The sequence below is a fragment of the Mytilus trossulus genome, chromosome 3 (assembly GCF_036588685.1).
Source record: "Mytilus trossulus isolate FHL-02 chromosome 3, PNRI_Mtr1.1.1.hap1, whole genome shotgun sequence".
Classification (NCBI taxonomy): Eukaryota; Metazoa; Mollusca; class Bivalvia; order Mytilida; family Mytilidae; genus Mytilus; species Mytilus trossulus.
Genome location: NC_086375.1, coordinates 63,486,569 through 63,558,657, shown reverse-complemented (window position 1 = coordinate 63,558,657; position 72,089 = coordinate 63,486,569). Strand labels below are relative to the sequence as shown.

At 31.9% G+C, this 72,089-nt stretch overlaps 5 protein-coding genes across 5 annotated transcripts in view; 2 read left to right on the top strand and 3 right to left on the bottom strand.

The window, feature by feature from the left end:
• LOC134712089 (cholesterol 24-hydroxylase-like) overlaps positions 1-4,216 on the bottom strand; it is a 16,573-nt gene extending 12,357 nt beyond the window's left edge. The window contains exons 1-4 of the mRNA XM_063573240.1: positions 4,111-4,216; positions 2,526-2,666; positions 1,237-1,314; positions 319-400 (exon numbers count right to left, since the gene is read on the bottom strand). Of these exons, the coding sequence (XP_063429310.1) occupies positions 319-400; positions 1,237-1,314; positions 2,526-2,650 (285 nt within the window). The 5' untranslated portion in view covers positions 2,651-2,666; positions 4,111-4,216. The remainder of the gene's footprint in view (positions 1-318; positions 401-1,236; positions 1,315-2,525; positions 2,667-4,110) is intronic.
• Positions 4,217-16,345: 12,129 nt separating this feature from the next.
• Positions 16,346-33,964, bottom strand: LOC134712090 (cholesterol 24-hydroxylase-like). The gene is made up of 15 exons (XM_063573243.1): positions 33,853-33,964; positions 30,377-30,519; positions 29,526-29,603; positions 28,617-28,698; positions 26,978-27,051; positions 25,894-25,980; positions 25,142-25,280; positions 24,661-24,780; positions 23,769-23,925; positions 23,313-23,375; positions 22,471-22,543; positions 21,697-21,892; positions 20,759-20,847; positions 19,641-19,710; positions 16,346-18,766 (listed from the first exon to the last, which is right to left on the bottom strand). The coding sequence occupies exons 2-15, from the start codon at positions 30,508-30,510 to the stop codon at positions 18,623-18,625; spliced, it is 1,506 nt and encodes a 501-aa protein (XP_063429313.1). The 5' UTR covers positions 30,511-30,519; positions 33,853-33,964; the 3' UTR covers positions 16,346-18,622.
• A 1,859-nt stretch (positions 33,965-35,823) lies between these two features.
• On the top strand, positions 35,824-38,177 carry LOC134710940 (E3 SUMO-protein ligase ZBED1-like). The gene is made up of 3 exons (XM_063571358.1): positions 35,824-36,680; positions 37,062-37,334; positions 38,169-38,177. The coding sequence occupies exons 1-3, from the start codon at positions 36,504-36,506 to the stop codon at positions 38,175-38,177; spliced, it is 459 nt and encodes a 152-aa protein (XP_063427428.1). The 5' UTR covers positions 35,824-36,503.
• On the top strand, positions 37,347-41,489 carry LOC134712088 (voltage-dependent calcium channel gamma-8 subunit-like). Its single transcript, XM_063573239.1, has 3 exons — positions 37,347-38,966; positions 39,476-39,625; positions 40,284-41,489. The coding sequence occupies exons 1-3, from the start codon at positions 38,756-38,758 to the stop codon at positions 40,487-40,489; spliced, it is 567 nt and encodes a 188-aa protein (XP_063429309.1). The 5' UTR covers positions 37,347-38,755; the 3' UTR covers positions 40,490-41,489.
• Positions 41,490-57,587: 16,098 nt separating this feature from the next.
• Positions 57,588-72,089, bottom strand: part of LOC134712087 (neurexin-1-like) — a 91,675-nt gene continuing 77,173 nt past the window's right edge. The window contains exons 16-21 of the mRNA XM_063573238.1: positions 71,926-72,033; positions 71,114-71,204; positions 69,823-69,856; positions 69,037-69,519; positions 62,330-62,595; positions 57,588-60,018 (exon numbers count right to left, since the gene is read on the bottom strand). Coding sequence (XP_063429308.1) covers positions 59,658-60,018; positions 62,330-62,595; positions 69,037-69,519; positions 69,823-69,856; positions 71,114-71,204; positions 71,926-72,033 — 1,343 coding nt within the window. The 3' untranslated portion in view covers positions 57,588-59,657. The remainder of the gene's footprint in view (positions 60,019-62,329; positions 62,596-69,036; positions 69,520-69,822; positions 69,857-71,113; positions 71,205-71,925; positions 72,034-72,089) is intronic.

Sequence of the window (72,089 nt, the reverse complement as noted above, 5' to 3'; positions counted from 1 at the left end):
GCTTGTTATATCATAGATTTATTCCTTATTGTAACTGAGAAATAGACCTAAACACATAAACTAACATTGTCCAAAGAACCATGAAATTGAGGTCAAGGTCAAATGAAACCTGCAAGTCTGTACAAATGTTAACATTAAAATCATTCCATACAACAAATACAATTGACCTATTGCTTATAGTATCTGAGATACTGACTTGGCATGACTTAACTCTAACCATGATCACTGATCCAGGATCAGTGTTGTAATTTGATAACATCATTTGTTTAACCTTAAATACAGTAAAATATGACATGTCTATTCTAATATATACTTTACCCTGACAGCCTGTGGATCAGAAGTGAAAACAAATGTACCATGCATGAAGCTCATTTTGAATATAGGTCCATACGTTTTACACCTAGAATGAACAGAACAAAAGAAAAACAGCATAATATTATTAAAGGTGAATTTAAAACTGAATCACTCATATGGACAAAAAATATTTCACAATTTTTTGTTTTTTTCCCAACCCCTACAAACTATTTTTTTTTTACAAGAGCAGTCCAAAAAAAGCCATTAAACTTTCATCTTCAGTGTCAGGAAAACATTATATGTCAATGCAATAAACATCTGCACAACGATTGCATTTATTATATGCCTCTCTGATTGATACATGTACATTTGTATAAGGTAGAAGTCATTAAATTAAAAATCAAAACAAATGCCCCAGCAGACATCCATTGTTGAAGGATGTTCAGTGATTTATAGTTAGAACTGTGTCATTCGGACTCTTGTGAAGAGTTTTCTCATTGGAGATCATACCACATCTTCTTTTTTATAATCAATTAAAATACTAAATATTATTGGATCTGACATCCCCACCATGTTTAGTTGAAATTGAACCTGTGAATTCAGAGAAGATATTTTCTAAAGCAAACAGCCGACACCAAGTGATGGCAATAGCTTACAAAATCAGAGGCAGGGGAGTTGATAGGTTCCTATATACAGAACTACATGTACAGGGTTTGAAGTTTTTTCAATGGTTAAAGATAAAATAATTTTGAAACATTTTAAGAAGACTAATATGCAGCAAATATGTCACATGGTACATATAAGCTGGAATCAATGATTTCATTTATTAGTCTAAGTAATCAGTGCTTTTAATTTTCAGTCATAAAAATAGTTAACCTTTTTTTAAATCGTATAAGGCAGATATTGAATATGTCATGTATAAATCTTGTACATTGTACTTACAGATCCAATGTCATTGCACTAAAGAACTTTCCTTCCTTCATATATTTATTGAATAAAGGTGCATTTCCAAGCAAAAAGCTACAAAAGGAGGAAATTATTTCTAAATAACAAAAGCATCTATCATTAAACATTTAAAAAAATGTGAGTACACTCAGATCTGTACTTTGTGTCTTTTAGTTTTGGGATCAATAAGTACCAATCCACATCCACTCTGTTCTTTTTGTTAGGTGTATTTCTATGTGTATCAATCTGATATGAGTTTGAAAGACCTTTTCAACTTATTTTTATAGTTTTTTCTTATGATGCACTATAACACCACTGTTCCAGGTCAGGGGACCTTTGGTGCCTTCAAATAATCCTTCAGGAGCCTGTAATTCTGTGGTTGTTGTTTGTTGCTGTGTTAAACATATATATGTTTTTTGTTCACTCTGTACATAATTTAGGCCATTTTCATTTGTCATTTCAGGACCTCATTTATTGAACTATTTGGTAAGGACTTTGCTCATTGTTAAAGGCTGCACAGTGACCTATAGTTTTTAATTTCTGTGTCATTTGGAAACTTGTGAAGAGTAGTCTTATTGGCTATCATACCACATCTTTTTTTTATATTAAAAAGGGATCATTGTACAAAATAAAGACTCCTTAGTGTGGGATATTTTAAATATGATAGTAGCCTAATGCAGTGACAGTCAATAAACTTGAATACCATTTCAATAAACAACTGAAAAAAATAACAAATATTCTTACAGAGGAATAGGTATAACCTTTTTCATCTTATAAAATTAATTGGCATTTATTCTAGCCCTGACCGTAAAAATTTATTTGAGACTAGATGAAGCAAAAAAATAAATCCTTAAATCAAATGTGTACCCACCTTCACCTACACATCCATATACATGCATGTGAGCAGGAAGCTGGTGGTACTTATAAATTATTTCTAATTAAAATTATTGAGAATGAAAATTTGTGAAAAATAAAACAGCATGTAAATTAAGAGATATTTATCAAGAGGGATAACTATTTAAAACTGGACAAAACCATAAATTTATATGTGTAGTACATTTTAATTCATTTGATTTGTTTTCTTATCAAATTTAAAAAAAAAAAAGACTTTCCCAGAAATCATGGGTTTCACTCCCTACAATGTATGTTTATTAAAGCAAATTGTATAAAAGATTTTTCTGTCTATTAGGGCTGCTCTCACAATATATTATCAAATCTAATCATACATCCATGTTTTTTCATATTCTAAATCTTAAAGGCTTAAATAAATTGCCAGCCATATTTACTTATCTATTGGAGGTCCAGGGATATGACTGTATTTTCTTCTTCCATGTATTATATATATTGAGATGAATGTAAGCAAACATAGGACAACTGAGATAACAACGCCAAGTACAAATATCCAATCCATTGTCTTCCTATATCGTCTGAAAATAGATCTATGAATTATACAGCATGTGACATTCTTGATTTCATCTAGAAATTTTCTCTCCATTGCTTGCATGAACATCAAATCATTGATCCCCTTCCAATAACATGTAAGACAGTAATATCATCTAGCCAAGGATTTGTATAGTGTAGTTTAACTATACAAATCCTTGATCTAGCTAATTGCATTTTTCATATTTTCAACAAAATTAAAAATAATTATATCTTTCCTATTATATACAATTATTAAAATTGGGGGAGTAGTTCAAATTTACATATCATAAATAAACATGACCGGATTCTGTACCTACATCTAAACTTTGGACCATTATTTAAACAAATGTATAGAGCCCAGGTGGTCGTGTGGTCTAGCGGGACGGCTGCAGTGCAGGCGATTTGGTGTCACGATATCACAGTAGCATGGGTTCGAATCCCGGCGAGGGAAGAACCAAAAATTTGCGAAAGCAAATTTACAGATCTAACATTGTTGGGTTGATGTTTAGACGAGTTGTATATATATATATATATAGGCTAATCAGTCTATAACAAATTATCTCCCTTTGAAATGTCAGTTTTATTTTTCACCTATGAAAAGCATTATATTGTCATGACAATTTATGTGCAAGAATGTTAATTTATATAAAGAAAATAATTGAATAGTCGTATTATTAGACTTGGTGTTTTCATATACCGTATGTGTTTTGTTAAAATTTCAATTTATACAAGGGGAGATAATTCTTTAAAGAACATTTTTGTCCAGTGCAATTTGAGACTACGATAACACATTAGAATGTCAGGTGCAAAGCAGAACTTAAATAGATTTTAAAGACTTCATATTTTTTTTGACTAAGTTGAAGCAAGCAGTGCCCTTGAGAACACAGGTACTTGAGGACAGGACCCTATAGGAGCCTTGTGATGCCCCCCTCCCCCTTTTTTTTTTTTTTTTTAATCGAGCAAAAATATCATTATTTTCGCTTATATTCAGCTCTCTGTATGCTATTTATCACTTCAAATGCAAGGAATACTATCAAATACCAGTTTCTAAAATTTGGGGTTTCTGATATATGTATAGGCGGACTTTTCCGCCTATACATATATCAGAAACCCCAAATTTTAGAAACTGGTATTTGATAGTATTCCTTGCATTTGAAGTGATAAATAGCATACAGAGAGCTGAATATAAGCGAAAATAATGATATTTTTGCTCGATTAAAAAAAAAAAAAAAAAGGGGGAGGGGGGCATCACAAGGCTCCTATAGGGTCCTGTCCTCAAGTACCTGTGCTTGAGAAGAGGAAGAAAAAAGGATTTACTGAACTAAATGCACAAATAATTTGACCCACAAAGTTACACAAATTGCATTTACTAGATTATTTTTTTCAACATACAGATTGTCTCATCTACAGGAAATGCTTCAAACTTAATTCATGTAAAAAAGTACTTGCCATATTAAAAAAGAAAATGCATGTTGTCAAACAGAAACCGGAACACCCGAAAGTATTGTAAACATCAACAAGTACGGTATTACTCAGTTACAAATTTGCATTTTTTTTTAACTCAGAAAATATGCATATAAATATAAAGGACTATTTAAAATAAAAATCTTAATTTCAATTTTATTAAATTGCAGTCAGCTATAGCTGATGCATATGGCTACACGTTTAAAGCAGTCTGCCAGTCATTGTAAAAGCCACCATAACGTATATTAATGATTGGGGTTTTTTTTATTGAGAACACCAACCTTATTTTTGTGAGTGTCCCTTTTTTTACAGCTGAAATGTGATGGTAATATCTATGGGTTACATTTTTAATTTGTTTGTGGAAATCCTGTTGTATTTCAGCAAATGATGTATGTGACTTTCTTTTAGGTAAAAGAGAAGCGACAAAAACCAATAAAATCGAAAATGGAAATGGGTAATGTCAAAGAGACAACAACCCGACCATAGAATAGAAAACAGCAGAAGGCCACCAGTGAATGGGTGCAGTGAGAAACTCCCGCACCCGCCGGAGTCCTTCAGCTGGCCCCTAAACAAATATGTTACTAGTTCAGTTATAATGGACGTCATACTATACTTCGAATTATACCCAAGAAACTAAAATTAAAAATCATACATAACTAATAAAGACCAGAGGCTCCCGACTTGGAACAGGCGCAAAAATGCGGCGGGGTTATAGCGGGTTAAACAGGTTTTTTTGAGATCTAAACACCCTGTAATCTCTAGCCAATGTTGAAAAAACAAACGCACATCAATACGCATAGGTAAACTCAAACATAGAAACGGACAGTTCACAATTGAGAAGCTGAAATCATCACTTGTCGTAAAGTTTTGTTATAAAACCTACACCACTGTCAGTTTTTGAATGTTCAAAATACGTGGCAACAATAATTGTATATTCTGCTTACTTTGTTTCAAGTTCGGTAGGATAGACGCACATAGTCACCAAACGTTTTGAACTTTAAATTAGTATTTAGTAAGAGGACAAAATCTATATAACAGAAGGTGAAGGTAAAAGGATAAAAGATATAAGACAGGCTTCTTTTCATTTTTCATAACTTCATAAGAAATTCTTGTATGGAGTCATCCTTACATGAATAAAGGAACAAGTCAGCTTGCCATGATAAAAAGGATGACAAGATTTCGTCCACTAACAGGTTAACAATTTTCGATTTTGATCAAAACCGACAACATTTAATTTCATATTACCAGATAAAAAATAAAATGTTTATCATCGTTTTTACCTGTATTAGAATGTTTATATGTGAATCAAATCAGTCAATCAAATGATTTACCTTTGTTTCACTTTCAATGTTGACATTCTCTTCCTTTAAATAACTTTACACATACAATTCACGTGTTATCCATCTCAAGCTAAGGGGTTAAATTAAAGTTCACATGATTACGGATTCAATGAGGTGATAAAGTCCCTAATCAAATGGCAAAATTAAATGACAAAACACATAAAACGAATGGACAACAACTGGCACAACCCATTGTTGGGTTGCTGCCCCTTGCATTTGTAGTTTTAAGTAATTTTTGCAGTTTGGGGTTATGATCTTGCATCTTATTATCTATAGAGATAAACTGTAAATAGCAATAATGTTTCGCAAAGTAAGATCTACAAATAATTCACCATGACCAAAGCTGTCAGTTGGCCTCTTAAGAAGTTATTGCCCTTTATAGTAAATTTTAAAAAAAATTTCGTAAAATTCTGTAATTTAAAAAAAAATCTTCTCTAAAACTACTGAAACAAGTTTAACAAAACTTGGCCACAATCATAATAAGGGTATTTAGTTTTAAAAATGTGTCCGATGACCCAGCCCGCTAACCAAGATGGCCGAAATGGTCTGAAAATAGAACATAGGGGTAAAAGGCAGTGTGTGTCTCATATCTCTAAAACCAAAGCATTTAGAGCAAATCTAAGGGAATAAAATTGTTGATTAAAGCAAGATCTATCTGTTCTTAATTTTTCAGACAAATCATACAACCCGTTGTTGGGTTGCTACCCCTGACACTGATTGGAAATTTTAAGAACATTTTGCATTATTTTGCTATTTTCTTCATAACTATATTATAGATAGAGATAATCTAAAAACACCAATAACATACAGAAAAGTAATATCTACAATAAGAATACAGGAACCAAATGGTCAATTGACCCCTTAAGTTATTGCCCTTTACAGTCAATTTTTAACAATCTTGGTAAATTTTAGAAATTTTTACATTTTTTCCCTTTGAAACTACTGGACCAAGTTCATTATAGATAGAGATAATTGTAAGCAGCAAGAATGTTCAGTAAAGTAAGATCTACAAACACATCACCTACACCAAAACAAATTTTTTGTCATGAATCCACCTGTGTCCATTGTTTAATATGCATATAGACCAAGGTGAGCAACACAGGCTCTTTAGAGAGACAAGTTTGTAGAACCACTTATTCTATAAAAAGAGTATAACCCAATCTAATTAGAATATAGATCTCTGTGTTCGTTATACTACGCTATACAGTTACTGCATATGTAGTATAACGTAGCATAACGAAATCAGAGATATATAATCTAAATAGATTGCATGAGTAAAACACGGCGATGGAGATGGATTGGCCATTGACTAAGGATGGATACCAACAGAATTTTCTCAGTTGCACTGACATGGAAACCAGAGGGGAAAGAGGAAAGTTTGACGTCCCAAAACCACCTGGAGACGAACTGTAGAGACTGAAAGAACATCACTTGGATGGAACAGCTGAGTCACAGCAAGAATAGCAACTAGAGACCGTGTAAAATGGAAAAAAATGTATCAAGGCCTTAAATGCCGACCTGCATGAAGAGGATAGGTGAGGTGAAAACCAGGACAGCTTTTAAATAAGAACGATTGAACCATACAGTAATCTATAATAGTCCCAGCATGACAAACTGGTGTGAAACAATTCAAGCGAAATTAGAAACGCTAAAAATAACCCATAACCATTAGATATATGTCGATTGGAAATTCAAACTGGTAACCAAAGTTTCCATTAAAACCAAATTCGGAGTTATTTTTTGCTCTTTTCAAGAAAAGTTACTTAGTAACAAGAAATTTAAAAGGAAACCATGCAGTAAAGGTTCATTAGAGGGTGATAAGAAGTGCTATTGTGATTGCGTTGGTCTTCTTAAAAAGCACGATATGCGATTTCAAGGGAGAGAAAAGGGATACAATTGGTCAGATTTTCAAGGATATTTTTCTTAAGAAATACGGAACGAATTTGATCCTAAACTTGTAAGATTTGGAAAGTACTATTTGATTTCAATTATATGGTGGATATCCTGTTGGTATATGGATTGTGCAGGTTTTCTTAATGAGTGTATATCTTTAAAGACATAAGGTGAAGATAGCAAAGAGGTATGTTTGTGTTCATCCTAACTGGTTTCAACCAAATGACATTTTCTATCTGGAGTTTTTTTGCATCATTATTTTTCTTGCAGGAATGGGTTGTTGATGGTAAGCCTAGGCCAACATGTTGTACTGTCCAATCCCTGTAACCATTTTTATGTAAAATTACCAAACAAATTGTAAGGAAAGACACATCAGTTGTGTTAATGTATTTATTAATTAACAATGAAAGGTCATGAAACTCTTTTGGAAAGTACTAGTTGATTTTAATCATAGAATAGATGAAAGGCCATGAAAACAATTTTCGAAAGTACTAGTTGATTTTAATTATACAATAGATGAAAGGCTATAAAACAATTTTCGAAAGTACAAGTTGATTTTAATCATACAATAGATGAAAGGCTATGAAACAATTTTCGAAAGTACAAGTTGATTTTAATTATAGAATAGATGAAAGGCAATGAAACACTTTTTGAAAGTACTAGTTGATTTTAATAATAGAACGGATGAAAGACCATTAAACACTTTTGGAAAGTACAAGTTGATTTTAATTATTATAGAATAGATGAAAGGTCATGAAACACTTTTGGAAAGTACTAGTTGATTTTAATTATAGAATAGATGAAAGGTCGTGAAACACTTTTGGAAAGAACTAGTTGATTTTAATCATAGAACAGATGAAAGACCATGAAACAGTTTTGGAAAGTACACGTTGATTTTAATTATAGAATAGAGGAAAGGTCATGAAACACTTTTGGAAAGTACTAGTTGATTTTAATCATAGAATAGATGAAAGGCCGTGAAACACTTTTGGAAAGTACTAGTTGATTTTAATCATAGAACAGATGAAAGGTCATGAAACATTTTTGGAAAGTTCTAGTTGATTTTTATCATAGAATAGATGAAAGGCCTTGAAACACTTTTGGAAAGTACTAGTTAATATTAATCATAGAACAGATGAAAGGTCATGAGACATTTTTGGAAAGTACTAGTTGATTTTAATCATAGAACAGATGAAAGGTCATGAAACGCTTTTGAAAAGTACTAGTTGATTTTAATCATATAATAGATGAAAGGCCGTGAAACACTTTTGGAAAGTACTAGTTGATTTTAATCATAGAGCAGATGAAAGACCATGACACACTTTAGGAAAGTACTAGTTGATTTTAATTATAGAACAGATGAAAGGTCATGAAACACTTTTGGAAAGTACACGTTGATTTTAATCATAGAACAGATGTAAGGCCATGAAACACTTTTGGAAAGTACACGTAGATTTTAATTATAGAACAGATGAAAGGCCATGAAACACTTTTGGAAAGTACACGTTGAATTTAATTATAGAACAGCTAAAAGGCCATGAAACACTTTTGAAAAGTACACGTTGGTTTTAATTATAGAACAGATGAAACGCCATGAAACACTTTTGGAAAGTACACTTTGATTTCAATTATAGAACAGATGAAAGGTCATGAAACACTTTTGGAAAGTTAACGTTGATTTCAATTATAGAACAGCTGAAAGGCCATGAAACACTTTTGAAAAGTACACGTTGATTTTAATTATAGAACAGATGAAAGGTCATGAAGCACTTTTGGGAAATTTACGTTGATTTCAATTATAGAAAGGCTGAAAGGCCATGAAACACTTATGAAAAGTACACGTTGGTTTTAATTATAGAACAGATGAAACGCCATGAAACACTTTTGGAAAGTACACTTTGATTTCAATTATAGAACAGATGAAAGGCCATGAAACACTTTTTGAAAGTATACGTTGATTTCAATTATAGAACAGATGAAAGGTCATGAAACACTTTTGGAAAGTACACGTAGATTTTAATCATAGAACAGATGAAAGGTCATGAAACACTTTTGGAAAGTACATGTTGATTTTAATTATAGAACAGATGAAAGGTCATGAAACACTTTTGGAAAGTACATGTTGATTTTAATTATAGAACAGATGAAAGGTCATGAAACACTTTTGGAAAGTACATGTTGATTTTAATCATAGAACAGATGAAAGGTCATGAAACACTTTTGGAAAGTACACGTAGATTTTAATCATAGAACAGATGAAAGGTCATGAAACACTTTTGGAAAGTACATGTTGATTTTAATTATAGAACAGATGTAAGGCAATGAAAACAAACAATTCAAAATTTTCTTTATTTAGTATTTACTATGGGTCATAACCTTGTTTCTGAGATAAGTTTTTTTGTTATTTGGGCTAAATGAATCTATTTGTGTGTTTCTTGTTCTTAAAAACCTCTAATTTAGATCAGATTGTTCTTTATATGAAGATTTTTGGGCTGCACATATCTCAAATTGCATTGTTTAACAAGTCTGGGTGTAAAACTTCATTCATCATGACCTTACAGAATAGTAAATTTTACATGATTGGGCATATCATAAACTGTTGAAGACTGCACTTCAGCATCTTATTTATAAAGTTTCTCATATGAAAACTAACATAAGCCAGTTAAACAGTAGCAATCCATTTTGGCCCTGTTTTTAGGGGCAATATTTTTTATCCTTGTTCAAATTAGTGGATTTTATTATCCTTTTTCATGTTGGTAAATATCCTGTTGGTATTTGGACTCTGCAGGTTTTCTAAATGAGTGTATATCTTTTAAGACATAAGGTGAAGATAGCAAAGAGGTATGTTTGTGTGCATCCTAACAAGTTTGAACCATATTTTTTTGTTGTTGTGTCCTTTGAGGAATGGGTTGTTGATGGTTTGTCAACATGTTATACTGTCCAATACTTTGTTAATCCCTGTATTAACCCTTTTAATGTAATAACTAACAATTCCAATTGTAAAGAAAGACACCTCATATGTGTTAATATATTTATTTAGTAACATATTGTTTATATAATGCAACATATCTCCAGTAAATAAACAACTATTATAAAAATATCACAACTTCTAATTATAAATCTATAAATTATATAAATTCTAAAACAGTACATGAATTAATACAACTAATAAATATCCAACACCAAACACTTCTTGATGTGAGACAAATATATAATACTGATTATGCTTATATTCAGAATCTTGTCAACAGAAACTATACATTTATATTTTAGAATCTGTTATAAGTCCATCTTTAGGACTGTTATAAGTCCATCTTTAGGACTGTTATAAGTCCATCTTTAGGACTTCTTATGGAACTACATTGTTTATAACTTGCAATTTTTATATTTTTCTTTCACAGTAGTTCAATAGCCACTGATTCTGTTCAAATATATTTTTCACTAAATATAGATAACCCCTTTATTTTGTTAGTAGTCCCTATTGACCATAAGTTCCACCCGTCTTTGTATTTAAACTTTATGTTACTTATGTCATTTATTTAATCTAATTATCAAATATGCTTTATGATGCTTTTCCTTCATATTTTTTTTACAACCATGACCGTAGAAATCAAGCATTCATTGAGGTAGATAGCAATGCAAAAGATTTAATATAAAACCAGTTGCTCTGCAGGGCGCAGCTTTATACGACCCCAGAGGTTGAACCCTGAACGGTTTGGGGCAAGTATGGACACAACATTCAAGCTAGATTCAGCTCTAAATTTGGATTGTGATTAAATAGTTGACACAGCGTAGGTTTCTGACACAGAATGAATGTGGTCTAATGAACTTAAAATTTTTGTTTTGCATTTGAGCAATTCACTATGCTGTTGAATATTAATCCTCTCAAAATAATGTTTGAAGAAATTTTCTTTTCATTTAAGAAATTTCAAATTAGAAAAATTAAACCCCCATCCCCAATTTTTTTTCTTCACATCCCCCTTTCTGAATGGTAAAGATTGTTTTAATTTATCAGTTGGTAGTAAAAGTGAATATACATTGTATATTGTATAAAACCATGATTTAAGTTGATTCAACTACTATTCTGGACAAAGAAAGATAACTCCAATTGAAATTATTTTTTGCTATTGCACAATATTGTGCAATTAGATATTTCTTGCTATCGCGCAATACTGTGCAATTGAAAATACTTGCTATTGCACAATACTGTGCAATTGAAGATTTCTTGCTATTGCGCAATACTGTGCAAATGAAAATTTCTTGCTATTGCACAACACTGTGCAATTGAAGATTTCTTGCTATTGCACAACACTGTGCAATTGAAGATTTCTTGTTATTGCTGAGTACTGTGCAATTGAAAATTTCTTGCTATTGCACAATACTTAATATAATAATTTTGGATCCTGATTTGGACCAACTTGAAAACTGGGCCCATAATCAAAAATCTAAGTACATGTTTGGATTCAGCATATCAAAGAACCCCAAGAATTCAATTTTTGTTAAAATCAAACTAAGTTTTATTTTTGACCTTTTGGACTTTAATGTAGACCAATTTGAAAACAGGACCAAAAATTAAGAATCTACATACACAGTTAGATTTGGCATATCAAAGAACCCCATTTATTCAATTTTTGTTTAAATCAAACAAAAGTATAATTTTGGACCCTTATTTGGACCAACTTGAAAACTGGGCCCATAATCAAAAATCTAAGTACATTTGTAGATTCAGCATATCAAAGAACCCAAAGGTTTCAATTTTTGTCAAAATCAAACTTAGTTTCATTTTGGACCCTTTGGACCTTAATGTAGACCAATTTGAAAACAGGACCAAAAATTAAGAATCTACATACACAGTTAGATTTGGCATATCAAAGAACCCCATTTATTCAATTTTTTATGAAATCAAACAAAGTTTAATTTTGGACCCTTTGGGCCCCTTATTCCTAAAATATTGGGACCAAAACTCCCAAAATCGATACAAACCTTCCTTTTATGGTCATAAACCTTGTGTTTAAATTTCACAGATTTCTATTCACTTATACTAAAGTTATGGTGCGAAAACCAAGAAAAATGCTTATTTGGGCCCCTTTTTGGCCCCTTATTCCTAAACTGTTGGGACCTTAACTCCCAAAATCAATACAACCTTCCTTGTGTGGTCATAAACCTTGTGTTTAACTTTCATTGATTTCTATTTACTTAAACTAAAGTTATTGTGCAAAAACCAAGAAAATGCTTATTTGGGCCCTTTTTGGCCCCTAATTCCCAAAATGTTGGGAACAAAACTCCCAAAATCAATCCCAACCTTCCTTTTGTGGTCATGAACCTTGTGTTTAAATTTCATAGATTTCTATGACGCAGACGATGATGCCAATGTGATAGCAATATACGACGAAATTTTTTTCAAATTTTGCGGTCGTATAAAAATTAAGAAAACTGTTAAAACACTGACTGCATACCCTTATTTTATAATATATATGAAACATATTTTGATTCAACACTCTTCAGAATACAACTCAGGGATAACCACAGAATGAAAATTAAGAGTGAGGAAGAAAAGGTAAAAAAATGACAGATGATTGTAGTGTTGGATTGCAAAGCTTCACAGACACAAATTGTCCAAGATTTGTTGCTAATTTTGTGCCCTCTAAGTTGATGGCATATCTATCTAATTTGAAGGTGGAATTTTGCAGAATTAGTCCTATTATAGTGTTCACCATACTTATATGGAGCTTTTATACAGACAGAAGTGAAGACCTAATAACACTTAGACTTCTGGGAGAAAAGGGAATCCACATAATTGATTTCATGTGATAAATTTTTAAATAAAGTTTTATGATTTTAAGGAGCTTCCCTTCATGACATATTTTGATCTAATTTCAGTTACCTAATGGAACACTCCAAGGTTTGATAGAAATAAGAAAAGATTTAAAAAAACATATTGAGTTGCAGAATTTCAAAGTCATTTCCAACAAGTCTGTTCAGACTAGTTCAATTATAGTTAAAATGTCAAAAACATATATATGAAAACCCTTGTCAAAAATAAATTAATATGTTTCTCATTACTTGTCAAATAACTTTATATTTACACATAATGTTTGTTAAGGTGGCTCTGGCCTATTTGAAGTTTCTATCAGAAGTGATACATATTTTTTGTTATTTCATTCTTTACAGAAATTGAATCCAATTGGTTGGGAAACTAGAGGCTCTAAAGAGCCTGTGTCGCTCACCTTGGTCTATGTGCATATTAAACAAAGGACACAAATGGATTCATGACAAAATTGTATTTTGGTGATGGTGATGTGTTTGAAGTTCTTACTTTACTGAACGATTTTGCTTCTTACAATTATATCTATCATGAACTTTGCCCATTAGTAACAGAGAACTATATTTGGTAAAAATTTACATAAATTTACCAAATTAATGAAAATTGTTAAAAATTGACTATAAAGGGCAATAACTCCTTAAGGGGTCAATTGACCATTTAGGTCATGTTGACTTATTTGTAGATCTTACTTTGCTGAACATTATTGCTGTTTACAGTTTATCGCTATCTATAATAGTATTCAAGATAACCAAAAACGGCAAAATTTCTTTAAAAATTACCAATTGGAGGGCAGCAACCCAACAACCAGTTGTCCAATTCATCTGAAAAATTCAGGGCAGATAGATATTGACTTGATTAACAATTTAACTTCTTGTCAGATTTGCTCTAGATGCTTTGGTTTCATAGTTATAAGCAAAAAACTGCATTTTACCCCTATGTTCTATTTTTAGCCGTGGCGGCCATCTTGGTTGAATGGCCAGGTCATCGGACACATTTTTCAAACTAGATACCCTAAAGATGATTGTGGCCTAGTAGTTTCAGTGGAGATTTTGTAAAAGATTACTTAGATTTATGAAAAATGGTTAAAGATTGACTATAAAGGGCAATAACTCCTAAAGGGGTCAACTGACCATTTTGGTCATGTTGACTTATTTGTAGATCTTACTTTGCTGAACATTATTGCTGTTTACAATTTATCTCTATCTATAATAATATTCAAGATAATAACCAAAAACAGCAAAATTTCCTCAAAATTACCAATTCAGGGGCAGCAACCCAACAACCGATTGACCGATTCATCTGAAAATTTCAGGGCAGATAGTTCTTGACCTGATAAACATTTTTATCCCTGTCAGATTTCCTCAAAATGCTTTGGTTTTTGAGTTATAAGCCAAAAACTGCATTTTACCCCTATGTTCTATTTTTAGCGGTGGCGGCCATCTTGGTTGGTTGACCAGGTCACGCCACACATTTTTTAAACTAGATACCCCAAAGATGATTGTGGCCAAGTTTGGATTAATTTGGCCAAGTAGTTTCAGAGGAGAAGATTTTTGTAAAAGATTACTTTAATTTACGAAAAATGGTTAAAAATTGACTATAAAGGGCAATAACTCCTAAACGGGTCAACTGACCATTTTGGTCATGTTGACTTATTTGTAGATCTTACTTTGCTGAACATTATTGCTGTTTACAGTTTATCTCTATCTATAATAATATTCAAGATAATAACCAAAAACAGCAAAATTTCCTCAAAATTACCAATTCAGGGGCAGCAACCCAACAACCGATTGACCGATTCATCTGAAAATTTCAGGGCAGATAGTTCTTGACCTGATAAACATTTTTATCCCTGTCAGATTTCCTCAAAATGCTTTGGTTTTTGAGTTATAAGCCAAAAACTGCATTTTACCCCTATGTTCTATTTTTAGCGGTGGCGGCCATCTTGGTTGGTTGACCAGGTCACGCCACACATTTTTTAAACTAGATACCCCAAAGATGATTGTGGCCAAGTTTGGATTAATTTGGCCAAGTAGTTTCAGAGGAGAAGATTTTTGTAAAAGATTACTTTAATTTACGAAAAATGGTTAAAAATTGACTATAAAGGGCAATAACTCCTAAACGGGTCAACTGACCATTTTGGTCATGTTGACTTATTTGTAGATCTTACTTTGCTGAACATTATTGCTGTTTACAGTTTATCTCTATCTATAATAATATTCAAGATAATAACCAAAAACAGCAAAATTTCCTCAAAATTACCAATTCAGGGGCAGCAACCCAACAACCGATTGACCGATTCATCTGAAAATTTTAGGGCAGATAGATCTTGACCTGATAAACATTTTTATCCCATGTCAGATTTCCTCAAAATGCTTTGGTTTTTGAGTTATAAGCCAAAAACTGCATTTTACCCCTTTGTTCTATTTTTAGCTGTGGCGGCCATCTTGGTTGGTTGACCAGGTCATGCAACACATTTTTTAAACTAGATACCCCAAAGATGATTGTGGCCAAGTTTGGATTAATTTGGCCAAGTAGTTTCAGAGGAGAAGATTTTTGTAAAAGATTACTTTAATTAACGAAAAATGGTTAAAAATTGACTATAAAGGGCAATAACTCCTAAACGGGTCAACTGACTATTTTGGTCATGTTGACTTATTTGTAGATCTTACTTTGCTGAACATTATTGCTGTTTACAGTTTATCTCTAACTATAATAATATTCAAGATAATAACCAAAAACAGCAAAATTTCTTCAAAATTACCAATTCAGGGGCAGCAACCCAACAACCGATTGACCGATTCATCTGAAAATTTCAGGGCAGATAGATCTTGACCTGATAAACATTTTTACCCCCATGTAAGATTTGCTCTAAATGCTTTGGTTTTTGAGTTATAAGCCAAAAACTGCATTTTACCCCTTTGTTCTATTTTTAGCCGTGGCGGCCATCTTGGTTGGTTGACCGGGTCACGCCACACATTTTTTAAACAAGATACCCCAATGTTGATTGTGGCCAAGTTTGGTTTGATTTGGCCCAGTAGTTTCAGAGGAGAAGATTTTTGTAAAAGTTAACGACGACGGACGATGACGACGGATGACGACGGACGACGGACGCCAAGTGATGAGAAAAGCTCACTTGGCCCTTCGGGCCAGGTGAGCTAAAAAAGGATGTCATGGACCAATTAAGCTCAAAATATTACGTTTAAACATGTATGTAAAAGGGACCATTTTTCAATGTAATGATAGGGAAAATAGAGGTGTTGACATATTTTTATCGGAATATCAAAAAAACGTTCTATGACACTTGGTCCAAAACTGTAATATAGCTTCAAAAAATTAGCAAATAAAAAACATAGGTTACTGATAAGGAAAACAAGAGTGCACACACTGAAATGTCTCGCCTTCTTTACTAATCCTTGATACTATCTTGATAGACCTAAATATAAAGCTTTATTACAATTGTCACATAAACTCAACATTAATCAAGAAATGGAAACTTTGAAACATTGATCAATCAACCATTAAAATGAGGTCAAGGTCAGATGAACCATGCCAGGCAAACATGTACAGCTAACAATTCTTCAATACAACAAATATAGTTGACTTATTGCTTATAAATAAATAAACAGACCAAAACATACAAACACTTAAAACTTAGCAAGAGACCGTGAAAATGAGGTCAAAGTCAAATAAAACCAGCGTAACCAACATAAAGATCATAAAATATGTCCATACACCAAATATAGTTGACCTAATGCATAAAGTTTTAGAAAAATAGACCAAAACTAAAAAATTTAACTTTGACCACTGAACATTAAAAATTAGGTCAAGGTCAGATGACACCTGTCAGCTAGACATGTACACCTTACAATCATTCCATACACCAATTATAGTAGACCTATTGCATATAGTATAAGAAAAACAGAACAAAACACAAAAACTTAACTATAACCACTGAACCATGAAAATGAGGTCAAGGTCAGATGACACCTATCAGCTAGACATGTACAACTTACAATCATTCCATACACCAATTATAGTAGACCTATTGCATATAGTATAAGAAAAACAGACCAAAACACAAAAACTTAACTATAACCACTGAACCATGAAAATGAGGTCAAGGTCAGATGACACCTGCCAGTTGGACATGTACACCTTACAGTCCTTCCATACACCAAATGTACTAGACCTATTGCTTAAAGTATCTGAGATATGGACTTGACCACGAAAACTTAACCTTGTTCACTGATCCATGAAATAAGGTTGAGGTCAAGTGAAAACTGTCTGACAGGCATGAGAACCTTGCAAGGTACGCACATACCAAATATAGTTATCAAATTACTTATAATAAGAGAGAATTTAACATTACAAAAAATCTTAACTTTTTTTTCAAGTAGTCACTGAACCATGGAAATGAGGTCAAGGACATTGGACATGTGACTGACGGAAAGTTCATAACATGAGGCATCTATATACAAAGTATGAAGCATCCAGGTCTTCTACCTTCTAAAATATAAAGCTTTTAATAAGTGAGCCGTCGCCGCCGGATCACTATCCCTTTGTCGAGCTTTCTGCAACAAAAGTTGCAGGCTGGACAAAAAATTATTTCTAATCAATCAAAATGTTTAAAAAAATAATATCAAATTACGACAAATACTTTTTGTGTGCATTGTAATTCATGCATGAAATTATGTACAGTTGATTAGTCCTGATCCACCTTAAATGAAAGTTATCAGTCTCTTAATAATCAGTATGGTATTAACAGTAGTTTAAACTTAAAATCTGCCATAAAGCTTTAAAAAAGTCACTGCAAAAATATTTATAATAAAATAGTTAAAAAACAGACATGAACTATTATATACATGTGATAAAAATCTTTCTTACTTTTCTATCACAGCAATCTTATAATCTCTTTCAAATTAGTTTATTATAAAACAAAAGCCAAACCTTAACAGATATTCATGATATAGCTAGCATGGTAGTACATGAATAATGACTTGATTTGATCTAATTACATTAACTTCTCACTATAATAATTATATATTTAAAAATACATATTTTTAGAAAACATCCTATATAATTTTGTTCTAAAGGGGTTCAATAAATTTTACATTAATTTAATAGAATTTGATAACTTTTTTTAAAAATTATTTTTTAAACAAAACACTATATATCTTTTGTATTCATACAAACATCTCAAAATAAAACCCAAAAGTGTATAATCAAATGGTCAACATTTTGTGATTTTGTTTTGAAATTGTTTTGCTTTTATCCTTAAATTTAGTAAACAAAATTTAATCACTTTCTAAGTGTCAAATATGAGTAACTAAAACTAATTTGCACGGATGAAGCGTTTTTACCATAAAATATATTATGCTACCGTAAAGTTTGAACAAGCTTTCTGTTCATATGTGTTTTTGTTCAACAGACAAAAAATCTTCTAACTGTCACATAAGGTAAACGAACAAAAAGCTCCACCTTTAGGTTTCAATGTGGCTGATTCTTCTATGTCAAATGACTGATTTGGATCCATCTCAAAGTCAAATCTCTGCACTATCTTTGACAATATCATCTTTGCCTCAATCTACAAATTTAAAGTTTAATTTTTCAGTAACTTCAATATTTGATTTCTAATTTTAAAAGTGTCTTAACTCAATACATCTAGGTCATAGGTCAATTTGTGATATGAATATTTGTATGTTTTTTATTACAGTATTAAATTTATAATATTTCGATGTTATGCTATCAATTGTGCTGACCCTTATATTTTCTAGCTGTGGTTTACATTTAATATTTTATACTTGTTAGGGTAAGTCCCCATTTATACCAGTTGTTAACCAAATATATATTTGTGTCTTAAAAACAAGGATGTCTATGGTTATACTTCATTTAGGGTAATTTATAAGGTATCTAGGATTTTTCAATCCTAAGTTCACCACAATAATGCTGAGTGAGTGGTTCTATGCTCATATGTTAGTGTTTGACAGGGGACAAATATCAGAGATTGTCATAATTATAAAATAAGTGTTACTTGTATAATATATATAATTACAATAATACATATATGTAGATCAAGTGAGAGATCTGGCACCATAAAACCTTGTTTTATCTACAACTTTCTGTGTGGCTATTACACACATATATATTAACAATATTCAATTTCAAATTCAAATTTAAAAAACAAGAACAAAATATTCTAATAGTGTACAATTATGTGGACACCAATAAACTATGTTTGTAATTTTGTATTGAACAAGAAGAGGAACTTGTATAAACAGAAACATATGTATACTGGAAACTAGCATAAACTGAATTCTTGCATCAGGAACTGCAGTACAGGTTTAAATTCTGCAGTGTTTCACACTGTGAATGTCATACACATGTCTAATCCAAACAAATATTTAGCATCTAAGGAGTTAGCTTTGCAAAGGTTTCAAGTTTTTTAAGGAAATACTTACCACACCAAAATCTTTTCCAATACAAGTCCTTGGGCCCAGAGTAAATGGAAAGTAAGTGTATGATGGGATTCTGTAACACAAAATAATCATTTTAAACTAATCATAGTAAGTATGGACCACACTAAATTCAGAAATAGTATTTTCCACTCTAAATTTAGAAATAGTTTATTGAAAAGAACTGTCTACTATATGGTTTTGGGGAATATCTAAAAATTATGTATCCAAACTTTGTGTGAAAACCATTTAATGATTTCACTCCTCAATATGTGGATTGTCTTTAGAAAAGAGCTAAGGGACTGGAGCTAAATTATCTCCATGGAAATGAGGTATGCCGATGCTTTATACACAACTGCATACCATATATCATTGACCTACCACTTGTGGTTCCCCATAAACTGACCTAATCACAAACTAATACATGTAATATAAGCGAAAGTTTCAAGTCAATAGACCATGACTGAAGGGGCAGGGCCATATAATCTCCATGGACAGGAAATGTGCCAATGCTTATAAAACTGCATACCAAATATGATTGACCTGACACTTGTGGTTCACCATAAACTAGACCTAATCACAAACTAATACATTGTTGATGCCACCGTCGTCGCTGCCAAAGCCAGAAACAGCATATAAACTATGTCTCGCTTTTTGACTACCTGAAGGCGAGACAAAAAGTCTATATAGTTGTTTGTTGTTGTATGACAAGGTTAAAACTAACTGGCCCAACCTTTTTGTGGCAGAGCCATAAAATTGCTTCAAATTTTTTCACCAGATGAGGCAATCAGCTTATTGTTTATTCAGGCATGAGATTTGTCAACACCTATACTGTAGAAGGAATTGCAAACTGTAAAATTATTATAATAACTCATCTATTTTTTATTTTCTATTTCCACCTGTACTGTGTAAGTGTGTAAGCTTGTAATATGCCAATGATTCGAATGCTATATTATTTTTGTGTGTGCCACAAATGAAATGTCAGCAGATGAAAAAATTTGTTTCCAGATAGAAGATTAATAAATTACCAACAGTGATATAGCCAAGCTTGAACCCTAGTCATTTAAGTCAGGTTTTACTGTAAAGGTATGTAATGTTAATAAATAACTGTTCAAGTAAATTACCTGTTCTCAGCAGGATTGAATCGTTCAGGATCAAACTTTAAAGGATCTGGAAAGAATTCCTCCAGCCTTGAACTAACAAAGGTACTAATCTACAAATGTAATAGTTCATCAGTAAATACATGTACTGTGGATTCATTAATATTCGTTGTATACTAATTTTCGTGGATTTCGTTGGTACAGGGGAACCACGAATTTAAATGTTCAACGAAATACTGATTTTCTAAAGGAATGTATGCAGAATTTTCCAAAACAACCAATTTACATATCCACGAATATGCAAGTTTTCATCAATCCACGAAAATTGATACCCACGAAAATAAATGAATCCACAGTATATCAATATAAAAATTCATTGTAGGATTTATATGCTGAAGAAAACCACATGCAAAAACTTGCAAGAACATTGTCCCTGCTGGTATTTTGTATTCTATGTTTATATTCGGAGTCTACCAATAGACTTAACCTTGTTGATTTCTTGCATACTCATATGTTTTTAGGAAGTGGGTGGTATATATGAGATGGGATGTTCATTCATCAATTCATCCCATCCACCTTTTGTATCCCCTGTCTGCTACTAGATCCCTTGACAGAGAGTATGATAAACAAGAATGTGTCCAAAGTACACCGATGCCCCACTCGCTCTATTATTTTCCATGTTCAATGGACCGTGAAATTGGGTAAAAGATTTAATTTAGCATTAAAATTAGAAAAATCATACCACAGGGAACATGTGTACTAAGTTTCAAGTTGATTGGTTCTATTTTTGAGTCAAGTATTGGCAAAAAGTGCCTTTTTCCTACAAAAGATATCTATCCAGCAGTCATTTTTCCACATGGTATTTTGACCCCAGATTCTCTATTTCGAGGGTTAAAAATACCATGTTTATGAACTATAACATTATATTGGAAATAATGTTACACACAATTTAATTAACTTACCATTATACCTGTTCCAGCAGGTATTTTGTACCCCAGTATTTCTATGTCAGTTTTATTTTCTCTAAAGGTATTCGGTGCTGGAGGATAAAGTCTCAGAGTTTCTTTTATAACCATATCTAAATACTCCATTTTGTTTGTATCTTCAACACTAATGTAATGCTTTTCTCCAACTACATCAGAAACCTCAGCTTTCAATCTGAAATGAAATATCTATAAATAAAACAAAGGTATACCAAACGATTCTCAATATCCTGAAAATGTCAATATTTTCTTGAAACTAGTCAGTTCCATTTAAAAAAAATCCAAGTCAATTAAAGGCTAGCGAGTAGTTGCAAGAACCACTCTGCAACCGACACCTCTATGACCTCTTAGGCAATGAATCTAACTTCCATACATAAAAAAAGATGACAAGTTGAATTGAACCGTTCTAAAGCAAGTTAAAAACTAAAAACTAAAAATTGGTGTACTTTCTATATATGTAATGTTGCTATGATGTCATCTTTTATTGTTTTTGTTATTTCTGCCTAGTCATTTTGCACTTGCTTCTTGCATGTTTGCACTTGATTTATGGCATGTTCTAAAATGTTCTATGAATGGTGCTAGTTTATGTTTTTCATTAAAGAATTTGCACCTTGCTGCTTTAGCTGTTTAGCAAACAGCAATTTGAAATTATATGCTTAACTTCAAATGTTTATTTGCTTTTTTCCACTATATTAAGAAAATATTCTGATGTAAATTTCATTCTATATCATAATGTTTATTTCTTTCAATTACCTTTCAAGTACATCTTTATTTTGCCAGAGACAGATCAAGGCAAAGCTTAATAAGTTAGCCGAGGTTTCTTGTCCTTTAATAAAACAATTAAAAATATAAAAAAATATTAATGATAAAAAAAATTATATGATTATTGTTGATATATACTGGTTTTCTGATTTCTCTTGTTTTAAAGTAATTAAATTACCAGTATATCACAAATAATTTATTACAAAATTAAACCAATGTATACTCACACTTCTTAATAGCTATGACAAGGCATAAGTCTTATCTACATTCATAGTTCTTAATTTAAACATCAAATGATCTAGTTCAAACAAACGAATATCATTCTGGAGAGTTATATTACGGAAATATGTCAAATTCAAATTTTATCTGTTTTAATGACATATAGAAAGAGGTTTGGAACTTGTCTTTCACACTATAGCTACTTTTGCTACAAATCAACAATCATGATAAATATAAATTTAGATATTAAAACCTGAGTAGTACATAACACTACAGGAAATAAACTCTGTAAAACTCATCTAAATGTTTTAATAATGTTCTATTGTTAAGAAAACAGTAAGTTTCTTAATGATTAACATTTGTATTTGTCGGACGACTTTATATCCATGGAATTTTTCTGATAAAGTGTTGGTTCAAGTTTTTTGAAATTTTATATTTTTTGTCGAAGGGTCAAGGTAAATATTTTGTCAAAATTTATGAAAATTAAATGAGCCAAATTAATTTTAGTCCAGGTGTTTGGTACCACCTAATGTAGTTGGGTTTAGTACATTTTTCTTATCATTAACCCTTTTCACAATGTTTTGAAGCATCTATAAATGAATTATAAAATTTACCTGCCAGGAAAAATGTAGTGATATCATCCAGGATAACTTCTCCATCTAACTCAGGATTCTCTACTGTTAAATAAATAATTCATTTTATCAAAATTTTACTGATACTAGACATTCTTAAATCGATATTAATTTCTTTTTTTTGTGATTTGAGCAAGCAAATGTTCTTATAACAGTGTTAGAAATATAGGATAAATACCTTTTTGTCTATTTTAAGTAAAAGCAGCAGCCTTATTTGATGATGGTATACTAGATCAACATTATTTCTAAAGGTATAACTGCCAGAGAGTTTGACAGCAATTTACTATTTGAAAGATTGTTCTCGTTTTAATGATTTTTTGGTGGATTTAATAGGATTTGATTGTTATTAGAGTCATAACTCCCTTATTCTTAAAAAGATGAACATAGGTGTATTTTTTCCATATGTCTGACACAAGCTGTTGTGTATTCCTTACTCACATTTCATTTTAACAAGAAAATTTAGTATGTCATCTGGAGTGTAGTCGCCTCTTTCTATTTGTTTCTTTCTTTCATCAAAACTCTGCTTAGATAACACTCTCAATGTTCTCATTGCTTTCTTCACATCTGCTAGATATTTCCATTTGGAATATTTGAACTATAAAGGAATATTTTTGGACTATAACTAATATAACAAAAAGCTACCTAGAATAAAAAGAACTATGATAACTTATCAAAATCAAGTTTTCTCCCATGGACCTTATAACATTGTGGTGTTTAATATTTATCATGGTACTATCTGAATTTTGATTATAAAAGATTGAATGATAAACATGATACTATTAATTTAGAGAAACAGTGCTTTTAACCTTTAGTTGTTAACTTGAACATCTTTTTAGTCTCTTGTGGGGAGTTCTTTCATTGGCAATCTTGCCATAAAGTCTTATTTTCAAACATATACATTCCTTGTTTAAATATATTTGGAAGGAGGGTTGTGCCATGTATTATTTTTCTATAGGTATGAGTATAAATGTCAAGATTTTGTGTTGTTTTGACATTTTACTGGCATTACTATCATTCAATTGGTGAATAATTATGAAACAGCAATTCATTATACAAGTAGGAATGATTTACAGAAAGCCTATGAAACATTTAACCAATCTTTAGACATATTTTTTCTTTGGACAATGGTTTTCTTGCACTTAAATCTTACCATCACTTTTTTTAAAGTTTTGTTTTTCTTGTAATAACAATAAACGGTATGCTTGAAATATAAGACTGATAAGAATTTTTCAATGTGTGGTTGCCAGGATTAGTTAAGATTTTTCAAAAGTTTGTTTTCCATTTTTTATAACAATGCACTGTCATTGAAATAGCTCCTCCTATCAACTACCTTCATGAATGGATCTCGTACAAATGCAGACACTCCCCCTAGTGCTAGTTTGATAGCTTTTGTATATTCTGATGGTTCTGTTCTGTTTTCAACATTGTTCATCTGCATGCCAAAGCCAATCTATAATATATAATACAAATAGCTATATTAATTACCAAGTATGTAACTTGTTTGTTTAAATTGTTTCTGAAGGAATATAAAACATCTTCACTTTAAAAGATACAAAATCAATTACATTTTTTTTTCATCCTATTCTCAAGAACTTTTGAGCATTAAACAAACACTAAATGTTTTGTTAAAAATTGAACTACTATTTTATATATGTGAAATGATCAATAGTTAATTTAACAGGAGCTTTAGAAGCCCTTTTGTTACCAGAAAAAGTATGTTTTTATTCCATTATTTTTGCATGGAAACAGGATGAGTCTAAAGTGAATTAAAAGTTTCAGGTTCTAATTCTAATTTATCCAATAAAACAAACCTTCCCTATGACATCCAGAGTAAGATGATTAAACTCTTCCAACATGGAAACTTGAGTTTTGCCGTCTGCTAATCCAGCAAGTTTATTTATAAGAAGATCGATTTCTGTATTAAAAGCTGATTCAAGCCCTTTTATGTAACTGTCAAATAAAAAAAAGTTAGAGTCTTACAAGAAAGACAATAATTATTGAATTTCTATGTTATAACAAGAAACCATACTTCTGTTCTGGTTTCACATGGTGTAATAGCCCTCAAAGATTTAGTTTTGCCTTAATTTTAAAGATCCCAAGTCATGGCCTTAAAACTTGAAAATTGACATAAAATAAGAATTTTTGCCATGTCTTCAAATGAACATTGTAACCTTTTCCAACATACACGCACAAATACAAAATGTACTGAAGTAAGTAAGTTTAATTATCTCCCTTTAAACACAAAATAATGTTCTTATATGCATATCATCAGGAACAGCTGTGTAAAGTCATCAGTATTAGGACTTCTGACATTACTTGAAAATTTGTCAAAAATAAATAAAGAAATACAGAATACATCGATCATACTGTATCAATGTTACTGAGACATTTTTGCCAAAACTGAATATTTGCACCTACACAGGAATCAAGTTTGGAAAAGTGAGGCAGGAATTTAGGTAAAGTCCAGTAGGCAGTTACAAAGAAGAACAGAGATACAGAAACTCAACATATATTTTACATGTAAGGCAGTTTATATAGTAACACAATAGTATATTTCACATACCTTTTCTGAAAACAAGGATTCATCAATGCTCTCCTCCAAACCCAGACTTTTTGATCCGTTTCCACTACCAGTCCTTTACCTATAAATCTATAATTAAAAAAAAACAAATATTTTTAATTGTGTTAACTTTAGAAATTGTAAAATGACATTAAGAAATCTTGACTTAGCAGCTAATCGATACTAAAACAAATAAACTAAACCACTTGATGTCAATGAATAAGGTAACATAATTGAATGAAAATTTCATACAGAATAAAAAAAAAAATTCCAATGAAAAAATGACAGCAACCTACAAACGGAAGCATGAGAGTCCTACAAGGCAGGGTTTCCGCTGGCGGTCGTCCAATCAATTAGAAAAGTTGTTTCAAATACAATGAATAGTTTTCCCTTTTAAATTAAAAAATTCTGTTGTTTTAAAGTAAATTTTTAGTGTTTATTCATTAACATGTAAACTCTAAAATACGTTTGAGAGCATAATCATAGACACAATGGGCAAAATCATCTTATTTAAGGGAAAGGGGGAAGGGGGGGGGGGGGGTAGAAAAAAATGTAAATTTTAAATATTTTTTTTTTAAATTGTTATGTTATTTGGCGAAAAAAATAATAAAGTGGCGAAAAATATATTGTTTTGGCGAAAGAGGTGGCGAAAAAAATAATTGACCCAGGGGAAACCCTGTACAAGGTCATTTCTGCTTTCTTAATAATTTTGTGACATCTAGTTTTTAATCTCTATATAAGGGAATTAATAGTGCAGGGATACAGGTAATCCACTCTATTGGGTAAATGATGTCATAAAGATGCGCATAATTGACAAACTTTTCCAGTGAAGGACATAATTGGTAAGTGGTCTATTGAGTTAAGTTTCACAATTTTGATAAGAATTGCAGTTCTGCCAACTTTTACTAAAGCAAATACGCGAGATTTGGACAAAATTATAAAGATCAAAGAAAAAAAACAACAGATCAAAGAAAAAAACCCAACAAATTAAAGAAAAATGCTGCCAAATAAGCCTGAAAATATGCGAGTCTCACTCTAAATGTGTTAGCCTTGGCAGCCCTGCAGTTGTCTACATTAATATTTTTACCTTTCACCAAATAAAAAGCCTAATTTTTCATAAGCAGCCTTTGACTTAGTATGGTTCCCTGTTATCATTAACTCCTGTAATGAATAAACATTGTTTTAGTTAGTTTCGTTTAGTTGAGTACATAAAAATGGTGATTTTTAGGAAAATTGTTAAGAATCAGCAAAACAAAACACTTAAAATCTAGAAATTTACATACAGGATTGTCACGCTTTAAAGGTTTAGAGCACATGTCATAGACAAATGTTTCTGGTGTTTCCCACTGTAAATAATTGTAATGTTTATCCTTGCCAGTTAGAATTTTTTTTGTTAGATGGCTTCATATATTTGTGCTATCCTTTCACCAGCTGACAAAGCAGCTTTTTACCTTGTGACCTTTTCTCATACTCAGAAATGAGATCAACAAATCTGGTACTTAATATTCCTTCTATTTTCTTTTTAAATTGAAGAAAAAAATGTTGCAACAACACAAAGTTAATTTTTTTCACATTTCTTTCACCTCATTTCTCAAAAAAAATTGTATGGGTTCCATGGAAAATAGTGTCTTGCCTACTTTATGAATCTAATAAATGTTTTAAGAACTTTAACTGCAGATTGTATGTGCTATCAACTGGAAGAAAAACTAAGTCCATATATAAATAATATACAGATAAAACTTTAACTACAGAGTGAATAAAAAGCTAAAATATAGTATATAAACCAATACACATAATTAACAGCGCCTGGTGATGTTTCAAAGCCTGACCGGTTTTGGTCCAAAAAGGTAATGAATAAAAAGCTAACTAGCAGAAAAAATAAGCCCATTTATAAATAAGTTATATATATCGGAAAAAAATAGTTTTTTACAAAAATTACTTCTGGATACCATCTTCTGATCATAAACAAATGTTTGTCCAAGTTTGGTAGAAATCCAGGATAGTTTAAGAAAGTTATTTAAACTTTAAACACTTTAACCACAAAGTGAATATAATGTTAACTGGCAGAGTCCATTTATAAGTAAAAAACGGATAAACTGGATTTTTTTTTCTCACCAAATTTATTTTCTGATACTAATAATTCTTATGATCATAAACAAGCTTATGTCCAAGTTTGGTAAAAATCCAGGATAGCCTAAGAAAGTTCCAAAAAACTTGAGCCACAGAGTGAATATTTGTAGATGCCGTCCCTGTTGATGGAATGTAGGATCACTTTGTCTTTCTTTTTTTTACAAGAGTCACAAGGTTCAACAAAAACATGTTCATTGTTACTTTAAATGAAATTTATATAAATACTGCTATATTAGTTGGTCACAGGGAACATCAGATAAAACTTGAAACAAGACAAACAAACAGATAAATGTGTCCATTTTATTTTTTCAATTGGCCAAATGATTTATGAGAGAAAAGGATGCAAAGCGTTGTGAATGCTTATACTGATCCTTGTGAACTCAAATGAAGATATTGGGGAAATTATGATGGGATGCATCAATCAAAGCAGCAATCAAAGTTAAAAGAGTAAAAAAATTAACACCATTATATTGATTTTAAAAACAATTATATTGAATATATTATATATTTGGAACCAAAACTTAGTTTTGATAAGGTTATCAGTTCATCCCTGTAGTGTTCCCTTGTGAATGTCAATAGCTATTAATAAAACCTACTCTGATTGACTGAGGATCAGCTGTTATGACTATAATTCTTTCTGCCAATTCTATTTTTACTACATGACCATATTTTCTGATGCTAAAAATATCACATGTATATCTTAATGCATAATAAACTAGATCTGAAAACATAATCACATTGCAGTTATGATAAAGCATTGATTTAATACAGTTATTACTTGACTATTATTTTTTGTAAAAAGTAAAATCATAAAAATACTGAACTCTTAGGAAAATTCAAAACTGACAGTCCCTATTAATCAAATAGCAAAATGAATAGCTCAAACACATCAAACTAATGGACAACAACTGTCATATTCCTGACTTGGTACAGGCATTTTTTATGTAGAAAATGGTTGATTGAATCTGGATTTATAGCGCAAAACCTCTCACTTGTATAACAGTCACATCAAATTCCATTATATTGACAACTGTGCATGAACAAAACAAACAGACATAATGGGAAAAAAGTTAGGGGGTAACAGCAGACAACATCATGTTATAATCTTCATCACAATAAAAACAAACAAATATTTAACATAGTGAAGTATTAATGCAATTTACTGTAATAGGAAAATAATATTGAACAAGAGGCTTTTAGCAGAACTCATTAGCAATTATAATTTTGAAGGTAGACATGTGGAAAAATTCAATCTTAGACTGATTTTAAATTGGTCATGTTAACGTTTAGAAAGCAGAAAAAAATACAGGAACAATGTTTTTTTCAATAGATCATGACAAAAACTTAATTGAATGATTATTCATTATATATCAGTAAGTAACCTCATTTTGTTTGCAGGCCACTGAAGAAACACATTTTAATGTTCTCACAATATCTGAACTGGTAAATCTAGTAAAAAAAATCAGTTTTACTTACAATTCAATTGCCATTTCAGTTTAACTTACAATTCAATTGCCATTTCACTGAAGAACTTTCCTTGTTTTAAATATTTCTGGAAAGTAGGAATATGACCTAGAAAAAAACTGAAAAATAATAAATAAAAACAATCTTTTTAAAATGATTTCCATCAATTCAATTTAAACATTAACAATAATGTATGAAATAATGCAACCATTATACATTTGCTTTAGTTTCAGAGATATAAGCCAAAAGCTGCATTTTCCCCCTGTTCTATTTTTAGCCATGTCTATCATCATGATGGTTGGCAGACAGGTCATCGGACACATTTATTAAACTAGATAACCTAATAATGATCGTGGCCAAGTATGGTTAAATTTGTGCCAGTTGTTAAAGAGGAGATGACTTTTGTTAATAACCAAAAACTGCAAAATTCCTTAAAATTACCAATTCAAAGTGTTGTCTGAATTGTATGAAAATTTCAGGGCAGATAGATCTTGACCAGATGAACAATTTAACTTAGTCAAATAAGCTCTAAATCATTTGGTTTCAGAAATGTCAGCCAAAATCTACATTTAACCCCTATGTTCTATTTTGAGCCATTGCAACCATCTTGGTTGGTTGGCCTGGTCATAGGACACATTTTTTTTTAAACTAGATACATTGTACCCCAATGATGATTGTGGGCCAGGTGAGCTAAAAATACTGTTAATTCATTTATTTTTTTGGGTATCAATTTTCGTGGATTGAGGAAAACTAGCATTCCAAGGGTATTTAATTTCGTGGATTTGTCTCTCTGCCTACAAAGAATATAGAAAATGTGTAATTTGTTGAACATTTGAATTGGCAGTTCACCTGTACCCAATATTACTGTACTCCTGTGACAACGTTATCTTACCTATCTCTTGGTGGCCCTGGAATATGACTGTACTTTCTCCTGACAGAGATGAGATATATTGATGCAGCAGTTAAAGCACACACAGGTACTGCTATTACACATCCAGAAATAAACAGCCATGAAAAAGCCATCATAAGTTGGACCTATGGTCAAAAATACAAATATGAGTTAATATATAGATTTCTATACTGTATATATACATTTAATCAGTGTTTAAAATATTTAAAATTCAATTCTAAGGAAACACCATAAAAACTGTTGTTTTACCAATAATTTATTATCCTTGTTTTAAAAATTCCAACAGGGAACATACTTTATATAATTGTATCAATAACCCAATTTTTCAAGACGTTTCTTCAGTTCTTTATTTCTCCTCTCAACCACATGGCTGACATTACATTTTCAATCATTTAAAAGATGTTATAACATAAATGGCCAAAACATCTTGAAAAATTGGTTTATTGATACAATTATAATAATTTATTAAGCAAAGATATTGAGCTATAGTTTTATGTTGATGGCTTCCCTCTAGGCCTGAATTTACAATAAACTGGGAAATTTACTAGAATTCTTTCATTTTCAGATTTTGTCCTGGAGATAGCAATTTTTAGTATATATATCATAAGAGAAGGAAATAATAAATAGAAAGTGAAAATTATAACCGAAAAATTGCATTAAAGTACCAACACCACCTTATTTTATAGTTCTTGTTCTTAATTGAGATTTACTTTCTCCAAAAATGCAAAATTATGATATATATTAAAATAAAGACAACTGTGCATTTTTCTTTTTATATACGATCTGCTTCTATTATATATATGTTACATATATCTTTTATTGGTTAACATGGTTAAAATTACTTTGAATACATTAATTGCTTAAATTTGACTCCGGACTGCTCAGGTACATCTTTATCATTTGTAATTTAGGGTTTCATTTTAAGTGGGTCACATCTGACATTCTAACAAAATTGTTCCAAATTAAAACTATGCCCTGATAAAAGATAAACAGTTGTTACATCAACCGTAATGTAAGTCTCCCTAAAGCAGGGTTCTCTAAGGTGAGTTATGAAAAGTTTTACTGGTGAGTCCAAAGATGTATAAAGTTTTTATAATATTTTATTAACTTCATTTGTATCTTTTAAAACAATTATATAATAAGTAATCTAAAAATCTAAATATGATGGCATTTCTCTCGTCTTATTTTCTTTTTTTGAAATTCATCTATTGCAGACGCGGATCCAGAGAGGGGGGGGTCCGGGGGTTGGAACCCCCCTTTTTTTGGGAGGATCAATGCATTTAAATAGGGACATGATGTTGGAACCCCCCCTCCCCTTTGTCCTGGGTTAGGAACCTCCCCTTTTAAAATGGCTGGATCCGCCTCTGTGTTGGTTTCATTTGCTTTTTGGAAAGAGCTATTTCAAAAATGTTTTTTTAATTTGTTGTAGATTCTTGACGTGTCTTGTCTCAAAATGTCAGGGTATCACACTTGAATGAAACACACACACCTTTTAAGGTTCCACTTAAGTCAAAATATAGGACACTTCATAGTTCATAAACTTTGCCTGTATTTTTCAACCTATAATACATTAAGTCATAAACTATGGGAACATAAAATTATGATGAAATGTTCATTTAAACATACTCAACATGCATATACCGGTACACACTGTGAAAATTGTAAATAAATTTGAAATTTTTATGTTGTGGCCAAACTGGTTTTGGAGGTGAATACTAAATTTTCCAACAAATCTGGAGGCTTGTGAGGTGACTAAATTTGTTTAAAATTGGTATGAATGAGAGGCAGATTTAGGGGGGCCCCCCTTTTTGGGAAAAAATTTGGTTGCTTTTATAGGGAATCACTGAAGCGTGACTGGCGCGCGGGCCCCCTCTTAGGTCAGTCAGTAGGCACCCACTTATGAAAATCCTCGATCCGCCACTAGAATGAATACTGTAACATACAAGTATAATGCAGTACAAGCTAATATTGATTTTTAAGAAAATGTATTGATTTTTAGTGTCAGTTAAATTCATGTATCTACATGTATTAGAGAGTAATATAAGTGACTGCATATGAAAGGTACAATACAGAAATTGGACAAAAATGTCAATGAAACATATTTATTTGACAAGTAAACACTACATTTTGTAGCTTGTCCTGCAATACATGTAACAGTATCCATGTATACCAATTTTAAACAAATTAGGTCATCTCACAGGCCTCTATATTTTTTGGAAAATGTAGTGTTCACCCCCAAAACCAGTTTGGCCACAACATAAAAATTTCAAGTTTATTTACTATTTATACAGTGTGTATATGTACTGTGTATATGTAGAGTGTGTTTAAATAATTACATTAGATGTAGTGTTATTATTATACTTTATTCTGATTGGCTAACTGTACATTATGTACATCACATGTTATTCATTAAGCAGTTGCATCACTTATAAATCTTATCTTTCATGATAACATGTGGTCCCACAATAAAGTGCACAGGTGAATTGAAAATATTTTTTTTTATAAAATTCATGTTTTTAGTATCATAGCTAAAAAAATGGAATAATAAGTATTGAATGCTTCTTTTTGTAACTTCATAGGGTTGTAAAACATTGACTGTGCGTAAATTTTTAGAATGAAGTGCTTCCGCGTACATACAAAGTGTACTACGGTCAACGCTTTTACACCCCAATGAAGTTACAAAAAGAAGCATGCAATTCTTAAATGAACATTAGTCTGAGATTACTCTGACATCCGACGGCTGTTTTGCCAGACAAGCTGGGGCCCGGCGGGCGGTGACGGTGGGACCATGGTCCCAGCTTGTCTGGCAAAACAGCTGTCGGACCTCAGAGTAATCTGGACTAAATGAACATATGTTCCCATATTTTAAGACTTTATTCATTTTGGGTTGAAAAATACAGGCAAAGCTCAGATATTTCTGTAGTGTCCTATATTTTGACTTTAGTGGAACCACAGCCACTTGTTTCTGTCAATATGGGGATTTACTATCCATACCAGTACAAAAAAAAACACTTTTTTTTGGGTACTGGTATGGATAGTAAATCCCCATATTGACAGAAACAAGTGCCTGTGAGTGGAACTTTATATCTGTTTATTGCTTAGTCCAAATAATTATGACGTCTTGAAAGGCTATTATAATTTTTTTACTTCGAAGTAAGGCGTCAAAGAAAAAAATTATTTCACTCCTGTGACTTGAGTCTGAGTCCATTCACGTAAAAACAACTATGCATAATATATTATAATGACAACACTAACTTACCTTTTTGCAGAAATTAATTAATCGAAAACTGATCTCACATCATGAGCTAATAAAAGCATTATTTATATTACTTAGCTTTGCTTTTATAAATATATGTAAGCCTGACGAAATGTTGAATGATTTTATCGTCATTTTAAATGCTAGTACACACGTTTCGTCATAATATACATCGGTTTAATATACATCTGTTTATAATTACCTTGTTTAAGAACTAGTAATAAAGCTTGGACAGTACGTGTTATTGGCAAATGTCACTGATTTGAAAGAGTTCAATGTAATCAAAACAAAAACAAATCAAACCCGGAACTACAGTATTACTTATAAATAACAGCAAGTCCGGTACACACTAGAATAAAGTCCGGAATAAATGAGTTGAGAATTTTGTGAGAAATCTCGATTTTTATTTTATCATCACATACTTTGTTCATCTTTTTCAAACTAGAATGCAAAGAAAAGTTCAAAATCGTACATTTATTAGATATAAGAAGATGTGGTATGAGTGCCAATGAGACAACTCCCATCCAAGTCACAAACGGTGATCCACCATCCGTGAGTCCCAAACCTTGATCATTATATGGAATTAAAGGCAAAACAAATGATTGGATGAAAGGATTTCTTTCTGATAGAACAGAGCGCGTTGTCATAGAAGGGGAGAAGTCTGATATCATACCCACAGAGGTTCCATCACTGAAAATAAGACGTATGCGTAATGAGTGTTTTAAAATTTTATATAAATTGTCACCCCATGCTTACATGATTTAGTGGTATTGGAAGACTGTAAATATAATTTTAGATATTCTAATATTGTAGATATACCTAGGGTCCGAACATCAACCTATGATCAGAACTCTTTTAAATACACAGCTGCTGTTTTATGGAATGGTCTACCTGATGATTTTAGAAAAATTGTTAATTTTAGTCAGTTCAAAAATATTTTAAAGTCATTGAATGGAAATGACTGTAAGTGCACAGTTTGTGCATACTTTTAGTTTATATATTATGCAAATGTATTTACCATCTAGATCATATCCCATTTTTTCAAATTTTATGCTATGCATTTTTGCCAGCTTTTATGCCTGCCTAGTTTACACTTATATGCTTTTAGCTTTGATACCTAGCTTATGCTAATATTTTAATGTTATAAATGTTGTATTGTTAAAAATACCTCATATGTCGGATAAAAGCTCATTAGAACTTATGTTTGTCTATGTTTATATACCTTGCCGACTCTAAATAAAGCTTATTTATTATTTAGTTTCAGTAGTTGTCGTTTGTTGATGGGAACCCCATAAGTGTTTCTTGTTTCTCGTTTCTTATTTTAAGATTAGACCGTTGGTTTTACCGTTTGAATGGTTTTACACTATAGTAATTTTTTCGGGACCTTTAAATTATAGCTTGCTGTTAGGTCTGAGCCAAGTCTCGGTGTTGAAGACCGTACTTTGACCTATTACGGTTTACTTTTACCAATTCTTCAATATTTCTAACGACTAAGTGACCATGCACCGTCATTAGATTGACTATCCTGTCACTAGATGGTGCGCTGGCATATTTAAGGGCACCCATTTAACATTACGAATAAATAAATGAACAGAGATGAAAAAATTTGTGCTGTACATATAACATTTATACGGCATGTGCAAATAAAAACAAGGGACTTTCTTGATGCTGATCTTGTGTGAAAATTTGTATGAAAAGCACATACAATCGTCTTAAAATCATTAAATCTCTAATTTCTTATGCATAGATTTTAAAAAAAATATCGTTGTTGAAACATAAATCTCCGTTTGATAGTGTAAAATAAAGATAGGATCACTGTGCTTTTTATACAAATTTTCACACATTTTGAGATAATTCAATCAATCAAATTTAAGATTATAAAAGAGATACATGACTTTTTTTTCGCTTTTTTATTTATCATTCAACGAGCATCAGTTGTATTCAAAATTTAAGTAAATTTTTTTGTGACATATAGCCCATTTATTTTAGAAGTTGACGTTTACGTCGATTTTTTTTAGGAAATAATTCATTTGTTTATATATATGCTATAATGCTCAGATTGGTTGTCATCGTGCAACACCGTTAATAACACTTTATAGGGAAAACATAGAACTCCTTTTGTCATAAGTCACTGTCAAACATCCGAACATACTATCCACACTCATCTGTGTCCACCAGACATGGGGTAATTGAAATATGTAATTGTAATTGACTGTAATTAATTACAATTTATCATGTAATTGAATGTAATGTGTAATTGAGCATTTTTTCAATTACATGTAATTGAATGTAATTAATTACATAGCCAAAATTGCCTGTAATTGACAATTACTTTTCAATTACAAGTCAATTACATTTGAAATTTTGGATCAAAAGATTAAATCTTGTGTTTTCTCAAAAAATTATTAAAAGCAATAATCTTAACAAATGTTGTAAGCTGACAAAGAAAAGCCTTCACAGTATACTTTCTGTATTAACACAACCATGGTAGATTCTTCATTTTGTATTGAATGATAAAAAAAATGTAGACACATGCCATAATTTTAAAAGAAACCACTAGGAAGTCACTGTCTTGACCTTAATTAGTAGATTTAGATAGATATTTTAAGACATTGATTTAACATAATTAACTTTATTCAAGGACTTAAATAACCAATAAATATAACCTCTGGCTATTTGTTTTATTACAAACTATATAATGACTGTTTTTATAACAGTTATGTTAAACAGATATAAGGCTAATTAGAGAGAGATAAATATACCCCTAGGGCCTATAGGTACATGTTTAAATTCTTGAAGGGATAATGCATATGACAAAATCTCACTTGCAAAATTTGTTCACTATATATATGAATGTTGAAAGAAAACATTTTATCAGATTTAAAAATGAGCTCCAAGAGTGTACTGGAACATTTTACTGTTCCTGATGACTTCCAAAATGGAAATACTTTCAAAGGAAAATGTATGCATTGTGGCACCCTCATTAGTGGAAGTTATAAAGTTACATCCAACTTTGTTACACATATGAAGGTAATACTATGTAAGAATTTTAAAAATTAAATAAATTCATAATGCTTCTTTTTCATTTCTAACCAGATTTCATTTATCTTATATCCTCTAATAGCTTACATTTAAATTTGGAAAATATTTTGTTTATTAAATTAATTAGTTGTGATTAAAACTAAAGTTTATTTTTGTTTTAAGAAGTCAGATTTCTAAATCACTTATTTCAGATAAATAATTTGAATAAGCTGGGATAAAAATGAAAATCATTTCAAAAAATAAAAAATAGTGCTCTTTTTTTGTATCATTTACAATCAAATAAATTTAAATAAATGTAAAATTTCAATAGGTAAATTAAAACAATTTAATATTTTCAAGATATTAAATAAGGCCTTTTGTAATTTTCAGAGAAAACACAGAGATTTGTACATTCTGCATTCTGAGAATAAAGAAATTCAACCAACATTGACACAATGCATAAAAAAAAGTGTAAAATATTCACTGTCTGATCCAAAACAGTTAGAAATGACAAATGCTCTTATAATGTTCATAGCTGGGGATCTTTTACCACTCTCTATTGTCGAAAGTGAAGAATTTAAAAACTTGATGGAAAAAGCTGACACTAAGTATCAAGTGCCTAGCAGAAAGCATTTATCTTCGAAACTTCTACATGAAAAATCGGTATTATGTACATATCATAGAATAAATGCATGTTTTCAATGTTTTATCTTAATTTTCCTTTCAAATGTAATTGAAGTAATTAATTACATTTGCCAAGTAATTGGAATGTAATTAATTACATTGGTAAAAAAAGTCAAATGTAATGTGTAATTTAATTGAAGATTTTGTAATTGTAATTGAATGTAATTAATTACTTTCAAATGTAATTGACCCCATGTCTGGTGTCCACACTTGTAAATAACATAAACTATGTTCTTGTATATATGCTATGAATGTTTTGTGTATATTTGAATATGTTTAGCTATGTTGACAGACTTAAAGGTACAATGGCAACTCATAAACATACAAATCGTTTAGTCTCAGTATCATATGAAAACTTGAAAGATAGTCAACTGCTGCTAAATATGTTCCATTCAGGTATACTCGGTGTAATAAGAGTACTCAGTACAATTGGGGTACTCACGTTCTTATGTATTGGTTATATATTCATACGTTCGTATCAATAGTTTTAGATATACTTAATTACTTTAGTGCACACAAAGAAATGTTCTGTAATATCATATTCGATAGGCGGAACAAATCAAATATGAAATATGCGTTGATAAGCACGCACTATGTAATCGTAACGACGATTATACAGCAATGCATTGGAAAACAAAATAACAAATTTGATAGAAAACTGCGGCGTAATTTCACGGTTGTAGCATAAATATGCAATTTTAAGAATTGAATGTTTTTTTTTGGTAATGTAATAGGGTTGTATAATCGTTGGTCAAGGGCACACTTAACTTTTAGTATTTAAAGTCATATGATACTTAAAATTTATTAAAACAGTTGACTTGACATGTTTAATTTACTTGGATAGTTAAGTTTTACAAACATAACGTGTACATATAATTTCATTTTCTTATAAAAAGAAAATCCTTTATTTGAACAAAATTATCTGGATTCCAGTCCTTTCTAAATGTCGAGTATCTGTTGGATATAGATAGCATATACAGACAGAACAGAAATGAAATTCATCTTTAAAGACAAGTGCTTTGGTATCCATCCTTGACTAAACCTAATTCTTTCAGTTAAACATAATTATTTTAAAAAACACAATTTTTTTGTAGTCAATTGTCATTTAATATTTCTCTTTAATTCTCATACGAATGACACCTTCACTACCATATAAATATGCTATTGTCTGTTTCATTGTTTGTATTTGACCACGCCATAACCATTTGATATGCATGTGCAAAGAAATATTGTATATTGTCTTTTAAAAAAATTAATTGGCTAACAGTGCTTATATAATGCATAGAGTGCATTGCTGTTGAAGTAATTGTTTTGACAACACACATCTATAAAAGTAGAATGAGTCCGTCAAAAGTGTCAATCTATAACCTGCAGTTCGGGAGCAACTAGTTGATATAGAAATGGGAGTGGTTGACGATTTAAAAGGAGCATCTATATTTTGTAAAGTAGCTTTTATTTTATTGTTAATTGCTACTTTATTTACATGCATTTCCTATACGACAACTGATTGGGTTTATGAGGATGTAGCAAAAAATCATTATGGTTTATGGAGAATATGTGGTGAAGCAGAAGTGCCAACGGGATGCCAAACTATAGATGGATGGGCAAATGGTAAGTTGGAAGATCTATTTATTTTGTTTTTAATTTGGAAACATTTGAATAATAGTTTTATAATGTTAAATTGCTTCTATTGAAAAAAGACAAGCTTTATAACTTGTCAAATTGTTGCTCAATTGCTTATACTGTTGGTTTTTTTTTAAATTTGAACCGAAGAATGAAAAACTTGATTTACGAGTTTTCATTGTTAATAATTCAAACTTTTATAAATTCTTTTATACTAAAAATTAAAGGTTCTTGAATACAGAAAAATAAACTACAATTTTTGGAACTAAGCAGCGCAAAAAAATATAGAATTTCTAAATGAGTTTTGGGTCAGTCTATTAGAATAAAAGGTTAAAAAAACTGCAATGTAAAATATTGCCAGCCCATGTTTGCCAATATATGTCAGTTATATTCTCGTGTCATCGAATGGCCAACATATATCAATATGTTCCCTCAAAATATGTCTCTAGAAAAATACAGTATAAGTATACATTACTGAATATCTTTATCTATTTCAGATTGGTATGGTGTGGTTCAGGCCTTTGTGACCTTTGGATTTTTTGGCATTTTAATTTCCTTTTTTCTAGTTGTACTGTACATATTTGTTAGTAAATGTCAGAAAAATGGAGAAGTTGCCATTGCAGTTGCTATTATCTGCATCGCTACAGGTAAACCATGTTAGATACTTTTTGTCAGACATATTTATTGATCTCTGAATTCATCATTTAATATAGTTTTTACTTAAATTGTGATGTTGGAATCCTGGCCCAATCTTATACTTCGTCGAGCAGTGAGCAAAGATCCCAGGCTAGTACATAGTATGTCTGTTAATTGCTTTGTCACACCTCGATGACGAAAAAAAATACCTCAACGCATATTACATATTATCGCCGGGGATTCACTATGACAAACAACCTATCATTAACCTTTTATTTCAAGCAGGAGACATTCGTATTTAAATGTGAAGTAAAAAAGTAGGAAAAAAAACGTGAAACAATTCAATCAAGAAAACTGGCTAACGACACTGTATGCTAAGACAATGAGTTTAATACAAATATTTCTGCCCGCTGTTGGTGGACAACCTATTACAGTTATAGTTGTCATAGAGTTTTAGATAGATCAAACAAACAATGAATAGAATTTAAAAAAGCAACAACACAAGAATTCATGAAATCGCAATAACCGTTGGCAAAGTATCAACCAAATCCTGATCCTGTTTAGGAAAATTCCAGGTTTTCACGAGGGTATAACTTAGAAACTCAAGTTTACATCAATTTAATAAGTAGATGAAGTATTTCTTAATAAACAGTTACTTTTCGTTTTCAGGTGTATTTTATTTGATCGGCATTATCATTTTTGGTGCCAAAGTAACCGACAAGTGGCCAGAAAGTGCCACTAAAGACTATAAGTTTGGTTATTCATTTGCTCTTTCTATCATCGCCTTTTTGCTAGAAATTGTTGTTGGTGTGTTGATGCTTTTGGAAGGTAAAGGCGGAGTAGGAGGAGGAGGAGGAACTAAACCATTAGCATAAACTTTTACATTTTTTACTAATCAGCTATATTAAATAGTTAACATTTTTATGTCATGATATGTATTCGATTTCTACCGGTATTTTATGAATATCTTCATATTGGATATGAAATTTCCAGCTTATTTGTTTATGTTCAATTGATTTTCTTAAATTTACTTTTCTATGTTTGTTCGTAAAGTATTATTTATGATATACTGAATGTATTGATACATAAAAGATATCCCAATAATTTTCTTTGTTTTGATATTTATCAGACGATGAAGTGCCCTGTACGCAATGTGCTAATTGTTATCATTTGGTCTATTAATATGACCTAGGGAACTATCAGACAGTCCGCCAGAACCTATATCGAATCAGTGCTGGAAAATGGAAATACCACTTTATATAGTTGGTGCGTTCTATATATATGCGCGTATTTAATTACTTCCTTCAACAGTATTGCAAATATCCAAAAAGATGTACGTAAAGGCAACAGTAGTATATCGCTGTTCAAAAGTTATAAATCGATTGAGACTGAAAACAAATTCGGGATACAAACCGAGGGAACTACATCAACTATAAGAGGAAAACAACGAAACAACAGACACACTGAAGTGCAACACGAAAGAAACAACAATGCAACACACACAGAAACGAACTATAAGATAACAACAGCCATGCATTTACCTGTCTTAGTACAGGACATTTTAAGAAAAAAATGGTGGGTTGAACATGGTTTTGTGGCTAGCCTCGCGCTTTTATGGCAATGTTAAATATACCACTAAAATGACAGGAATACAGCACAATTAAAAGCAAGAACGTTCAGGACAGATCAATACACCGTGAAATAAACAATACAATAGTACATTTCGACATGTTAACCACAGAATAACAACGAACACGTAAAACAACCTAGGACGGAACACAAAAACAGCACAACAGTTCGTTGATACAGTTCGTCGCACGACTGTATCAACGCCACAAAAGTGACGTCACAGTTAATTTTCTAAAAATTGTATATAAACCAAGATTAGGTTTTTAGGTTTGTAATTATGTTATTTGGTGTATCTTATAATAATTACTATAATATTAATTTAAACGATTGTCTTATCTGGCTTTGTCGGCATTTAATATAAATCAAACTTTGAATCAAATATAGTTTCTTTAAACTTAAATCATATAAATGAACTTGGTGATTAATTATCTTTACTTTTACATACGTATAGAAAATAAAATAAAAAATTAAAAAAAAATCTTCAGAGAACAATCGAAGGTCTTTCCACCTCGATAATAAGAATGAATAAAATTGAGAATGGAAATGGGGAATGTGTCAAAGAGACAACAACCCGACCAAATAAAAAAACAACAGCATAAGGTCACCAAAAGGTCTTCAATGTAGCGAGAAATTCCCGCACCCGGAGGCGTCCTTCAGCTGGCCCCTAAACAAATACATACTAGTTCAGTGATAATGAACGCCATACTAATTTCCAAACTGTACACAAGAAACTAACAAAGACCAGAGGCTCCTGACTTGGAACAGGCGCAAAAATGCAGCGGGGTTAAACATGTTTGTGAGATCTAACCCCCCCCTCTTTATACCTCGAACCAATGTAGAAGTACAGAAAACGATGTTGGAAAATGTCACTCCATGTTGATGCAGTGTGGTAAATCAAACTGATATAAAATACAAATAAGAATAATAGGTTTATGCAGAAGACTTAATTGTTTTATTATGAACGAGTAAGAATTTATAGCAAAGGTCAAAATCTCGAGAGTCAAATTGACCTTTGATCTTGACCTCAATTTTGAGGTATAGGTCAGTTATCTCAAATCAAAAGACTTCAGGTCAATCATTTGTATGGTTGTTGAGAAATACTAATTTCAAATACATAAGGAGAAAACTCCTTTAAGGGTCAACCAAAACTCTTCGACTTAAATAGGTTGAAGTTGCGCCTTATTGTGAACAGTTATTGGTAAACACATCATATCATTTCACTTACAGTTTCTTCTGAATAGCGATAACAAGCAAAATTCAAAATTTATAACATGACCTTGACCTTTGACCTTGATCTCAATTTCCTTCAAATTGACCAAGGACTTCATATCAAAAGACTGTAAGCCTCTACGACTTATAACGTATGAATTTATCCAACATATCGCCTATCTTAAATTTTCAAAGGGAAATAACTCCCAAAAGATGTCTTCCGATCACTTCTGACTAAATTTACCAAATCATTCTTAAGAGAAGACGAACAATTTGGTGAAAACAGTTTGTTAAAATCTTTTACCGTTTTAGAGATCTAGCGATAACAAGAAAAAGGGGATGCAGTGCCATAACTCCTATAAGAATAAGTGTTTGGTCACACAGGGTGAGTTTGAAACCCCCATTATTATACAACATCATTGGCCAAAAATCCATTTGATATTTTGTAAAATAAAAACGCATCTCAGACGGCAGAAGAAAAACAAAAACGATAGGGCATTTAAAAGAGGGACAAAAGATACCGGAGGGAAAGTCAAACTCACAGATTGAAAATAAACTGACAACGCCATGGCTAAAACTAAAGAGACAAACAAAAAATAAGTGTACAGAAGACAAACCATAGAAAAATAAAGACTAAGCAACAAGTTAAGATCCCCACCAAAAACTGGGGGTGACCTCAGGTGCACCGGAAGGGTAAGCAGATCATGCTCCCCATGTGGCTCCCCTCGTGTTGCTTATGACATGTCAAATTTGGTAACTAGTCTTATTCGGTAGGTCACATTCATGAAAAGGGAAGTGTATTGTAGTTACGATATGAGAAACATATCCGATATCGTCTGTGAAACGGTTATTCCATAACGGTCAACCAACTCGTATTGGCGTCCGTAAAATTTAAGAAGGGATGATTTCAACTACGCTATTTGGAACTCTTGGTTTAATAGCTTTCTTGTGAGCATTAATCCTCTATCAATGAAATCATGATAGGAAATACAAGCCCGGGAATATCGTATCAATTGGGAGATATATACTCCGTATGCAGGCGCTGTTGGAATGTTGCTACAATATCCAATCAGAATTACAAATACAATATCATACAATACTTGAAAACGTAGGGCTATCAAGGACAAAAAAGGAGAGACGATAAAAGCTGAATCCAACTGCCAGAGAGACATAGAATGAAATTCAAAACAGTGTGGCTGTGGCCATTGATTGACACATTAAATTCATCCATTGACTAGGACAATTTAGGTGAACGTTTGTATGTAACGATCACTGCTCACTATGCACTTTTAAAAGACTCTTAAACTATGGGGTCACCAAAGGTTCTCAACACCTAAATAAAGTGATTCGAAAGATTAATCAGAAATAACACGATGTTTTGATTTATATCAGTTATATAAATCAAAACATAAAGATTATTCCTGATTAATTTTTCGAATTATTTTATAATTAAAGGCGTTTAGAAACCTTAGGTGACCCCACAGTTTAAATGTCTATCGTAGGTACGTCGTGAACAGTGGTCGTTACAGACAAACGTTCACGTAAAATGTCCCAGTCAAAGGATGAATTTAATCTGCCAATCTATAGCCACAGCCACACTGTTTTGAATTTCATGTTATAATACAACCATTTTACCATTGTATTAGTATGTCTCTACTAGGTCGTTAGAACCTTAGGTTCGGAATAATATAAAAATAAATGAACGGTAACACTTTTTTCGTGAACGCCATTCTCGATACTAGTACTCAAAATGTATATGGTAAACATTTCATACATTCAATCAGGAACATATACATTGATGTATAGATATACTGTTCCCAGATTCAATGGCTCTTAGTCAGTACATTGAAAGGGTGGCAGTGAGATACACTCTTTATAACATATTCGAAATGAATAAAGGAAAGTAGAAAAGGTTGACACTTTGCTTTAGTTTTACAAAATCACACAGTGTCTATGAAAAAAAACCCAATAAACATAATAGATATTGGATCTTCTAAATTTTGATACTGCCAAATAAACCCCGGAAAATTTTAAGTTTTTCTGTGAGAGATTGTGAAGGGCTAATGTTGTTTATACAAGTGCATCTTCAACACCTCTCCAACAGTGATGACTCTAGAAGAGGGACGGCAGATACCAGAGGGACTCTTAATCTATAACCATGGTTAAAATCTCCTTCTTTTCTTTTTTTTTTAACTCAAAGCTGCTGATAGATTTGCCTGTTTAGTTTATTTCTGTCTGCTATATTTTTTGTGTAAGTGGTAAAATCAGGTTTAATCCACCATTCATTTTCTTCATTAAGAAAATGCATGTATCAAGTCAGGAATATGGCAGTTATTATCCATTCGTTTGATATGTTTGAGATTTTGATTTTGACATTTGCTGACATACTTTCCGTTTAGAATGTTCCTCAGAGTTCGGTATTTTTGCAATTTTACTTTCTAGATGGTAGTGTCTAGAGCTATCATGTCGCTGACTAATAGTGTATATGGATGAGAGCTGGGTGTGTTTGTCACTCATGTCAGTACTTAGCCTCTAGATACTTAACCGAAATTTCATTCAAAAACATCAACTACAAATCCTCTGTTCATCGAGACTAACTGCCTACAATAAAGGAAACCAGGCCAGTATACATCAACAATTGCAACGGTATACCAGTGGATGCAAGTTGTCAATGCAACAGCATTAAAATGTTGTTAGCGAAAACTTTCCAGAATTTAACAACAGGAAAGGCAACCTTTTGAGCCGAATAAACATATTAAGATTAAGAGCATGGGATGCATAAACTATATAGATATAGGAAGATGTGGTGTGAGTGCCAATGAGACAACTCTCCATCCTTGAAATAACAATTTAAAAAGTAAACCATTATAGGTTAAAGTACGGCCTTCAACACGGAGCCTTGGCTCACACCGAACAACAAGCTATAAAGGGCCCCAAAATTACTAGTGTAAAACCTTTCAAACGAGAAAACCAACGGTCTAATCTATATAAACAAAACGAGAAACGAGAAACACGTATATATTACATAAACAAACGACAACTACTGTACATCAGATTCCTGACTTAGGACGGGTGCAAATTGGTCGAATTTAGGATAATAAATTCCAGCAAGTGGTTGCTATCATCACGAACAAAAAGGTTAAAGGTGCTCTGAATGAATGGTCACCAGTAGATAAACGAATAATTGATTCCATTCCAAATATGCCAAGATGACAATGATACAATGTTATACGCCAAAAATGATGCGGATGATGATACAAAATGAACCTTTTATGAGAAACTTCATATATTCTGGCAAAAAAAAACACTGCATGAGACCCTTATTGTCTCATGTAATATGAATGCTGAAGTAGGAATTGGAAATGATAATTTGGAAAGAGATCATGAGCATAATGGGCAAGTACGGACTTGGCACTATAAACGAAAATAGAGAACTATTTGTTCATTGTTGTGGAGAAAACGGCGTTGTTATTAAAGGTTCACTTTTTCAACACCAAAATAAAAACATCCATCAAATTACTTAAAACTCCCATAATGGTGGTGCTAAAAATCGAATAGATCATTTGATGATACACCAACGATGGACAAAAACCTCACAGTATGAAGTAAGAGATACGAGGGCAATAGACTGCAAAATTAGGCTGAAACAAAGAAAGGCAATACACAATAGAACCAACGAGAGGAAAATATTTGACACAACTGAAACTACTTGAAATTCTGACGAAATTTAAGACCGAGCTCAGAAACAGATTTTACGTGTTAAAATACCTATAAGACAATGTGTCAAAATTAGTAGAACAGAAATGGAGTAAGACCGGAACTATATTTGAAGAAAAAGCAAGAAACATTCTAGGATTCAGAAAACGTAAAAGAAAGAAATGGATACCAGTAAGTGATGAAACCTGGACTAGCATTCAGCAGACAAAAAGACATAGAAACAATATGTAACAATTCAAATCCGAACAAATCCAAACTTCTCTAAGAAAGGAATATTCAGTCAAAGCTGGGAACAGTATATGTTAATATATATGTTCCTGGTCAAAGACAAAGCAGTAAAACGTAAATTTAAAGCAGATAAGGCAATATACCTAAAGTCACTTGCCAAAGAAGCAGAGACATCAGCTTTTAAAGGAGAACTTAACACTGTCTATAAAATCACCAAATAACTAAGTGGTGACCACACAAGCTACTGTGTGCCATGAAAGTCCAAGGATGGTAAAGTCGTAACCTCAGAAAGTCAACAAGTGGAAAAATGGACTGAACACCTTAAATACTTACCACAAAGAAATGTTAAAATTGTAGAACAGTTCGTAGTGGAACTAGATGTAGAGATAGGGGGACGGAAAATCACCTGGCTTGGATACAATAACAGCTGAATTGCTTAAAGAAGATATAGAAACCAGCACAACCGTGTTTTATGAACTATTTATACATATCTGGAGACAACACTATCCTAAATGACAGTGCAAAGGGTTTCATTATAAAACTACAAAAAAAAAGGAAATCGAAGTGACTGCAACAACTGTCGTGATAAAATTCTGAGACAAGAGCAGGCAGTGTTTAGTTTAGATAGAGGATGTTTCGGCCATATGTTAACCATCAGAAATAGAATTGATCAAAATATAGATTGACAAAACAAACAGGTTCTGATTTTCAACTAATTTGGCTGATTTTTCTGGACATATTTAGTATTATGGCGTACACTTAAAAATAATCAACTTAATAAAAGCTTTATACAACAACTATGGATGCTGTGTATTTCATTTCGGTCAACAGTCAGATGATTGTTCAAAGTAACACCTATAGAGAACAAGTGTTTATAATATTTCCGATATTATTTATCGTAGCAAAAAGCTAAGACTTCCATAACACAGTAGTCTCAGTAAAAAGTAAATTCACAAAATACTGAACTCCGAGGAATATGCAAAACGGAGTCCATAATGAATCGGCAGAATCAAAGCTCAGAAGAATGGATAATTGTCATATACCTGACTTGGTATAGGCATTTTCTTTTGTAGAAAATGGTGGATTAAACCTGGTTTTATAGCTAGCTAACCCTCTCACTTGTATAAAATTACAATTTATTGACAAAGATGTGTGAACATAACAAACAGACATAAAAGGTACAAATATTAACTAATATGGGTACAACAGTCAACATTGTGTTGTAATCTTAATCACTAATAAAAATCAATAGATTGGTACATGAGAACAACATTAGGAAATAAAGTCACTTGTATCAGATGGACCAAGAATTCCTTTCTAGACATTGCTGATGATATCTGTCTTCTTTCCAGCAACAGGAAAAACTTGCAGAACAAAACCATCATACTTAATGAAACAGCACAGAGCATCATACAACCAGTGTACTTGAATAATAACATGATAGAAGAGGTTGAGGACTTTATATGTCTTATATATGCATGTAAAGTAACACCAATGGAACAGCAAAACACATAAGAGCCAGTATTATCAAAGCCAGATAAGCATTTTGTCAATTACAGCATGTATGCAAGAGAAGGTCAAGCAGTCAAAAAACGAAGCAATGTGATTTCAGTTCTTTTATAGGGGATAAACTCATCATAGATACCAGGATTAAATTTTGTATTTACGCCAGAAGTGCGTTTCATCTACAAAAGACTCATCAGTGACGCTCGAATACATAAATGTTAAAGGCCAAATAAATACGAAGTTGAAAAGCATTGAGGACATAATGTTTGAGAGTAATCAAATTAGACATGAAAGGGCTTTCCTCATTTCATAACACCTGCTTAAGGAAAATTAATAAGATCTGATGGCTAAATAAAATAACCAACAAACCCCAGTACCACATTACCAATCAGTGTTGTATAGAGACGGATTTAATAAAAGGTTACTTAAATCCAAATTACTCATTTAGGACAAATACTTTCAGTTTATGACATGACTGACAAATATTCCCCTGAATCTGCCACTGATCTATATAAGACTGAATGAGCTGTTAAGTAATAACTGTATAAATTATTTCATATTTTATTGTATAAAAGAGACAGTAAGTACATACACACAATTGGGTACTATAATGAGACTAGGACAAAGGACTAGAAATCTGACCATTCTGGTGATCACATACAACACTTTGCCAATACAAGAGCATTGGAATAGTTTATGAGTATTTTCTTAATATCTGCATATTATAATTTTACAATGCTTCATCACTAGCAGGTAAATTCAGGCTCAAAACCAATAAGAAAATATCTAGTTTCAATAAACTCCTAATTTTATGAAACTACATATCTATAAAAAGGTATTTTCAGGATTTTAAGAATTTGAAACAAGTTTGTCTAAAAGACAAAAAATATAAATTTTCAATTATAGTTTTTTTAAAGTACTTTTTACACAAATTAGCTGCTACAAGATCAAAATATCTACATGTACTTTGAAGAATATTGCCATAATTCATTCAGTCTTTTATGAATATAAGGCATTAAAATAACTAAATGTCTACAAAAAATAAATGAAGATATAGAAAAATGAAAGGTTGATCTTTTAGCCTGACCATAAACTATACAATAGTTTTTTTAATATTATGAGATACTAAAATGATGTGATGTCATGGAAGGCAAGTATTCACAACATAATGGAATGGATGCACTTGTACTAACAATTTATAGAGCAATTTGTTAGAAAAAATATATACACTTCAGACATTTGAAAAGTCTACTTTTTTCTTTTTTTTACATTAAAATAAGCACAAATATGAAAGTTTACACAAGTCCTAAAATTCTGGAATGTCTGACATATCAGATAAGTTTTTTTTTCTGTGTCAGTGTAAAATCATGATTATGTGTTACATTTCTAGTGTTTTAGTCATATAAAAATACTCCGTTTCAAGAAAACTGGCACAGCTTGAAACCACAGCAAGATGGACAACAGGATAGTTATAGATGGTGCTAATTATGAATTAATATACTGGATGCTTTTAGTTTGCACTAAGTCTGTCGTCTACTCATATCTGGTGTGTGGTGTTGGAATTCTACTCTTTGTCCCTTTTTAAGGGTTTTGAAATCATAAGTCTTATTCACTATCAATTCAAAATTGGATGAAAATTCTATATATTATGTAAAAGTGTATCTGTCTCAGTCATGTTGACACCTCAGAACTCAAACACTGAAAAATCTACCATAAATCTATTTGATAAGCACAAAGACAGGTTTAAAAAAAAAGTATCAATAGGCCAAAAAAAATAATTTGGGCCCTTTGTGGTGTTTCATAAAATATGAATGACAATATATTTGATATATAGACCTTACTTTTAAATTTTGTATGGCACAGACTTGAACTTCATTAACTGTAAAAATAATTACAGATAAAAGCTTTGAAGAAGGGTTCACACAATTGCTTGTTCAAAATATACATAACAAAATATGGCACAGACGTGAAAAAAATTACTTATCTAAAAAGAAAAACTTTTAAAAATGAGTAAAAATTTGATATTGTGAATACAAAAAAGTTATAAAAAAATCTATATGATATGAGATCAGTTTAGAGAAATATATATTTCATCATGGTTTGGTTGAGACGTGTATTATATATGGCCTATAGCTAGGGGAAAAGTACCACACAAACAAGTAAAAGATATATACCTTGAGGTCAACCACTCCATTGCATACCAAAAACAAATTTGTGTGACAAAAATCTTTGTCAACAAAGTACATGAAATGATTTAAACGTTGACCTCAACTCAAAGCTGCTGATAGATTTGCCTGTTTAGTTTATTTCTATCTGCTATATTTTTTTGTGTTAGTGGTTAAATCAGGTTTAATCCACCATTCATTTTCTTCATTAAGAAAATGCATGTATCAAGTCAGGAATATGGCAGTTATTATCCATTCGTTTGATATGTTTCAGATTTTGATTTTGACATTTGCTGACATACTTTCCGTTTAGAATGTTCCTCAGAGTTCGGTATTTTTGCAATTTTACTTTCTAGATGGTAGTGTCTAGAGCTATCATGTCGCTGACTAATAGTGTATATGGATGAGAGCTGGGTGTGTTTGTCACTCATGTCAGTACTTAGCCTCTACCTAACCGAAGTTTCATTCAAAAACATCAACTTCAAATCCTCTGTTCATCGAGACTAACTGCCTACAATAAAGGAAACCAGGCCAGTATACATCAACAATTGCAACGGTATACCAGTGGATGCAAGTTGTCAATGCAACAGCATTAAAATGTTGTTAGCGAAAACTTTCCAGAATTTAACAACAGGAAAGGCAACCTTTTGAGCCGAATAAACATATTAAGATTAAGAGCATGGGATGCATAAACTATGTATGAATTGGTCGAATTTAGGATAAAGTGGTTGCTATCATCACGAACAAAAAGGTTAAAGGTGCTCTGAATGAATGGTCACCAGTAGATAAACGAATAATTGATTCCATTCCAAATATGCCAAGATGACAATGATACAATGTTATACGCCAATAAATGATGCGGATGATGATACAAAATGAACCTTTTATGAGAAACTTCATATATTCTGGCAAAAAAACACTGCATGAGACCTTTATTGTCTCATGTAATATGAATGTTGAAGTAGGAATTGGAAATGATAATTTGGAAAGAGATAGAATAATGGGCAAGTACAGACTTGGCACTATAAACGAAAAAAGAGAACTATTTGTTCATTGTTGTGGAGAAAACGGCGTTGTTATTAGAGGTACACTTTTTCAACACCAAAATAAAAACATCCATCAAATTACTTAAAACTCCCATAATGGTGGTGCTAAAAATCGAATAGATCATTTGATGATACACCAACGATGGACAAAAACCTCACAGTATGACGTAAGAGATACGAGGGCAATAGACTGCAAAATTAGGCTGAAACAAAGAAAGGCAATACACAATAGAACCAACGAGAGGAAAATATTTGACACAGTCAGACTGAAACTACTTGAAATTCTGTCGAAATTTAAGACCGAGCTCAGAAACAGATTTTACGTGTTAAAATACCTACAAGACAATGTGCCAAAATTAGTAGAACAGAAATGGAGTAAGACCGGAACTATATTTAAAGAAAAAAACAAGAAACATTCTAGGACTCAGATAACGTAAAAGAAAGAAATGGATACCAGTAAGTGATGACACCTGGACTTGCATTCAGCAGAGAAAAGACATAAAACCAATACTTAACAATTCGACTCCGAACAAATCCAAACCTCTCTGAGAAAGGAATATTCAGTCTAAGACAAAGCAAAACGTAAATTTAAAGTAGATAGGGCAATATACCTAAAGTCACTTGCCAAAGAAGCAGAGACATCAACTTTTAAAGGAGAACTTAGCACTGTCTATAAAATCACTAAAGAACTAAGTGGTGACCACAGAAAGCTACTGTGTGCCATGCAAGTCCAAGGATGGTAAAGTCGTAACCTCAGAAAGTCAACAAGTGGATAAATGGACTGAACACAAGGAAATGTTCAAATTGTAGAACAGTTCGTAGTGGAACTAGATGTAGAAATAGGGGAACGGGAAATCACCTGGATTGGATACAATAACAGCTGAATTACTAATAGAAGATATAGAAACCAGCACAACCGTGTTTTATGAAATATTTATACATATCTGGAGACATAACACTATCCTTAATGACAGCTAGTGCAAAGAGTTTCATTATAAAACTACAAAAAAAGGATATCAAAGTGACTGTAACAACTGTCGTGATAAAATTCTGAGACAAGACGCGGCAGGCAGTGTTTAGTTTAGGTATAGGATGTATCGGTCATATGTTAACCATCAGAAATATAATTGAGCAAAATATAGATTGACAAAACAAACAGGTTCTGAATTTCAACGAATTTGGCCGATTGTTTTGCCATATTTAGTGATTATGGCGTACACTTTAAAATAATCAACTTAATACAAGCTTTATAGAAGTAACACTTCGGTGTTGACATGAATATCAATAATGTGGTCATTTTAATAAATTTCCTGTTACAAAACTTTGATTTTTTTCGAAAAACTAAGGATTTTCTTATCCCAGGCATAGATTACCTTAGCCGTATTTGGCACAACTTTTTGGAATTTTTAATCCTCAATGCTCTTCAACTTTGTACTTGTTTGGCTTTATAAATATTTTGATATGAGCGTCACTGATGAGTCTTATGTAAACGAAACGCGCGTCTGGCGTACTAAATTATAATCCTGGTACCTTTGATAACTATTTACACCACTGGGTCGATGTCACTGCTGGTGGACGTTTCGTCCCCGAGGGTATCACCAGCCTAGTAGTCAACACTTCGGTGTTGACATGAATATCAATAATGTTGTCATTTTAATAAATTTCGTTACAAAACTTTGATTTTTTTCGAAGACTAAGGATTTTCTTATCCCAGGCAGAGATTACCTTAGCCGTATTTTGTACAAGTTTTTGGAATGTTGAATCCTAAATGCTCTTCAACTTTGTACTTGTTTGGCTTTATACATATTTTTATATGAGCGTCACTGATGAGTCTTATGTAGACGAAACGCGCGTCTGGCGTTCTAAATTATAATCCTGGTACCTTGGATAACTATTTATACAACAACTATGAATGCTGTGTATTTCATTTCATTCAACAGTCAGATGGTGGTTCAAAGTAACACCTATAGAGAACAAGTGTTTATAATATTTCCGATCTTATTTGTCTTAGCAAAAAGCTGAGACTACCAGATCTATAACACAGAAGTCTCAGTAAAAAGTAAAGTCACAAAATAATGAACTCCGAGAAATATTCAAAACGGAGTCCATAATGAAACGGCAAAATTAAAGCCCAGAAGAATGAATATCTGTCATATACCTGAATTGGTATAGGTATTTTCTTTTGAAGAATATGGTGGATTAAACCTGGTTTTATAGTGTGAATATAACAAACAGACATAATATGTACAATTATTAACAAATATGGGTACAAAGGTCAACATTGTGTTATAATCTTATTCACTAATAACAATCAATAGATTGCTACATGAGAACAACATTAGGAAAAAAAGTGACATGTATCAGATGGACCAAGAACTCCTTTCTAGACATTACTGATGATATCTGTCTTCTTTCCAGCAACAGGAACAACTTGCAGAACAAAACCATCATACTTAATGAAACAGCACAGAGCATAATACAACCAGTGTACTTGAATAATAATATCATAGAAGAGTTTGATGACTTTATATGTCTTATATATGCATGTAAAATAACACCAATGGAACAGCAAAACACATAAGAGCCAGTATTAGCAAAGCCAGATAAGCATTCTGTCAATTACAGCATGTATGCAAGAGAAGGTCAAGCAGTCAAAAAACGAAGCAATGTGATATCAGTTCTTTTATAGGGGATAAACTCAACATAGATACCAGGATTAAATTTTGTATTTGCGCCAGAAGCGCGTTTCGTCTACAAAAGACTCATCAGTGACGCTCGAATACATAAATGTTAAAAGTGTCCTGTACCAAGTCAGGAAGATGGTCATTGTTATATTATTGTTCGTTTCTCTGTGTGTTGCATTTTAACGTTGAGTCGTTTGTGTTTCCTCTTATTTTTGAGATATTGAGATAAGACGTGGCACGGTACTTGTCTGTCCCAAATTCATGTATTTGGTTTTCATGTTATATTTGTTATTCTCGTGGTGTTTTGTCTGATGCTTGGTCCGTTTCTGTGTTGTGTCGTTGTTCTCCTCTTATATTTAATGTGTTTCGGTTTTGGTTTGTTACCCCGATTTTGTTTTTTGTCCATGGATTTATGAGTTTTGAACAGCGGTATACTACTGTTGCCTTTATTTAAAGGCCAAATAAAATATGAAGTTGAAAAGCATTGAGGACATAATGATTGAGAGTAATCCAATCAGACATGAAAGGGTTTTTCTCATTTCATTCATAACACCTGCTTAAGGAAAATCAGTAAGATCTGCTGTCCAAATAAAATAACCAACAAACCCCAGTACCACATTACCAATCAGTGTTGTATAGAGACAGATTTAATAAAAGGAAGACTTAAATCCCAATTACTCATTTAAAAAGGATTAATACTTTCAGTTTATGACATGACTGACAAAATTGACCCTGAATCTGCCACTGATCTATATAAGACTGAATGAGCTGTTAAGGAATAACTGTGTAAATCATTTCATATTTTATTGTATAAAAGAGACAGTAAGTACATACACACAATTGGGTACTATAATGAGACTAGGACAAAGGACTAGAAATCTGACCATTCTGGTGATCACATACAACACTTTGCCAATACAAGAGCATTGGAATATTTCATGAGTATTTTTTTAATATCTGCATATTATAATTTTACAATGCTTCATCACTAGCAGGTAAATTCAGGCTCAAAACCAATAAGAAAATACCTAATTTCAATAAAACTCACAGTTTTATGGAACTACATATCTATAAAAAGGTATTTTCAGGATTTTAAGAATTTTAAACATGTTTGTCTGAAAGACAAACAATATAAATTTTCAGTTATAGTTTTTTTTAAAGTACTTTTTACACAAATTAGCTGCTACAAGATCAAAATTACTACTTTGAAGAATATTGCCATAATTCATTCAGTCTTTTATGAATATAAGGCATTAAAATAACTAAATGTCTACGAAAAGTAAATGAAGATATAGAAAAATGAAAAGTTCATCTTTTAGCCTGACCATAAACTATACAATAGTTTATTTAATATTATGAGATACTAAAATGATGTGATGTCATGGAAGGCAAGTATTCACAACATAATGGAATGGATGCACTTGTACTAACAATTTATATAGCAATTTGTTAGAAAAAATATATACACATCAGACAATTGAAAAGTCTACTTTTTTCTTTTTTTTTACATTAAAAAAACCACAAATATGAAAGGTTGCACGAGTCCTAAAATTCTGGAATGTCTGACATATCAGATAAGTTGTTTTTTCTGTGTCAGTATTAAATCATGATTATGCATTACATTTCTAGTGTTTTGGTCATATAAGTGCATACCACAAGTTTTTAAAGTTTGTCCAATTCCAGATACTCTGTTTCAAGAAGACTGGGAAGAAGACTGGCACAGCTTGAAACCACAGCAAGATGGACAACAGGGTAGTTATAGATGATGCTAATCATGAACCAATATGCTGGATACTTTTAGTTTGCACTAAGTCTGACATCTACTCATATCTGTTGTGTGGTGTTGGTATTCAACTCTTTGTCCCTTTTAAAGGGTTTTGAAATCATAAGTCTTTTGCAATATCAATTCAAAATTGGATGAAAATTCTATATATTATGTAAAAGAGTATCTGTCTCAGTCATGTTGACACCTTAGAACTCAAACACTGAAAAATCTACCGTCACACAGACAGATTTTAAAAATTATCAATAGGCCAAAAAACATAATTGGGACACTTTGTGGTGTTTCATAAAATATGAATGACAATATATTTGATATATAGACTTTTCTTTTAAAATTTGTATGGCACAGACTTGAACTTCATTAACTGTAAAAATAATTAAAGATAAAAGTTTTGAAGAAGGGTTTACACAATTGCTTGTTCAAAATATAAATAACAAAATATGGCACAGACATGAAAAAAAATCCTGATCTAAAAAGAAAAACTTTTAAAAATGAGTAAAAATTTGATATTGTGAATACAAAAAAGTTATAAAAAAAATCTATATGATATGAGATCAGTTTAGAGAAATATATATTTCATCATGGTTTGGTTGAGACGTGTATTATATATGGCCTATAGCTAGGGGAAAAGTACCACACAAACAAGTAAAAGATATATACCTTCAGGTCAACCACTCCATTGCATACCAAAAACAAATTTGTGTGACAAATATCTTTGTCAACAAATTACATGAAATGATTTAAATTTTCGCTTTTTTTGACAAAACTCAGAATAGATCCAAACTTTCAATTAGGATTCAAATTTGATGGTTAAATATAACTGTATTCTAAAACATTAAGTCATATAGAAAGCATGTCTGTTTTGACTTATTTAGTTTCTTTATGATGGCATTACTGTTTGTCTAAATACAGGTAACTTTTCTTCAGTTAATTATACGTGAACCTTTCATTGATTGACTATAATAAAGGTAATTATGGTCTAATGTAACATTCCTCATACTCAGAAAAATATAACAAAATCAAATGGAACTAAAATGTCTTCTAAAAAATTTTGAGGTCATAAAAAATATAAATAATCTTAGCAGTACCCAGTATCATGACTGAAAATAGCTAACTTCTTTTAGCATTATATTAGAAACAGTTCTAACAAAATTCTTAAAATCATTTATAAACATGTTTCTATTTTTCTTGAATCCCAATTTAAACAAGGCAAGGTAAATAGACAGTTCCACAATATAAAAGTGTGTATATCTAGCTTTAACAGAATTAGAAATTTTATATACATCATTTAATATTAAACACAACAATTATTTAATTGAAACATTATGTACAAAATCTACGTTTTCTTTCTGATGAGCAAAGTAAGAACTTTAAAATTCTAATTGATATGCGATAATAACTGACAAACTAAATAACAAACCAGCTATAACAAAACAATGATAAATAACAAACACTCTCTTTGGTGAAATATACACTGGTGTAAATGTTACTAATATAACTAGAATAATTGGATAGTTTAGCAATAGCACTTATAGGGGTATAATCTCATCAACAAATAAATAATAAACAACCTACAAATAAAAATGATACCATTCCAAGAAGATAAGGGCATTTTGAAAGCCAAGTAAATATAAATGTAACTGTTAGTAATTTTTAAGTGGTTTATTTTTCTTGGTGACATGTCTGCAGCTCATTTGAAATCTTGAAATTTATCCCATAATGGGTATCAGATGTATTTATCTAAATGTAAAACTTCATTAAGCTTAAAGTGTAAATGTAGATTGAATCACCCAAATGTAGTTGAATAATGTTTTTTCCCATGTGACAAGATTATGTGGAGAAATATTGATATATCACCTGGGCCTCGAAGTCTTTTGGTGTCTATTTAATTAATTGTTGTTTAATTGACATCATTTCAGGAATTTTCTGGATGACTTGGTGTTTCTGAGAAATGAACCTAACACTTAAATTTAACAAAATCAGATGGATATAAAAAATGGCCAAAAAAAGGTGAATTGATAAACTCTTATCCACTTTCATGAACTGGCATACCACTTACATGAACTGGTTTCCAAAATAAACACAAAAGACATGATAAACAGAGGCACTATTTCTGTGCACAGTTCTCTGTCGAATTATTTACCTACTTGAGACTATCTAGAATCATGACATATGATAGGCTCACTTGCCCAAGAGGGAAGACTTTGGAAAATAGGGTTTATTCATTGAATAAAAAAATAAAAATGGGCTAGGGAAAAAAAACTGGCATACCAAAGTTAACCATTTACACCTATGTTAGCAGTAACATGCACATTCATAACAAAAAATAACTGGTCCCATTATACCTTAAATATCATGATAGCAACAATCTACCTCAATACACACCAACAATCTCAACCTTTGACAAATCAAGACCTCTAACTCTGGGAAATCTAAAAACAAGTACAATCAAAATGGATCTTGCTGTAAAAAAATTCTTGAGTCCAAAAGAGATATCATGTGAAGGGATATGAATTGATAATTTTTCAATAATATAAATCAAGTATCAACAAATCAGAAAAATATTATCGTCAAAAGGGGACCTTTTCTTTGTCTATAAAAATTTCATAATTAGAAGTTTTTTTCAATTTGCCACTTTCGGCACTGTGGGCTATTTTGTCAGTTTTTATAGGTGGTGGAAACTACTAACCTTCTGCAATCCTAGCCAAATAGAATAGAAGATACATGCAGATTTCAACTCACAAGGTCCGAGACAGCAATTGTCGTCCCTTGATTTTCTTTGTTCACAAATATAGTCTGTAGTGTTCACAGTGGGTTACTTGACATTGATTTTCATACCCCTTCCAAATTTATTTCTCCATGTTTAATGCCTCAAATTGCAAGTAGGAGGGTGAAATTACACTAAAAAAAATTTGGGTCCAGAATTTTAAAGAAAAGTACTGAAGAAGGTTAAAAATTAGCACTTCGGAAGCTGTCAAAAGATTTTAAGACGCCCTCAACATAAAATTGTCCATTTTCTATAATTTTGATATAATTTGTCCCAAATGTAGTACAATACACTGTAAAAGTTTCTTTGAGAAAGCACAGGTGGGATTTATTTTATTTTCATTTATGTTCTAAAAGAAATGCACTACTAAATAATTGTGGTCTCAGACCACAACCTCAGTGTTGACAGACTAGTGACTGGTATTTAATTTCCAGAGGCATTATATTGGCTATGATATGTCTATTAAAGATTTTTTGTTAATCCTTCAACATTTTACTATTTAGTTACAGTTGAAGTAAAATATAAATCTAATGAGCGAAAATAGAGAAATGATTTTAGAGATGGAACGAAATGAAATTTGCAGCACCAGGCTTAAACATTGCATTTTAAGCTTTTGTTCATTACTAAAATAATATACCGGGTACTCGAACTTAAAAGTAACACCATACAAAATATTTCATACTTTTTAAATTTGATGTCAAAGAAGAACAAACTATGATATTAATGAATATGTGAATTTTCACTGCAGATCACAATAATATTATGCATTTCCATCAAATTATACAAACTATCAACAATGAAATCTCATTTGCTGTTTGCTAACAGCAAGTACAAATGTAAATGTCTATATCAATTTTTTCCAGTTGAACAAAGTTTTTAAATGTATTACACTAAAAATTAAACAAGTCATAGCGAAATAATATAATATTATTATCTATTAAACATTGTGTGAGTTTAATAAACTACATTGTACCTTCTAAGGATGTTATTGACATATGTGTTATAAGAACTCTAGGCTGACCTAATTTATAACATTTTGGCAAAGCTTCAAAGCTCTTTTCAGAATATCTTATACATTATATACTAGTATATCAACATTCCTATTGAATCTCAAAAATGTGTATTGCACTGTACCCAAATGACTTTCTATCCACAAAACTTGAACCAGTCTAGCGGGACTAATCATTAATGATGATATGAGCAAAGAATTAACAAACTGTAAGCACTCATCACATCAACAAGCATCACAGTCACACTTAAATCTCCATTTTACAAATGTCATTTTGTGTACCATCCATTCTTCTTTCCCTCACACATACCATTCCTTCACATCTTTCTTCTTTCCTGGCTTGATATTAGATGCTCCTATTATTGCACCGTTACCTTGTAAACTTTTAGATTCTAAGTAAGCAAAGTTTTTACTTTCATCTACTTTATACGTTCCTTCGTCTCTACTTCGGAATTTATACAATGCTATAATTAAAATAATTACAGTAAATGCCACACCTACACCTATTCCTATAAATAGCGCTAACTTTTTCTTATCGTCTTCATGGTCTGGTGGACCTTGTGATTCTGTTCTTAGGGTAGTCACAAGTATGTTAGGTTGACTTGTTTCTATGCATCCTTCAGCCCCACCTTCACATATTCTATTCATATTTTTCAATGTGCTAAAAAAACAAATAAAAACAATTAATTATTCTGTATCTGTTTAATATAAATTCAGAAATTATTGCATGCATTTATTATTGGGATTTAAAATGTAATTTTAATTTTGCAATTTTGTGAAAAATCCTGTTTAATTCATAAAAACAAATATGTGTCCATAGTACACTGATGCCCCACTCGCACTATCATTTTCTATGTTTAGTGGACTATGAAATTGGGGTGAAAACTCATAGTTTGCATTTAAATTAAAAAGATCATATCGTAGAGAACATGTATACTAAGTTTCAAGTTGATTGGACTTAAACTTCATCAAAAACTACCTAGACCCAAAACTTTAACCTGAAATTTGCACTATCATTTTCTATATTCAGTGAACCGTGAAATTGGGTCAAAACTCTAATTTGGCATTAAAATTAGAAAGATCATATCATAAGGCACATGTGAATAAGTTTCAAGTTGATTGAACTTCAATTTCATCAAAAACTACCTTGACCAAAAACTTTAACCTGAAGCAGGACAGACAGACGTGATGGACAGAGGAACGAACATCGCACAGACCAGAAAACATCATGATTAATGTATGGTGGAGCATAAAAATATCTAAATACCTGTTTAAATTATTGTGATTATAACCCTGTGGCATTTTTGCAATAATAAAAACATCGCAATAATGTCTGAATTTACAGTCAATTTTAGCAACAAGTCATAATTTGCAAAAATAAAGACTTTTAAGCAAGAATAACATTTTTTTAAATGCATAGATATATAATGATTTTCATACTGACAGTAATAGTTAAACCATGAATGCAAGTACATAATTCATAACAATACATAAGTAAATTTACAAAGTTTAAGATAAAATCTGTTGCCTTGACTCTTCATATCGCCATTAAACACAACCAGATGCTCTGCACATGGTACATGGTTAGAATCAGCATTTCAAAGAATCCCAAGAATTCAATTTTTGATGAAATCAAATAAAGTTCAATTTTGGACCCTTTAGACCTCAATGTGGACCAATTTGATAATTTGATAATTTAAAAATATCAAAAACCTAAATACATGGTTAGATTAAGCATATATCAAAGAACCCTATATATTCAAATTTTGTTGAATTCAAACAAAGTTTAATTTTGTACCCTGATTTCGACCAACTTGAAAACTGGGCCTATAATCAAAAATCTAAATACATGTTTAGATTCAGCATATCAAAGAACTCAAAGAATTCATTTTTTGTTGATATCAAACAAAAGTTTAATTTTGGACCACAATTTGGACCAACTTGAAAACTGGCCCCGTAAGCAAACATTTATTAATATATGTTTAGATTTAGCATATCAAAGAACCCCAAGGATTCAATTTTTGTTGAAATCAAACAAATTTAATTTTGGAACCAAATTTGGACTAACTTGAAAACTGGGCCTATAATCAAAAATCTAAGTACATGTTTAGATTAAGCATATCAAAGAACCCCAAGAATTCATTTTTTGTTGAAATCAAACAAAGTTTAATTTTGGACCCCAATTTGAACCAACTTGAAAACTGGGCCCATAATCAAAAATCTAAGTACATGTTTAGATTAAGCATATCAAAGAACCCCAAGAATTCAATTTTTGTTAGAATTAAACAAAGTTTAAATTTGGACTCATTGGGCCCCTAATTCCTAAACTGTTTGGACCGAAACTCCCAAAATCAATCTCAACCTTTCTTTTATGGTCATAAACCTTCTGTTTAAATTTCATAGATTTCTATTTACTTATACTAATGTTATGGTGCAAAAAAACCCAAGAAAAATGCTTATTTGGGCCCTTTTTGGCCCCTAATTCCTATACTGTTGGGACCAAAACTCCCAAAATCAATCCCAAATTTCCTTCTGTGTTCATAAACCTTGTGTTAAACTTTCATAGATTTTTATTAACTTATACTAAAGTTATTGTGCGTAAACCAAGAAAAATGCTTATTTGGTTTCTTTTTTTAAACCAATGTGTCTTTGGACAATGACAACGACGACGCCAACGTCATATCAATATACGACAGCAAAAAGGATGTATAAAAATTGGCTAACAAAAGACAACAGAGACACAAAATGCCTAAGTAAGAGCATCAGAAGTTACTAATAGATAGTTCAAAGATCAGTTTCAACTTATAGAAAGACTATGTTTACCAAAGTTAAAAATCAAGCAGTACACCAACAATGAATTGTAAAGACATCATAACTTGTGCATTTTCCTTGTTCAGTGCTTAAATGAATTGTACCAATGGACAGCAGGTACAGTTGGTGATTCCTTATATCATGAATGCTCATTAATTTACCTTGGCCTATGTGTGTCTAGTTGTTTTGGCTGTTTTTTTTGGTGTGGCCTTTGTTGATGGTAGATATTTAAGTACCTTGGCTGTGGGGTTTCTGGTGGTTTTGGCGTAGAGAATGTTATGATTGTTGACGTCGGTAGAATGATGTCATCAGCTGACCCGGCACCGCTGAAGGTTACACATTCATCCTCGTCATCACTCATGCATTCCAAACCATCTTCTGTTGATACTATGATCTCGTCAGCAACACCTTGCATTGGAGTTGTCTGCTGCAAAAAAAAAAAAGCTTTTGTAAGACAATTAAATATACTATAGATAAGCCTTGATGTTCTTTTATTACTGTAAACCAACCTATTTTCGTGGAAATTTAATTTCGCATTTTATTCTGCTTTGTTTACTTTGAGGCTATTTAATTTAGCCATTTTCTAGCATATTCACGATGATTTATATTCGCCTTATTTTTCTACTTAAATAAGTTGGTTTACAGTATATTGTAAAATATTTGTGATTTCATGTTACAAGTTATATACATGTGTACAACATTTTTAACAATAAAATTTTCAAAAACCCTTCTAATTCTGTTCCATGATACCAAATTTGAAAACTTTTCATTTAAATGTTTGATTACCAAACATGCTGAAAAAAACAACTGATACTCTTTATAGCATATTTTAGCGTAATTCCAATAAAGAAAAGTCACTGCAATTATGTTGAAAATGAACATTTATATACTTATTGCTTCATAACTTCAGGTTAATAGTTTTAAAACTCATGCAGTCTAAATATATTAAAATGGATTATGTCTAAATAATTCTAATATGATTTGCATATTAGGGAATGTGTTGATATGATTGGTCGAGAAGACTTCCGGTTGTTGTTCTTGACACCGGTTATTTTTCAATAGACGAAGTAACAAGTTGACTGAACTTCTTTTCGTAACCAGTGTAAACAAGATGGCGGCATTAAAAACCAGTCCGCATCAACGTTTACAAAATGAATTTTCTCTTTGCGTTAAACGTAAAATTGAATTATAAGATAACAAGAGTTTTTGTAGTTTATTTTTTTAGCAGATATCATATTTCACGGAGTACATATTCGGACTTTCATTTGCTTGTGAGTGAATTGGTCGCATTTAAACACCAATAACTTTCTTTAAAAAGGTGCTTAATTCTATAATAAAATTGCAACCCGTAATATACAGAAGCATGTCAACAAGTTAGTCATTGCTTATTAACTTATTTTTGTTGATTAAATATAAAAAAGAAATGTGGTATGATTGCCAATGAAACAACTCTTCAGAAGAGACCAAATGAAACAGAAATTAACATCTAAAGGTCACCATAAATCCTTCAACAATGAGCAAAGCCCATATCACATAGTCAGCTATAAAAGGCCCTGGATTAAAAGTTAATCACAACTTGTAGTAAAACAGAAAAATATGGAAATTTTATCAGCCTGCTTTTATTATGAGAGAAATGAATGCCAATAAAATTGAGAACGGAAATGGGGAATGTGTCAAAGAGACAACAACCCAACCAAAGATAAAAACAGCAGAAGGTCACCAACAGGTCTTCAATGTGCTTATACAATTGCATACAAAATATCATTGACCTACTAATTGTTGTTCACCATTAACTAGACTAAATCACAAACTAATCGTTGTTGACCTTGAAGCCGACCCAAACAGCATACCTATGTGTCACTTTTTGACTTTGTCAAGGTGAGACAAAAAACTCTTTTTTAAATGTTTCCTTCATTTTAAAAGCCTTAAAAGTTTCTACTCTTTTATGCAGAAAATGAAGTTACAAATTTGAAAATTTTACACAAAAATTTATTAATTGGTTAATTTTAACTTGTATTGACATTCTATGTTAAATTCTCTACAACATTTAGAAATAACTAATAACATCTTCTATTAATTGTTAGTTCATTTCAATAGTTGATTGTTATCAATTAGATTATTAATTAATATATTAACAAGCAGCAATATTCCTCATCGTTAGCAACAGAACATAAAGTCATTTTGGATTAGACATTCTGACGCCAACAACTCATCGTTAGCAACAGAACATAAAGTCATTCTGGATTAGTCATTTCAATGCTGACAACTCATCGTTAGCAACAGAACATAAAGTCATTCTGGATAAGTCATTCCAATGCGAACAACTCACCGTTTGCAACAGAACAAAGAGTTATTCTGGATAAGTCATTCGGAAGTCAACAACTCATTGTTAGCAACAGAACATAGAGTCATTCTGGATAAGTCATTCTGGATAAGTCATTCTGACGCCAACAACTCATTGTTAGCTACAGAACAAAGAGTTATTCTGGATAAGTCATTCTGACGCCAACAACTCATTATTAGCAACAGAACATAGAGTCATTCTGGATAAGTCATTCTCACGCCAACAACTCATCGTTAGCAACAGAACATAGAGTCATTCTGGATAGGTCATTCTGACGCCAACAACTCATGATTAGCAACAGAACATAGTCATTCTGGATAAGTCATTCTGACGCCAACAACTCATTGTTAGCAACAGAACAAAGAGTTATTCTGGATAAGTCATTCTGATGCCAACAACTCATTATTAGCAACAGAACATAGAGTCATTCTGTATAAGTCATTCTGACGCCAACAACTCATTGTTAGCAACAGAACAAAGAGTTATTCTGGATAAGTCATTCTGACGCCAACAACTCATTATTAGCAACAGAACATAGAGTCATTCTGGATAAGTCATTCTCACGCCAACAACTCATCGTTAGCAACAGAACATAGAGTCATTCTGGATAGGTCATTCTGACGCCAACAACTCATGATTAGCAACAGAACATAGTCATTCTGGATAAGTCATTCTGACGCCAACAACTCATTGTTAGCAACAGAACAAAGAGTTATTCTGGATAAGTCATTCTGACGCCAACAACTCATTATTAGCAACAGAACATAGAGTCATTCTGGATAAGTCATTCTGACGCCAACAACTCATTGTTAGCAACAGAACATAGAGTCATTCTGGATAAGTCATTCTGACGCCAACAACTCATCGTTAGCAACAGAACAAAGAGTTATTCTGGATAAGTCATTCTGACGCCAACAACTCATGATTAGCAACAGAACATAGTCATTCTGGATAAGTCATTCTGACGCCAACAACTCATTGTTAGCAACAGAACAAAGAGTTATTCTGGATAAGTCATTCTGACGCCAACAACTCATTATTAGCAACAGAACATAGAGTCATTCTGGATAAGTCATTCTGACGCCAACAACTCATTGTTAGCAACAGAACATAGAGTCATTCTGGATAAGTCATTCTGACGCCAACAACTCATCGTTAGCAACAGAACAAAGAGTTATTCTGGATAAGTCATTCTGACGCCAACAACTCATGATTAGCAACAGAACATAGTCATTCTGGATAAGTCATTCTGACGCCAACAACTCATCGTTAGCAACAGAACATAGAGTCATTCTGGATAAGTCATTCCAATGCTTACAACTCATCATTGGCAACAGAACATAGAGTCATTCTGGATAAGTTATTCCAATGCTAACAACTCATCGTTAGTAACAGAACATAGTGTCATTCTGAATAAGTTATTCCAATGTTAACAACTCATCATTAGCAACAGAACATGGAATCATTCTGGATAAGTCATTCTCACGCCAACAACTCATCGTTAGCAACAGAACATAGAGTCATTCTGGATAAGTCATTCTGGATAAGTCATTCTGACGCCAACAACTCATTGTTAGCTACAGAACAAAGAGTTATTCTGGATAAGTCATTCTGACGCCAACAACTCATTATTAGCAACAGAACATAGAGTCATTCTGGATAAGTCATTCTCACGCCAACAACTCATCGTTAGCAACAGAACATAGAGTCATTCTGGATAGGTCATTCTGACGCCAACAACTCATGATTAGCAACAGAACATAGTCATTCTGGATAAGTCATTCTGACGCCAACAACTCATTGTTAGCAACAGAACAAAGAGTTATTCTGGATAAGTCATTCTGATGCCAACAACTCATTATTAGCAACAGAACATAGAGTCATTCTGGATAAGTCATTCTGACGCCAACAACTCATTGTTAGCAACAGAACAAAGAGTTATTCTGGATAAGTCATTCTGACGCCAACAACTCATTATTAGCAACAGAACATAGAGTCATTCTGGATAAGTCATTCTCACGCCAACAACTCATCGTTAGCAACAGAACATAGAGTCATTCTGGATAGGTCATTCTGACGCCAACAACTCATGATTAGCAACAGAACATAGTCATTCTGGATAAGTCATTCTGACGCCAACAACTCATTGTTAGCAACAGAACAAAGAGTTATTCTGGATAAGTCATTCTGACGCCAACAACTCATTATTAGCAACAGAACATAGAGTCATTCTGGATAAGTCATTCTGACGCCAACAACTCATTGTTAGCAACAGAACATAGAGTCATTCTGGATATGTCATTCTGACGCCAACAACTCATCGTTAGCAACAGAACAAAGAGTTATTCTGGATAAGTCATTCTGACGCCAACAACTCATGATTAGCAACAGAACATAGTCATTCTGGATAAGTCATTCTAACGCCAACAACTCATTGTTAGCAACAGAACAAAGAGTTATTCTGGATAAGTCATTCTGACGCCAACAACTCATTATTAGCAACAGAACATAGAGTCATTCTGGATAAGTCATTCTGACGCCAACAACTCATTGTTAGCAACAGAACATAGAGTCATTCTGGATAAGTCATTCTGACGCCAACAACTCATCGTTAGCAACAGAACAAAGAGTTATTCTGGATAAGTCATTCTGACGCCAACAACTCATGATTAGCAACAGAACATAGTCATTCTGGATAAGTCATTCTGACGCCAACAACTCATCGTTAGCAACAGAACATAGAGTCATTCTGGATAAGTCATTCCAATGCTTACAACTCATCATTGGCAACAGAACATAGAGTCATTCTGGATAAGTTATTCCAATGCTAACAACTCATCGTTAGTAACAGAACATAGTGTCATTCTGAATAAGTTATTCCAATGTTAACAACTCATCATTAGCAACAGAACATGGAGTCATTCTGGATAAGTCATTCCAATGCTAACAACTCATCGTTAACAACAGAACAAAGAGTTATTCTGGATAAGTCATTCCAATGTTAACAACTCATCATTAGCAACAGAACATAGAGTCATTCTGGATAAGTCATTCCAATGCTAACAACTCATCATTAGCAACAGAACATAGAGTCATTCTGGATAAGTCATTCCAATGCTAACAACTCATCATTAGCAACAGAACATAGAGTTATTCTGGATAAGTCATTCCAATGCTAACAACTCATTGTTAGCAACAGAACATAGAGTCATTCTGGATAAGTCATTCCAATGCTAACAACTCATCGTTAGTAACAGAACATAGAGTCATTCTGGATAAGTTATTCCAATGCTAACAACTCATCGTTAGTAACAGAACATAGAGTCATTCTGAATTAGTCATTCCAATGCTAACAACTCATCGTTAGTAACAGAACATAGTGTCATTCTGGATAAGTCATTCCAATGCTAACAACTCATCGTTAGCAACAGAACATAGAGTCATTCTGGATTAGTCATTCCAATGCTAACAACTCATCGTTAGCAACAGAACATAGAGTCATTCTGGATAAGTCATTCCAATGCTAACAACTCATAATTAACAACAGAACATAGAGTCATTCTGGATAAGTCATTCCAATGCTAACAACTCATCGTTAGCAACAGAACATAGAGTCATTCTGGATAAGTCATTCTGACGCTAACAACTCATCTTTAGCAACAGAACATAGAGTCATTCTGGATAAGTCATTACAATGCTTACAACTCATCTTTAGCAACAGAACATGGAGTCATTCTGGATAAGTCATTCCAATGTTAACAACTCATCATTAGCAACAGAACATAGAGTCATTCTGGATAAGTCATTCCAATGCTAACAACTCATTGTTAAGCAACAGAACACAGAGCCATTCTGGATAAGTCATTCTGACGCTAACAACTCATCTTTAGCAACAGAACATAGAGTCATTCTGGATAAGTCATTCTGACGCTAACAACTCATCTTTAGCAACAGAACATAGAGTCATTCTGGATAAGTCATTACAATGCTTACAACTCATCTTTAGCAACAGAACATGGAGTCATTCTGGATAAGTCATTCCAATGTTAACAACTCATCATTAGCAACAGAACATAGAGTCATTCTGGATAAGTCATTCCAATGCTAACAACTCATTGTTAAGCAACAGAACACAGAGCCATTCTGGATAAGTCATTCTGACGCTAACAACTCATTGTTAGCAACAGAACAGAGAGTCATTCTGGATCAGTCATTCCAATGCTAACAACTCATCGTTAGCAACAGAACATAGAGTCATTCTAGATAAGTCATTCTAATGCTAACAACTCATCGTTAACAACAGAACATAGAGTCATTCTGGATAAGTCATTCTGACGCTAACAACTCATCGTTAGCAACAGAACATAGAGTCATTCTGGATAAGTCATTCCAATGCTAACAACTCATCGTTAACAACAGAACATAAAGTCATTTTGGATCAGCCATTCTAGATTAGTAATTCAGATTTAGTCATTCAGAACATAAAGTCATTCTGGATTAGTCATTCCGACACTAACAACTTACAACAGGAGATATTTCAATGTTCAACTTATCAGTACCATCAATAATAACAGATTGTTCTCTCCCTCTGTCTTTTGGGTATTTAGCTGGATCTGGTAACAGTTTATTAGATATTGTTGTAGGAGACATCGGAGGGTTTGCTATCTGAATCACTTCATTAATTGAATCTGCATGTATGCTTACATCAGTCTCTTCTGAACTAATATCCTTAAACTGATTTATTTGTGGCATTAGAGTAATAGCAGGATCCACTTTTCTTAACGGAATGTAAACTGAGTCTCCACTTGAATCGTCAATATGTGTATTTTTAACATCATCTTCATCATCCACAGTTAGTATGATGGAAAAGTCATAATGAGAGACATCTGTATTGTCTTTAGTTATCTCCCTTTTTTCAATTCTAGACTTTGTATTTACAATGGAATTAATTTCATTGTTATTGAGCACATTGTCTTTACGGAATGTTTTTTGCTTGATGAATATTTTCTACAATAAATTTTACAATAAGAGAAAACAAATTTCTAACACTCTTTTCGTAAATCTAGTAACAATGAGACAATGCATCAAATTAATTTCACATATTATAGTTTTAAGCACACAACAATACACTGTCCATTTAAATAAACACAATAAAACAGGATAGTGTGTGAAAATACATAAAAATAAATATAGTGAATCACTGTGCACCTTGCTTTAAAATAGTGTGTTTTTTGTCACTGTGAGGATGTGAACAAACCAATATACTTGGTGCTTTAAAACAATATATTAATAATTCTGATAAAAACTTACTCGAGTTTCTCTAGTTGACTGCATGACTTCTCTCCTAAAAAAAAGTTAAATCAAATTTTAGAAAATGTTATTTATATCTAGGATCCCAATGCAAGTGATATTCTCAAAATTGGTTATATAACATGATGCGACATAACTTACAATCCAAGACCACAACTAATGACACTTATTTTTGATGTCCATAAATATAGTTCCCTATGTTTATAATGTTTCATTCTTTCTTGTTCATTTTCTTCTGTATAAGGTGGAAATGAAAGAAAAGTGGAATATTTTTTTGAATGTTTATTTTAACTATTCAGTAGCTGGAATAGTTACATACCATAATTTTTGCAAAAAAATCCTTAAACAAGTGCAATGTTTTTGGCATGACAAAATGTTATATAGAACAAATAAGGAAATTAATTGTGGTCCTTGGCAAACTACCCTATCAAGCAAAAGAAGAAATTTGATTAGAATGCAGTTTTAAACTTCAAATCACCTCAAATTGTAGACAGGTTTATAACTAGAAAAAAAGTCAGATCAAGTTCAATATTCAAGAAATTGTCTTTGCTCAATTGTTGTAACTATTCAAAAGCCATAAAGGCCCAAAATCCAGAGTGAAAAGTAACACACAAAAAGTGGCAAAGGAGAAGGTCCAGTAAGACCCCTTTTTGGCCCCAAAATATAGCAGTTTTAAAAAATTGTTAAAATGTTAACTTTTAGTTATTTATTGTACAGTAGAATGCTTCTACTACATAAATATGGGCTGTTTTTGACAATACAATGCACATATATCAGGTACTAGCACCCTTAAGTCATGCTAAATTACTGAAATCTTCACAATTCTACCATTTTAGTTAAAACTTTAGACGGTTTTCATGTGAAACGAAAGTGGCCGCATTTGTGTTCATCCTTAATATTAAAATGTAAGTTGTATTTTATGATAATACATAACTTATATAAAGATTGAGGATGAACACGGATGCGGCCACTTTCATTTTTGACGAAACCATCTGAAAAGTGACATTTTTCGGCATATTTGATAGATTTTTCATATTTTTAAGCTTGAATCAGGTCGTTTTTAATGACAAAATCAGTTTAAATCTTTCACATAAACTAGTTGATTCAAATGAAATAGACACTTAAGTGTTTAAAAAGTGGTCAAAATCTTTCGTCAGATGAACCTGAAATTTGAGGCCTAAATCGGTCCTTACCAGACCTACTCCTTTAGAAACAGAAAGACTATTGTTATCCTAGACTTTTTTGCCGTACATCTCAGAATGTACCCTTCTCTTCTCTATTCTATCCTCACCTTTTAAGCCTTACATCTCCCTCTATAGATATTCTTCTGTCTCCCCCTTCTGCTGCCTTCTCTAGTAAAGGGAGACCATTAAATACCAGACCTACAAACGTAAAATATAATGGGTTACTGATACATAAAAAACATTAATCATGAAATAAGGAAATATAAAATTATAAGATCATTTTATTTTGCATGTCAATATTAAAATTAGTGCTTACATTTTCTGTTTGCTAAGTATCAAGATTGCTTTTATACAATAGTTGTATAAGAAGTGTTTGAATAAGAGTTCTGGGTCAAAAAGGCTTATATCTCTAATATTTTCAAAATTACAAAACTGAAATACTTTTGAAGTCTTAAAACATTAGTCATTGTTATTGAATAATAATGACTAATGTTTCTTAATATTGCATTAAATTTGTCTTATTGATAACAAACATAGCTGGAAAAATTGCTCATAAGTTACCACTTCATACAAAATAATCCTGACAGTTAAATTTATAAAATTGATATACTCTCTCTTTGTTAAAATAAGAGGTAAATAATTAACATTGGGTCAATAAAACCTTATCTAGTTTGTCTGCTCAGCTATTTTTTGTCGCTTAAGATACAGAAAAACGAAAATACTGGTCTGCAATTTGTATTTAAAAGTAGTTAGGCTGCTTTACGTACATCAACTGATTGGTTGAAGTAAAGCTTCACAAGGTCAGATGTGAACAAGGTAACGGAACAAGAATACAATGATTACTAACACCGCCATTTTAATTTGGTTGTATACCGTAAGATAAGTAAGATTTGCTCAGAATTACTGACATAATATTTACCAGAAATGGTTCCATGGAATTTTTTCTCTAAACGTCCTTTATTTCTCTTCATACCACCAATATATATTCTAGCTTGATTGTTAAATATGTTCCATCTTTGTTTGTGAACTGAAAGTATACAAATACTATTAATAAAAGGAATGCAACAATCAAAACATAAATAT

Coding starts and splice junctions, on each gene's coding strand:
- LOC134712090 (XM_063573243.1), bottom strand. CDS start 30,510: ATGATGGCTTTTTCATGGCTGTTTATTTCTGGATGTGTAATAGCAGTA. Junction 25,281..25,893: donor AATCCTTGTTTTCAGAAAAG/GTATGTGAAATA, acceptor TTTATTTGACAG/TTACATAAAAGGGCTTGAAT. Junction 18,767..19,640: donor TTGGAAAAGATTTTGGTGTG/GTAAGTATTTCC, acceptor TTAAATTTGTAG/ATTGAGGCAAAGATGATATT.
- LOC134710940 (XM_063571358.1), top strand. CDS start 36,504: ATGTTGAAAGAAAACATTTTATCAGATTTAAAAATGAGCTCCAAGAGT. Junction 36,681..37,061: donor ACTTTGTTACACATATGAAG/GTAATACTATGT, acceptor TGTAATTTTCAG/AGAAAACACAGAGATTTGTA.
- LOC134712088 (XM_063573239.1), top strand. CDS start 38,756: ATGGGAGTGGTTGACGATTTAAAAGGAGCATCTATATTTTGTAAAGTA. Junction 38,967..39,475: donor TATAGATGGATGGGCAAATG/GTAAGTTGGAAG, acceptor TATCTATTTCAG/ATTGGTATGGTGTGGTTCAG. Junction 39,626..40,283: donor TATTATCTGCATCGCTACAG/GTAAACCATGTT, acceptor TTTCGTTTTCAG/GTGTATTTTATTTGATCGGC.